Source organism: Hypanus sabinus, chromosome 5, assembly GCF_030144855.1.
Source record: "Hypanus sabinus isolate sHypSab1 chromosome 5, sHypSab1.hap1, whole genome shotgun sequence".
Taxonomy (NCBI): Eukaryota; Metazoa; Chordata; class Chondrichthyes; order Myliobatiformes; family Dasyatidae; genus Hypanus; species Hypanus sabinus.
The window spans coordinates 128,888,462-128,960,550 of record NC_082710.1 but is presented as its reverse complement, the minus strand read 5'-3'; the positions used below and the strand labels follow the sequence as shown (position 1 = coordinate 128,960,550).

Below are 72,089 nucleotides of genomic sequence, written 5' to 3'. Positions count from 1 at the left end.
AGGTCATTGCGTGTATTTAAGGCGGAGATTGAAAAGTTCTGGATGAGTCAGGGCATGAAAGGTTACAGGAAGAAGGAGGAAGAATGGAGTTGAGAGGAAAAGCAATGAGCCATAATGAAATGGCAGAGCAGATCCAATGGACGGAATGGCCTAATTCTGATCCTATGGGGTCTTAAGTCTTATTATTATTTTTATTATTATTTGCAGTTTGTTGTCTTTTGTATAAGGGTAGCTTGTCCATCTTGTGTGTGTTTTTTTATTGGTTATATAGTGTTTCTTTGATCTACTGTGAATAACTGCAAGAAAATAGCATGCATGTACTTTGATAATAACTTTTCGTTGAACTTTGAAATTTGAACCACTCAATAAGCCAATCATCTGAAATTCTGCCAAGAATAGTGGAGTCATTGACAAATTTGTTGATGACATTTAATCTGTGCCTAGCCATACAGCCATTGGTATAAAGCGTTCAGAGCAGTCAGATAAGCATCCTTGAGGTGCACAGTGTTGATTGTCAGCAAGGAGGAGATGTTATTTCTGATCCATACAGACTGTGATCACCCGCTGAGGGAGTCAAGGATCTAGTTGCAGAAGGAGGTACAGAGGCTGAGTTGTTGGAGCTTTTGCATTTGTACTAAATTGTTGATCACTGTGTAATAATCAATAAGCAGCAGCTTGACATACTGTAGGTATTACTATTGCCCAGGTGATCGAAGGCCAAAGGAGAGCCAGTAAGATTGCATCCACTGTAGACCTATTGTGGTGATAGGCAAACTATAGCGGTTCCAGGTTCTTGCTAAGGCAGGATTTAATTCTGGCCATGACCAACCACTCAAAGCACTCCACCACAGTAGATGTCAATGCATCTGGGCAATAGTTATTGAGGCAGCTCACCCTGCTCTTCTTGAGCACTGGTATGATTGTTGACATTTTGAAGCAGGTGGGAACCTTGGACTTCAGCAATGAGAGACTGAGGATGTCCTTGAACTTTCCCACCAGTTAGTTGGCACAGGGTTTCAGAGTCACATGAGGTACACCAGCAGGGTGTACCTTGCAAGTGTTCACTCTCTCAAAAGATGTTCTGATGTCTTCCTCTGAGACAAAGATCACAGGGTCACCAGATGCTGCAGGGATTCGCACAAGTGTAGATTTATTCTCCCTTTCAAACCATACATAAAAGGCATTGAGCAAATTTGGGAGTGAGGCATCATAGCCATTCATGACGTTAGGTTTTGTCTTGTAGGAAGTAATGACCTGCAAACCCTAAAAGAGCTGATGTGCATCTGACTCTATCTCTAACTTCAACCGGAATTGTTTTCCTGCTCTTAAAGTAGCCTTCTGTAGGTCACATCAGGATTACTTCTACATTTCAGGATCACTGGTTTTGAATGTCACACATCTAGCCCTCAGCAGACAGTGAATCTCCTGAACATCCATAGCTTTTGGTTTGGCTATGTCCAGTATGTTCTCAAAGGCAACACGGGTCTTGATGAAGTCATGAACAGTTGTGATAGATTAGAAGGTGAATCCCTAAGTTCTGTCCAGTCCACCAATTCAAAGCAATCCCAAAAGAGCTCTTCCACCTCCCTTGACCATACATTCTTGGTCCTCTCTACTGGTGCTGTGGCTTTTAGTCTCTGCCTGTACGTTGGGAGTAGAAGTGCACCCAGATAATCAGACATTTCCAAAGTATGGGTGTTGGATGGCACAGTAAGCATTCTTGATGGTGGTATAATGGTGGTCAAGTGTGTTGGTTCCTCTGCTTCCACAAGGTGATATGTTGGTCTTAGTTGTTGAGAGACTTCTTCAAGCTGGCCTGGTTGAAATCCCCTGCAATGATAGGGAAGACATCAGGGTGTACTGCTTCATACTGCTGATCACGGTGCTCAGCTGCTCCAGTGCCTGCTTGATGCTGGCCAGGGGTGGAATGTATACTACCACCAGGATGATGGTGGAGAATTTCCTTGACAGATAAAATGAATGACACTTGATCGCTAGATGATCCAAGTCAGGATTGAGACAGAGCCATCACATTTGTGCACCGTGATGAGTTAATCATAAACATACTTCACCTCCTTTACCTTCAAAAGACTCAGATGTCCTTTCTTTCCAGTGGATGGTGAAGCCCTCAGTATGCAGCGCTGCATCCAAAATGGTGGGGGTTAGCTATGTTTCTGTGAAGCAAAGTACACAACAGTCCCTGATGTCTCTCTGATAATGCAGTCTTGATCTGTGGTCTTCAATTATACTGTACTATACAGAGATTGTACATTTGCCAGCAGGATAGTCAGGAATGAGGGTCTAAATCCTCTTGCATTTCAGTTATACCTGAGGCCTAGCACACCTGCCCTGCTTCCATTTTCTTAAAGGGGAACTGTACTCACAACCTGAGTAGCAAGTTACTGTCAATTTCCTGTCAGCTTGAACCAGTCTGGCCTTTCCCCTCTGACCTCTCTCATTAACTAATTGTTTTTGCCCATAAAACTGCTGCTCACTGGCTGTTTCTCATTTCATGCACCATTCCTTGTAAACTATAGACTGCTGTGCATGAAAATTCCAGGGGATCAACAGTTTCTCAGGTACTCAAAACCCCCATCTGGTACCAACAGTCATTTCACAGTCAAATTCACCTTTCTTCCCCATTCTGATGTTTGGTGTGAACAACAACTGAACCTCTTGACCATGTTAACATACCTCTATGCAGAGTTGCTTCCACATGACTGACTGATTAGATATTTGCATTAATATGCAGGTGTACAGGGGTACCTAATAAAATGGCCACAGAGTGTAGATCCCATCTTTAGGGGTAACTAATATAATGCTGGAGATGGAGGATTGGTCAAGGGTCAGAAAATGGAGAGTGGAAATGAACAAGCTATTTTTGAATTGAGAACTGTCACCAGTGGAACATTGCAGGGATCCAGATTTAGTGAAGGCATAGAACTACATGGCTTTGTAAGTTGAGAGGAAAACATAAAGAAGTCAAAACCTGAGCTGGAGCAGGGTATTAGGTAGGATCTAGCTGGGGTCAACCAGGTGACTCTATTTAAAGTCAGAGAAACACTTGGCAAGTGGGAAGTTTTTGAAAGGGACGTATCAAGAGTCCAGGGGCTGCATGGTCCTATTAAGGTGGAAGGTAGACCTATAAAGTTCAGGGAAACTTGGTTGGTGAACATGACTTCAGTTGTAGGGAAATTACTGGAGGGAATTCAGTAACTTTCTTAGATTCACAAGATCTACCATCATTTGGATCATTAAGGCAAGGTCAAGAATAGTCAGCATAGGATTATTTGTGTCATCCATAGAGTTTGTGCACTGAGATAGTTCAAGGGAAAACAATAAGAATACTTACAATCACAGAGAAAGTGAAGTACAGGCAGACAGTAAATTGCAAGGCCATAACGGGGTATATTGTTAGGTCAAGAGCCCATTGTATTATAGTAGAGGATCTTTCAATAATCTTAGTGGGATAGAAGCTGTCCTTGAGCCTGGCACAACATGCTTTCAGGTTTTTATATCTTCTGCCCAAGGGATGAAGGAAGAGCAGAAAAATGTCCAGGGTGGGTAGGGTCTTTGATGATGTTGGCTGCTTCATTGAGACAGTGAGAAGAATGGAGAGAGACCATGGAGGGGAATTGTTTTTTTGTGATGTGCTGAGCCATATCACAGTGGAAAGAGATGGCGGGGGGGGGGAAGGGAGGCTATCTAAAATTGTTAAATTCAGTAACATGTCCTGAGGGTTGCAGGTGACAGACGACTTGGTGTTCTTTGAGCTTATATTGAACATCACTGGAGGCTAAAGACAGAGTCGTCAGAGTGGGCGTAGGACCAAGAATTAAAAGTGACAGGAGACTGGAAGTTAATAGAAACCTTTGTGCACTGAACCAAAATGCTTTGCTAAGTGCTCAGACATTTGTCCTTTTGTTCCTTCAAAATAAAGAAAATGTAAATTTTATTCTCATTTACCGGTATCCTGTAGCAAAGTGCAGGGAAGAGCAGGGGGAGCTGCCTCAGTGACTATCACCCATTTGCACTCACTTCTACTGTGATGAAGTGCTTTGAGGCGTTGGTCACGGCCAGTTTTCATGTCGAGACCCAGTGAGCACAGAGGACTCTCTAATCTGCGGGTTGTTCCCGGGGACGCACACCGAGACCAACATCCGGTGCTGCCGGCAGATCATCAACTTGGTGAAAGACGCTCTTTGGTCGGCCCGAAACTTGATGGTCTACCAGCACATGGAGATGTCCATGAGGGAATGCTACCGACTGGCACATTCTCGGCTGCAGGAGTACGTGCTGAGGGACGCACTCAAACTCGGTGCAGCCACCGCAAAAGCCCAGTGGGGAAGGACCACAGTCTAGGGTCCTTCTCCCGTGGGAGTTGAGGGGTGGGTGGCGGGGTGTATACCCCTAAACCACTGTATGTAAATATGGAATAACAGAGTGCCACCTGGGTGGCAAAAGTGTGGGAATGTAAAGACTGTAATGGAAACATTTGTAAAGGTCTGAGAGTCATGGAATGGTTTATTGTACCTAATTTTATTTTTGAATAAAGTATATTTTGATTTTTTAAAAAATGATGGTGTTGAGTGCTGAACTGAAGTCTATAAACCGCAGTCTGGCATTGGAGACCTCATTTTCCAGGTGGGACAGGACAGAGTGGAAGGCAGAGGCTACTGCATTGTCAGTGGATCAGTTTGAGCGATAACTGAACTAGAAAGGGTCCAACGTAGACAAGAGAAATGCTTTAATGTGCTCTATGAACAGCCACTCAAAGCTTTTCATAATGGTTGATGTTAATGCCACCCGACGGTCGTCATTTGGGCAGGTTACTGTTGCCATCTTCGATACAGCAATGAAGGTTACTACCTTGAAAACCGAGGGGACATTGGATTGCTCCAGAAGACGTTGAATATATCTGTCGGCACCTCCATCAGCTGGGCTGCACAGTCTTTCAGAACTCGACCTGGTATATTATCGGGACCTGCAGCACTGGGCATTAAACCTGATTTTGATTACCTTCCACTTCTACATCCAATGGGCCTGTAAAACAAATCACGCGAGCATTGCACAGTGACCTGGCTGCAGTTATGTTGGCAGCAGTCTCCTGTGCTTGCTGTATTTCAACAGCATTAACAAGGTGATCTGGGTTATATGATAACAACATCTCTCTAGGCAGCAAAGAAAAACCTGTGCACTTGGGGTCAGTATGCAGCTTACAGAAAACCAGGCTGCCATGTGAGATCTGACAGAAGAGAATTGTCTAGTAATAGAGGACATTTATTCAAAGGAGATGTGTGGGGCAAGTATTTTTACACAAAAAATGGTGGGTGCCTATGTAGATTGCACTACTATGGTGGTATTGAAGATGCTCACAGGTAGATAGATGAACGTCCAGAGAATACAAGGATATCAACATTGCGTAGGTAGAAAGGATTAATTAGGTGTTTAACTACTAGTTTAATTAGTTCAGCACAACTCTCTGGACCAAAGAACCCATTTATATTCATAAATGTTCTATGAAATGAATCTCAGGGTAGAATATGGTGAAATAAGACCATAAGACCATAAAATATAGGGGCAGAAGTAGGCCACTCGGCCCATCAAGTCTGCTCCACCATTCAATCATGGGCTCATCCAATTCTTCCAGTCACCCCCATTCCCTTGCCTTCTCCCTATATGCTTTGATGTCTTAGCTAACCGAAAATCTTTCTATCTTGGTCTTAAAAACACCCAGTAACTTGTCCTCCACTGACACGCATGGCAACAAATTCCACAGGTATACCACCCTCTAACTAAAGTAATTTCAACGCCTCTCTTTTCTAAATGGATGTCCTTCAATCCTGAAGTCGTGCCCTCTTGTCCTAGACTTCCGTACCATGGGAAATAACTTTGCCATATCTAATATGTTCATGCCTTTTAACATTTGTGTCAGTACCCCTAGTTGAACTTTGTCTTTTTGTGTGTTTTCCCCCTAGCCATCAGTCTGTGGTTTTATATTGCATGTGCTCTTGTTTGGTTTCATGCCCCATGCGCTCCTATCCCTGTCCTGCTCTACTCCGACCCCTGTATTACTGAATACTCCGCCCTCACCTGTTTCTCATTATTACCTGTTTTGCTTCCACTTCTGTCTCATTGTACTCCACCTATCATCTGCCTCTCTGTTTATTGCTCAGTGTATTTCAGTCCTGTGTTTTCACCTGTTTGTTGCCAGATTGTGCCAATGAATTTTCCTGAGCCTTTCCAGCATGTCTGTCGACACTGCCTGTTTCCCGATTATGGTTTTTGCATTTCCCTGGATGTTTTGATCTCTGCCTGAACTTTGACGCCGACTTTATTTGCACCTTGGTATCCTTAATATCACTGTGTGCACAGTACTGGGTCTGTGATTGCATCCCTGCTCCAGCACCCTGACAATTTGGAATGTTTCTATGAGATTCTGCCTCATTTTCCTGAGCTCCAGGGAATACAGCCCAAGAGCTACCAGATGTTCCTCATGTGGTAACCCTTTCATTCCTGGAATCATTCTCATAAATCTTCTCTGAACCCTCTCCAATGTCAGTATGTCCTTTCTAAAATAAGGAGCCCAAAACTGCACGCAATACTCCAAGTGTGGACTCATGAGTGCCTTATAGATCCTCAACATTGCATCCCTGCTCTTATATTCAATACTTCTAGAAATGAATGCCAACATTGCATTTGCCTTCTTCACCACTGACTCAGTTTTAGGGTATCCTGCACAAGGATTCCCAAGTCCCATTGCATCTCTGCATTTTGAATTCTCTCCGCATCTTAATAATAGTCTCCCCACTCTTTTCTCCCAACAAAGTGCATGACTATACACTTTATAACAATGTATTTCATTTGCCACTTCTTTGCCTAGTCCCCTAAACTATCTAAGTCTCTCTGCAAGCTCTCTGTTTCCTCAACACTACCCGCTCCTCCACCTATCTTTGTATCATCAGCAAATGCTACACTGAGATTCATTTTCTGCAGTCATCAGTATAAACTAAGTAGAGCAGGGGGCTGAGCACGCAGCCTTGTGTGCACCTGTACTGATTCTGATTGTGGAGAAAATGTTCCTGCCAATCTGAACTGACTAGGATCTACAAGTGAGGATCAAGCAGTTCTCTATGATTCCAAAAGCTCAAAAATACTGTCTTCAGAGAAAGGGGTTCCAGTAGGATTCTAACCACTTAACTAGTCTTCTTGGAGAACTGAGTCATCCACCCTGGAAAAGGATCCTGAAATTCATTCAAACTGCTTTTTTCTGGAACAGGGTGATTGATCTTTCTGCTCCACATGCAGACTTCATCTTTAGCGAACAGAGGCATGACAGGTAAGGCATACATTTCATCATGCAACCTGCCATGTTTTCTGTCAGAAGTCCTATTAAGTTATTTTAAGGGACAAAAATAGATGTGATGGTATCCAGTAGTAGTCAGTACATTTTCTGTAGCACTGCTATCTGTTTAGGATAAAAAGTCATCAAGAGAAGTTAATTTCAAGGAATTTGAATCTTGCTTTACTCTGCAAATTTGCCAGCAAATTGGTTCCATTTGATTTTATTCAAGAATGTCACATATGTTATTTCCACTTATATTTGTAAATGTATTTCAAATATTTAATTATTTTCCGGCAATCTTGAAAGATCCTTGGGGCAGCCATTCCTTTCAAATCCAACTGCATAAGTTAGTTAAAAGCAATCTATGTTAAATTAGTTTGATAACTTTTTTGGCAGTTAGAGAGAGGGTCATTGAGAAAAACACTTGTTACAGTGTGAATGACAATTCCTGAAAGTTTCACTTGATGGGGTTGTTATGAAGAATGAAGACCATGAAGTGAGAAAGATTGCAGAGGATTGACCATGCCAAACAGTTGTTTCTCAAACTGAAGAGTACATTAGAATTCCACGGTGGTTGGTACTGGATTGGTTGCTTCAAGTCATAACATGGATTTGGGTGTACCTGGCCAAATTTCCAAATCTGCAGGTGACAATACACTTGGGGATGTACTGCCCTGTAAGTGCTATAGTAATAGACTTCAAATAGATTCAGACAGGCTACTCAAATGGCCTGATGGGTGACTCATGTAATTTACTGCTGAGAAATATAAAATGATACTTCCTGATCCAAATAAAGACAAGAAGCAGTATAATCTGAAAGCATGGCTGTAAAAAATTGCACAGCAAAGACATCTATGGAACTATGTACTTACTTCATTGAAAGTTGAAGTCATAGACAAAGTAATTTTTTTTTTATCAATGTTCATATATTTCACCATATACAACCCTGAGATTCATTTTCTTGTGGGTATACTCTGCCACTCTATATAATAGTAACTATAATACGATCTATGAAAGATCAACCAAAGTACAAAAGATAACAAATTGTTCAAATGCAAATACAAATAAACAGCAATAAATAACGAGAACATGAGATAGTGAGATAACCAGTCCGTAAAATTGGCTGTGGGAACATTTCAAAGATGGGACAAGTGAGTGTAGTTATCTCCTTTTATTCAAGATCCTGATGGCTGAGAGGTAGTAACTGTTCTTTAACCTGGTGGGGTGAGTCCTGAGATCCTTGTACCTTCTACCTGATGGCAGCAGGGAGAAGAATGTATGACCTGGGTGTTGGGATCGCTGATGATGGATGCTGCTTTCCTATAACAGTATTTCATATAGATGTGCTCAGTGTTTGGGAGGGTTCTACCCATGATGTTACGGGCCAATTCCATTATCTTTTTAAGGATTTTCCGTACAAATGCATTGGTGTTCCTATACCAAAGAGTCAATATATTCTCCACTACACATCTATAGAAGTATATCAAAGTTTTATATGTCATGTTGAATCTCCATCGACTCCTAAGGAAGTAATGGCACTGCTGTGTTTTCTCCTCAATTACATTTAAGTGCTGGGTCCAGGACAGGTACTTTGAAATACTAACACCCAGGAATTTAAATCTGCTAATGCTCTCCTCTTCCAATGAGGACTGGTTCATAAACCTCTGGTTTCCCTCCCCTGAAGTCAATAATCAGGTCTTGCTGACATTGAGTGGGAGGTTGCTGTTCTGATACTTTGCTTCCGTATTCACTACGGAAAATAATCTTGGTGATTGTAGGGATGACTTACAACAGGCTGAAAATCTCAAGCATGTAGATATTAAGGAAGAGGATGTGCTGGAGCTTTTGGAAAGCATCAAGTGGGATAAGTCACTGGGACCGGATGAGATGTACCCTAGGCTACAGTGGGAGGTGAGGAAGAAGATTGCTGAGCCTTTGGTGATGATCTTGGCATCATCAATGGGGATAGGAGAGGTTCCAAAGGATTGGAGGGTTGTGGATGTTGTTCCCTTATTCAAGAAAGGGAGTAGAGATGGCCCAGGAAATTATAGACAAGTGAGTCTTACTTAAGTGCTTGGTAAGTTGATGAAGAAGATCCTGAGAGGCAGGATTTATGAACATTTGGAGAGGCATAATATGATTAGGAATAGTCAGCATGGCTTTGTCAAAGGCAGGTCATGCCTTACAAGCCTGATTGAATTTTTTGAGGATGTGACTAAACACATTGATGAAGGTATAGCAGTAGATGTAGTGTATATGGATTTCAGCAAGTCATTTGATAAGGTACCCTACTGAGAAAGTAAGGAGGCATATGATCCATGGGGACATTGTTTTGAGTATCCAGAATTGGCTTGCCCACAGAAGGCAAAGAATAGTTGTAGACTGGTTATGTTCTGCATGGAGGTCAGTGACCAGAGGAGTGCCTCAGGGTTCTCTTCTGGGACCCTTACTCTTTGTGAATTTTATAAATAAACTGGATGAGGAAGTGGAAGGATAGGTTAGTAAATTTGCTGTTAACACAAAGGTTGGGGGCATTGTGGTTAGCGTGGAGGGCTGTCGGAGGTTACAGCGGGACATTGATAGGATGCAGAACTGGGCTGAGAAGTGGCAGATGGAGTTCAATCCAGATAAGTGTGAAGTGGTTCGTTTAAGTAGGTCAAATATGATGGCCGAATAGAGTATTAATGATAAGACTGTCAGCAGTGTGGAGGATCAGAGGGATCTTGGGGTCCGAGTCCATAGGACACTCAAAGCTGCTGTGCAGGTTGACTGTGTGGTTAAGAAGGCATACGGTGCATTGGCCTTCATCAATCATCATATTGTTTAGGAGCCGAGAGGTAATGTTGCAGCTATATAGGGCCCTGGTCAGACCCCACTTGGAGTACTGTGCTCAATTCTGGTCACCTCACTAGAGGAAGGATGTGGAAGCCATAGAAAGGGTGCAAAGGAGATTTACAAGGATATCGCCTGGATTGGAGGGCATGCCATATGAGAATAGGTTGAATGAACTCAGCCTTTTCTCCTTGGAGCAACGGAGGATAAGAGGAGACCTGATAGAGGTATATAAGATGATGAGAGGCAGTGATCGTGTGTATGGTCAGAGGGTTTTTCCCAGGGCTGAAATGACTAACACAAGAAGGAACAATTTTAAGATGCTTGGAAGTAGGTACAGAGGAGATGTCAGAGTGGTGAGTGCGTGGAATGGGTTGCTGGTGACAGTGGTGGAGGCAGATATGATGGTGTCTTTTAAGAGAATCCTGGATAGGTACATGGAGCTTGGGAAAATAGAGGGCTATGGGTAACCCTGGGTAATTCCTAAGATTGTTTGGCACAACTTTGTGGGCAGAAGGGCCTCTATTGTGCTGTAGGTTTTCTATGTTTCTAATTATCTCTAAAGCAGTGGAGGCTGAGAGGACCCCTGATAGATGTTTGTAAAATTATAAGAAGCATAATTTCTTTTTTCTTAAACATTTTTTTTCATCATTTCAGCACATTTTTCCTAACTTTGAGATGTCTAATACTGGAGGGCTTGCTATTAAACTGGGGTGGGCTGGGGTTGGGGGGGGGGAAATGAATATTCAAACGAGATGTGCAGGGCTTGTATTTTTACACAGGCAGTGGTAGGAATCTGGAATATGTGGTCAGGAGTGGTGGAGGCAGATATGATCAGATATGCTCTTAAATGCCTCTGATCATATATGGATATGCAGAAAATGGAGAGGCCTGGACTTTGTGAAGATAGAAGCAATTAGAGGTCATTAGCTTAGTTGGTTCAGTATTATAATGGGCAAAAGTATGTACTTGTACTTTACTATTCTGTGTTTTTCTCTGCAGTATATATTCAGAGGCACGATACAAGTGGTCTGTGGATCCATACAGCAGTGTGGGTTCAGGGCCTTCTCCTCACAGTCAGATAATCTGACGCCTTGTCAATTCTGTGTCATTATCAGGTCCCCAGTCCCCCAGAGTGTCATCAGTCTTCCTATACCAGGACAACTGCAATCCTTTATTCTTTGAAAACAACGAAGGAAATAGGGTGAAGAAGACAATATTCTTGCCTTCATCAGTCAGAGGGTTGAGTACTGAAATTGGTAGTGATATTAGTTCATTGTTGTTAAATGTCCCAAGATACAGTGAAAAGCTTGTCTTGCTTACTTGTTCATACAGATCAAATCGTTACACGGTGCATTGAGGTAGAACATGGTAAAACAGTAACAATGCAGAATGAAGTGTAAAAGCTGCTGAGAAAGTGCAGTACAGGTAAATAATAAGTGCAAGATCATAATGTGGTAGATTGTGAGGTCAGTCGTCATCTCATTGTACAAGGGGTTAATTTAAGAATCTGATAATGGTGGGATGGAAGCTGTCCTTGAGCCTGGTGGTTTGTGTTTTCAGGGTTTTGTATCTTCCACCTGACGGGAGAGGGGAGAAGAGAGAATGTCCGGGGTGGGTGGGGGTCTTTGGTTAGGTTGGCTGTTTTACTGAGGCAGTGAGAGGTATAGACAGTCTATTGAGGGGAGGTTAGCGTCCAAGATATGCTGAGCTGTGTCTACAACTGTCTGTGGTCTTGTGCAATGCAGTTCCACACCAAGCTGTTATGCTTCCAGATATAATGCTTTTTATGATGCATTGATAAAAGTTGGTAATCCTCGATAGGGACATGCCAAATTTCTTTTGCTTCCTGAGGGGACAGAGGTTTTGGTGAGCTTTCTTGGCTGTGACCATCAACACCAGGACTGGGACCAGGACAGGCTATAGCTGATATTCACTATTGGGACAACAGTTTGCAATTTTACAAAACATCCACCATTGTCCCAGTGCCTAAAAAGACCAAGGTGACATGTCTGAATGACTGGCGTCCCTTCCTCAATAGTAAGCAAATGATTTGAGAGGTTGGTCAAGGACTACATCGGCAGCATGCTACCACCCACACTAGACTCCTTACAATTTGCCTACTGACACAACTGATCTACAAATGACATAATAGCCACAGCACTAAACACCGTCCTTGCACATCTGGAGAAGAAGGATGCTTATGTGAGAATGCTGTTCCTGGACTACAATTCAGCATTCAACACCATAATTCCCTCCAGGCTCGACAAGAAGCTCAGAGACCTTGGCCTTCACCCTGTCTTGTGTAGCTGGGTCCTGGACTTCCTGTCAGATCGCCAGCAGGTGGTAAGTGTGGGCTCCCTCACCTCTGCCCCTCTGATCCTCAAAACAGGTGTGTACTAAGCCCCTTCCTTTACTCTCTGTATACCCATGACCGTGTCGTCACCCACAGCTCCAATCCGCTAATTAAATTTGCTGACGACACTACACTGATTGGCCTAATCTCAAATAATAATGAGGCAGCCTACAGAGAAGTCATCACCCTAACACAGTGGTGTCAGGAAAACAACCTCTCCCTCAATGTCGCAAAAACAAAGGAGCTGGTTGTGAACTATAGGAGGAATGGAGACAGGCTAGTCCCTATTGACATCAAAGGACTGGGGTTGAGAGGGTGAACAGCTTTAAGTTCCTTTGCATAAACATCACCGAAGATCTCACGTGCTCTGTACACACCAGCTGTGCAGTGAAAAAGGCACAACAGCGTCTCTTTCACCTCAAACGGTTGAACAAGTTTAGTGTGGGCCCCCAAATCCTGAGAACTTTCTACAGGGGCACAATTGGGAGCATCCTGACATGCTGCATCACTGCCTGGTATGGGAACTGTACTTCACTCAATTGCAGTACTCTGCAGAGAGTGGTGTGGACAGCTGTAGATATGAATATTTTCCTCTATTCAGGACATTTACAAAGACAGATGTTCAAAAAGGGCCCAAAGGCTCATTGGGTATCCAAGTCATCTCAACCACAAAACTATTCCAGCTGCTACCATCCAGGAAATGGTACCGTAGCATAAAAGCCAGGACCAACAGGCTCTGGGACAGCTTCTTCCACCAGGCCATCAGACTGATTAATTCATGCTGACACATGTGTATTTCTATGTTATATTGACCATCCTGTTGTACATACTATTTTATAAACTACTTTCAATTGCACATTGCACATTTAGACAGCAATGTACCATAGAGATTTTTACTCCTCATGTAGATGAAGGATGTAAGTAATAATGTCAATTCAAATTCAATTCACTGATGAGTTTGTGCACCATTGTTTCATCCATCTAAAGAAAGGATGTCATTAATCTGAAAGGGGTGCAGAAGACAGTCTCAAGGACTTTACCATGACAGTGCGGCTTGAGTAATAAGGAGAAGCTGGAGAATCTGAGACTATGAGTGACCTTATAAAAGCACATAAAGTCATGAGGGCCATAGATAACGTGGGTGGATATTGTCTTTTTTCCCTCAGGCTGTCTTAAACTAGAGGACATAGACTTAAGGTGAGAAGGAAAAGACTTAAGTGGAGCTGAGGGGCAACTTTTTCCACACCAGGTTCAGTGTGATCTGGGCCAAATGCATGCAAATGGAGCTACCTAGGATAGACATCTTGGTTGGTGTGCTTGACCGGGGCTGAAGGCCTGCTTCAGTGCCATATGACTGCGCCACCCTCACCAGATTCCAACTGGAGATGCACCACAACCTATCTTGAGGCCAGTATATAACATTTTAAACAGGGCATTCATCAATAGGGGGCTCTTGTTTCAGCTGAGTGCCAGGAGAGTCCACCCACCATCTTTCTGCTGACACATTCCTTACCCCTAACTCCCAACTCGAATCTCATTCGTCCTTTGAAAAAATGGCAAGCAACTGCTTCCCTGCAAAGCAGTCTGTCTATGCTGAATACTGGGTGAAAGAAAGCCCCCATTGTTTTTAATGCGGATTCAACCAATCTATCATCAGAGTTGGGCGGTGGGCTCAAGTGAACTATGAGCCCAACCCTCTGTGGCCAGGGGCTTCTCTCTGGACAGGAAGATTAATCTCTTGTACACTGCTAAAAGCAAAATAGGGAAATAAGTTATCAAGTAATCATGAATGACATAATTTTTTTTCTCATTGTCTAGTGCAGACGAGATGAAAAGGGCGAGCTGTCTGGGTGGGGATTTTGGGGATCATGTGATAAAACCTCTAGGAATACGTCCAATTAGAGTTGGCAAATATGATTTGCATAGAATTACAAGGTTAATCTGTGCATGAACTTGGACTCTTGGCAAAGGACATGTGCTCCCATACATTAAGACAAAGCAGTTTGGGTGCTGGAGGCCAAAATCAAATATTTGACAACCGTGTTCAAGAGCAATGGGTGCATCAAACTAGTGAAGCACTAAATCACAGCAGCTGGAGTTGCTTAGATACCAGACAGTGTGGAGACAGCACTAATTTCTGTTTCTTTTCAATGTCATATATTGGCCATTCCCATTAAATCTACTAGTCCTCATAACTTTGGCCTTTATTGAGACCGTGACCAGAAGTTAGGATTTATCTGAGGTCTGCCAAACAGAGATAATAATGCCTCAGCACTGATTTTACAACTGCATGGTACATTGGTGAATAGGTCATTAATATCAGGAACAAGTTTTCTTCATGATTACTGTACGGACTTACTTGTTTTCGTCCAAGTAATCAATTCAAGTTTATTTATCACATTTATTTTTCTCTTTCACCAATGGATTCCCAGCTGTCTACTTCACCCCACCCCCCCACCACCAACCCAGTTTCACCTATCACCTACTAGCTTGTACTACTTCCTCCCCTCCCCCAACCCTCTTACTCTGACTCCTCACCTTTTTTCTCCAGTCCTGATGAAGGCTCTCGGCCTGGAATGTCGACTGTTTACTTTTTTCCGTGGATGCTGCCTGGCCTGCTGAGTTCGTCCACTGGCATTCTGTGTCTGTTGCTTATTTATCAATGTACTATACATCAAAACGTACCATGAAATGTTATCACACATTCTGCCATCTGCACAGTGCGCTCATGATGCTCGGCAAAACAACACAACAAAATGACAACAGAAAAACAAGCCCCATTCCTTCCTTCTACTCATGTACATATGCCATCCACTAACCCCAAGGCAGCAATACTGCACAAGACATAATAATTACTGTAAATTACAGTAAGAAATAAAATAAATAAAAAGTCAAAACAGAGAGAAATATATTGAGGTGGTTTTCATGAGCTGTTCAGAAATCTGATGGTGGAGATTTGAAAGCGGTTCTTCAAATGTTGAGTGTAGGCCTTCAGGCTGCTCTACATCCTCCCTGATGGTAGTAATGAGAAGAGGGAATGTCCTGGGTGGTGACGGTGTTTAATGATGGATGCTGAAATAGGAAACATTTTTGGAAAGGTTAGCAATGGGCCAACAGCAGGTGTTCCTGGATGCATGAAACTACTTCTATCATCTATTAAACAAATACTGTTTCTCCTAAGTCCCTTGGGATAGGGACACACTATTTCTGCAAGGTTCACCCAAATCATGACTCTAACTTGTATTCCTACGATTCTCTCACTGCCTTCAGGGCTCATGGATTTGCCAAATGAAAGAAACACTAAACAATTATAAAATTTAAATTTTATGTTGAAATCACTGAGGCTATTATTCCCAATACCCAGTCCAATCATACACTCCAATTTACAGCCACTAATTCCATTCCTTTCAGGCTAAGTCAGACTATTTGCAATTGCATTGCCAAAAGCTTCTGGACGTGTCCCCTCCTTCACAAATCCCATTGATTTGCAACATGATGCACTTTCATCTTTATGTGAACTTATCAGTTGATGAAACCCTGAGTTATGGCATTGTCTTCTCCATAATTGAGTACTTCAAGATCCAGATTTGTATCTCCCCTGCTCACACTTATCTTGCCCAGTACAGCTTCTGTTAATCCATTAACCTGATGTTCACCAGACTACATTGGCACCTGGACCTCCAAAGTCTTAAAATATCATCTTAATGAAACCTTTCCCTATCTCACATAAACCTTTCAACAAACAGTCTTCTAGGCATCTTCATTACCTTTCTCCCTTGGCTGACAGTCATACATTCAACACATAGTGCACAATGCTTTATAGTACAAGTGACCCAGGTTCAATTCCTGCTACTGCCTGAAAGGAGTCTGTGCGTTCTCCTCATGACGGCATGGGTTTCCTCTGGGTGTTCCGGTTTCCTCCCACTGTCCAAAGATGTACCAGTGGGTAAGTTAATTGGTCATTGTAAATTATCCCATGAGTTGGCTAGGATTAAATCGGGTGATTAAATCTTGCATGTCTAGACAGCTGGGATGCAATATCTATGGTTAACTCTGACCAATGGAGCCCCTTACATAAAATTGGGGGAATGCTGGACAGCATAAAATGAAGGGCTGGAAGGACCTATTGCATGTTGTATCTCAATAAATAAATAAATACACAAACTATTGAACCCCTTTACATAACTCGCCTTTAAAATTTCTCTTGACCAAAGCAACTTTTAATAGTTTTCATCTGTTGTCCAATTTTCTGATCATATCTCCTTGGCGACCCTTTTTTATATGTTAGTAGTGATCTATACAAGCATGCTTCTATTACTGTCCGTCCAAAAGTCTGTTGGTATTTTATCTTCAAAAGGACCAGCTGGTGAATTAAAAGATCCAGACTTTTAGATCATAAATAGAGAAGATATTGCAAGCCAAAATTTACAATTGGAATTCAATTCAGAGAAATATGAGGTAATGACCTAGATTTTTAAAGGAACTATTGGCAGATCCCTGCACTTTTACTGAAATTTCTTCCTGTAATTGTCGGCAAATTTAGGATTTCTATGGAAGTCTAGAGGTCGGCATCTTCATTCATTTCAGTGGAAATAAGTCAGTGAGAGGGATGTGGATAAAATTCATTTAGATTTACCTTCAATAATTTTATTTAAAAACAAAGTTCAAAAAATGCTTTGTGCCCGTAATACTTTTCTTATATAGTTTTCTTATATATACTTTCCTTATATAAGGGTTGCATTTTATCTAGATTTTTTAAAAGATTGACTATTTCTGAATACTTGATACATCCAACACAAATTGGCTGGCCAGTTAAACAACGGGAATGAGCTTATTTATCAACCACCATGTATGGAAACCCCGGCACTGTGAAACCTGACTGCAATGGACAGAGCTGGTTACTCTGTATAGTTTCACCAGATAGAGCTATACAAGGGTAAGTGCAATTCTTATTCAGAGGGTATTAGCAAGTGTGGATGACTTGGTATTAAGCTTAAATTCTGACCCAGTGACACGTGGGACTGCAAAGCAAGCAGAGGAAGTAAGGATCCTTTGAGTGCACAGACAAGCCAGAAGGAAAGGGTGGCTGGGAAGGCAGATGGGATACTTCCTTTATGGCTGAATCACAGTGTTTAATGGTACAAAGGCCATGCTGGAATTGTATAAAATACTAGATAGATCACAGCTACAGTGCTGTCTTCTGCTTATGACAGAAAGGCTGTAGGAGTGTACACAGGAGATGTGTGAGAAAGGTTCCCAGGTAATAGATGTATATTTTGTGGAAAACCTGATCAGGCTGGTAATGTAGCACACACAAAATGCTGGTGGAATGTGTTTTACTTTCCCATTGTTTAACGTTTGCGACATGGTTCCTCCCCTAGTCAATAACTTCTGATGTCACAAACAATCTGCTGAGGGAACTAATTGGATTAAAGATGTTGGAGGGTGGGGTTATTAGGGGGAAAGATTATCTATCCAAATCCAGTTTTTTGTCAAAATCCTGCATCAGGACAGACAGTAGCTTTTGAATGCCACAATCCCAACCTCTGGACTGTGACCCTTCCAGCGAGCACCAGGCTAAAGACTCCTATGCCATCACAGAATTCATCACATCAGGAGATCTCGCCCCACAGCCCCCAACCTGACAGTGCCCCAAACCCATACTGCCCAGTCCCAGCTGTTAACCAAGATCCACAAACAGGAATGACCCAGTAGACCCACCATTTCTACCTGCTCTTATCCCACTGAACTTAACTCCTCACTTCTTAACTTGACCCTGTCCTGTTCCTTACCATGTATGTAGGCCCTGCACTGTTTTGACAATTTCTAATACCCCAGCCTCCACTATCTCTTTTTCACTATGGATATCCATTTTCTATCTACCTCCATCACCAATCAGGAATGCATTAAAAGCCCTTTACTTTTTACTGCTACAAAGATTCAAACAATTCCCTTCCACCGACTGTCTAATCTGCCTGGGTAAACTTGTTCTTTCCTGAACAACTTCACTTTGATTCCCCTCATTTCTCACAAAGCAAAAGTGTATCATTAGCAACACGCACAAAATGCTGCAGGAATTCAGCAGGATGGGCAGCACCTATGGAAAGGAATAGATAGCCGATGTTTCAGGCTGAGACCTTTCTTCAAGACTGAGAAGGAGGGGGGGAAGATGGCAGAATAAAAAGGTGGGTAGAGGGAAAGGAGGATAGTTGGAAGGTAATTGGTGAAGCCAGGTGGGCGTGAAAGGTCAAGGGCCTGAGATGAAGGATTCCATGTAGCATTAGCCTAGGCCTAAGCTACACCTGTCTTCTTTTTGGCTACCTGAAGCAGTCCCTTTGCAAACTTTCTTTGGTAACACTTCCCAACTCTTTCTCCATTACATCCGTCTTGATGCTCAGTTTTGACCTGAAACATAGACAATTACTCAGCCCCCCACAGATCCCATTCTACTCACTCAGTTCCTCCAGAAGAGTGTTTGTTGATCCAGATACCAGCATCAGCAGTCTCTTGTGTGTCCAAAGCTTTTGCTGTTTTTTTTTCTGTTTATTTGTTGAATTTTCTATAATTTAATTTAATAATTGATAATTAATTAAAAAATACATACTAATTTATTTGTTGTTTATAAAATGGTCACATGTCAACTACGGAGCCTAATGTTTGGCTACACAACAACAATACCTACTGTCCATGTTGAATGCAGTTCATTCTTTGAAAAATGCTTTGTTCCATTATGAGGATTTGAGAAGTTGCTATGTAAGTACAACTCCTTCCTGATATGGGAATAGTCCACACTAAAAACACTGGTTAATGCATTAAAAATATAGGCTGCGTTCTTTTAATTTTTCAAGGGTAAGGGCAAGAAAGCAATATTATTTTTCCCCAAATACCAACACAGTCCAGATTTTTTATATCATCTATGATACATTTTAACAGATACTTATAATTTTTCAAAAAACCCTATAAATCATGAATAAAGTTACTTCATCAGAACGAGTTGGCAAATGCTTTTACTTTGATACGTGATAGTCATGTGTGAAAGAATGGAACTACAATCATTGCCAACTTCTTCAATGAATTATACAAACCCAATTACTGAGAAGAAACAGGATAACTTAACTATTTATGAAGTGAAAGATACTTTTTCAACCAGGAATTTAAAAATTAGGTGGAATTCATCCAATGAATCAAGCAGCAACAGCTCACATCATTCGGTGAATTTTAATAGTTTTCACAACACAGCCAAACCTCGGAGAGAAACGAGAGACTGCAGATGCTGCAATCTGGAGCAACAAACAAGTCTGCTGGAGGAACTCAGCAGGTCAAGCAGCATATGTTGGGAGAAAGGAATTGTTGAAACTCTGCATACCAAACGGACAAACATCCATAGTGTGCAAGAGTATCATTTACTTCAACTAGAACTCAAATTCTCCCAAGGTAAGATTGAAAGTCATGCTGATATTTTGATAATATATCCCTACAATATCCTTTATTTGATATAGAACCCATAAACAGTACAACAAAAACTAAATAACACAGGAAATGCAGGATAGATTTGTTAAGTACTACCAGCATTTTATTTTTTTTTATTGAGATACAATGTCGAATAGACCCTTCAAGCCACAGCACCCAGTGATCTCCGATTTAACCCTAGACTAATCACTGAACAATTTACAATGACCAATTAACCCACCGAACAGTACGACTTTGGACTGTGGATGGAAACCTGAGCGTTCAGAAGAAACCCACGCGGTCACTGGGAGAATATACAAAATCCTTACAGACAGCGGTGAGAATTCAACCCACACCGCTGGTACTGTAAGTCATTGTGTGAGCCACTACACTACCTTGCCACCCCTTGGAGACGTTAGCAATTTTATTTCAAGTAGCTAGCACCTCCAGTAGTATAAATCTGATATTGATCTGAATTTTTAATTCTGTGTCCCTCTCCACATTCATTTCTTAACTTGCAGATTTTTTTTTCCTTTTTATTTCATCTAGAATGCTCTTTGAACGTCCTTAAAAATGTAATGATTTCAAACTGAAGGTTATTATTTGAGGTACCAACTATGGTTCTGTTTGTGCGATAGTTTTACACTTTTAATATTCCTTTTATTAATCAGTATTTTCTCGCCTGTTTTAGAGCACCCTACCATTTCCTTTTCCTCAACTACCTCACCAATTGAAAAATGTCTAACTGGTTGATCAATTCCTTTCAACCTTCCATCAAATCAACACTTAAAAAGTTCAAAGTTCAAAATAAGTTTATTAACAAAGTACATATGTATCACCACATAAAAACCTAAGATTCATTTTCTTGCGGGATACTCAATAAATCCATGAGTGAATAGTAATCATAATAGAATCAATGAAAGGCCACACCAACTTGGGCGTGCAACCAGTGTGCAAAATACAACAAACTACAAATAGAAAAACAAAACAATAAAAATTGAGAACGTGAGATAGAGTCCTTGAAAGAGGGTCCATAGGTTGTGGGAACATTACAATGATGGGGCAAGAGAAGTTATCCACTTTGGTTCAAGAGCCTGATGCTTGAGGGATAATAAGTGCTCCTGAACCTGATGGTGGGACTCCTGAGGCTCCTGTAATTTATTTCTGATAGCAGCAGCGAGTTGAGAGTATGACCTGGGTGGTGGGGGGTTCCTGATGATGGGTTGCTGCTTCCTTGTGACAACACTTTGTGTGATGTGCTCAGTCGTGAGGACTCTTTAGGTCCATGTAACATTTTTGGGGAATGGCTGAGTCCTGGGCTGGAGGTCAATTCCCTTAAGGAAGGTGAAGCATCTCCCAGAGCCTCTCCTATCCAGGTGTAGTGATCGGCGCAGGACCACTGTTTGGTTTGCCACACAGGAGTCACTTACATATACACGACTGTGCCCGTGGCGATGCCGTCACATAGCATCCCTGTTCTTACTGAGCTTGCTATGTCAAGGCACAACCGAGTGTCCAGTGGTATAACTGAGTGGGCAGCCAGCCTAGGAGAAGGACAACTCCGATCCCAAACCCGGGTGGATGGGACTTGTTAGCCTTACCAGGCAGTCTGTCTCGGAGAAGGGAAACTCTGATACTCAACCTACAGCCTTGTGGTCATCGCAGTTCACTGTGCCATTGTGGAACGTCCCCTGGCCTAAGGGGAGGAATTGGTCCATGCGCACCAATGCTCACTATAAACCTGCCCAGTGCAGGCAAGACAAAAAGTCCTACATCAATGGAGTTCCCTCCTGATCTTCACAAGTGAAGAATCACCCATCATCATCATATTCTTTTAGATTTTATGTACGTTCTGTGAACATGGCACTCAAATTCTCTTGGGTCTCCACTGTTGTATTCATTTTCGCCACTTAAATATCTTAGAACTAAGCTTTACTCATCCATAATTGATTACCTTGTCTGCCTCTTCTGGTGTGTATTTGCACATTGTCCACTCAGTTTATTAAGGTCTCATTGTAATATTATGACCCAGACCTCACTAAGCTTTGTGTCATTCATAATTTGGATATATGACTTTTAAATGCATAATCAATACATTACTCTCGAGACACCAACACAGATCAAAATCAGAATCAGATTTAGTACCTCTGACATATATAGGGAAATTGGTTGTTTCGTGGCAGCAGTACAGGGCAATACATAAAATAAACTATAAATTACAACAAAAATACATAAATAAATAAATATGTAGTGTACAGATTTAGTCATCTTCTCCTTTGGATTCCCATGCTCTGCACTCTCTGGCACTAGCAATTCCATTGTGTACAACATGAATATGGTTTTAAATAAGATTCCGAGACTTTTCTTTTATTTCTGTAATTATTTGAAAACAATAAAAAAAGTTAAAATAAAAGAATCCGAGGCTGCCGGATGTATTTGTATGATGTCAATTGATATGCAATTTAACATTGACGTTACTTCATGATTTTTAACATGGTATTTGAATGCCTGCATAAGTAACTTTTATAACTAACTGTAGTCTTCTACTGCAGGAACTGCAGATGGTGAGTGCTTGCTCATGTATACTTTGAGTGCTAAAACCTGTAGTACCTGAGCTGCTCCTAGGAAGTCCAGCAGTAAAAGCAGTCAGCAGCATGTTTTATTCTTCCCAAGGCATATTGCCATTCCTTCCTACCTGACCATACCACTCCACCCCTTCCCCTCTTCAGCTGGGTCCCTTGTGTGCCTCGACCACAAGCTTCCCTGATCTGGGGCCCACGGATAATGACATTTGGGAATCAGAATCAGGTTTGTTATCACCAGCATGTGACATGAAATTTGTTAACTTAGCAGCAGCAGTTCAATGCAATACATAATATAGAAGAAGAAAATAATAATAATAAATAAATAAATTACAGTATATGTATAATGAATAGATTAAAAATTGTGCAGAAACAGAAATTATATAGATTTTTTTTGAAAAGTGTGGTAGTGTTCACGGGATCAACATCCATTTAGGAATCGGATGTTGGGGGAAGAAGCTGTTGCTGAATCGCTGAGTGTGTGCCTTCAGGCTTCGGTACCTCCTACCTGCTGGTAACAGTGAGAAAAGTGCATGCCCTGAGTGCTGGAGGTCCTTAATGACGGATGCTGCCTTTATGAGGCACCGCTCCTAGAAGATGTTCCGGGTACTTTGTAGCCTAGTACTCAAGATGGAGCTGACTAAGTTTACAACCCTCTGCAGCTTCTTTTGGTCCTGTGCAGTAGCCCCCCATCCCCCATACCAGACAGTGATTCAGCAAGTCAGAATGCTCTCCATGGTACGTCTTTAGAAGTTTCTGAGTGTTTTTGTTGACATGCCAAATCTCTTCAAAATCTTAATAAAGTATAGCCACTGTCTTGCCTTCTTTGTAGCTGTATCGACATGTTGGGACCAGGTTAGGTCCTCAGAGATGTTGACACCCGGGAACTTGAAACTGCTCACTCTCTCCACTTCTGATCCCTCTATGAGGATTGGTATGTGTTCCTTCATCTTAACCTTCCTGAAGTCCACAATCAGCTCTTTCATCTTACTGATGTTGAGCGGCAGGTTGTTGCTGCAGCACCATTCCACTAGTTGGCATATCTGTACGCCCTCTCATTACCATCTGAGATTCTACCAACAATGCAACAATGGTTGTATCATCAGCAAATTTATAGATGGTATCTGAGCTATGGCTAGCCACACAGTTATGTGTATAGAGAGAGTAGAGCAGTGGGCTAAGCACACACCCCTGAGATGCATCAGCGTTGATCGTCAGCGAGGAGGATATGTTATCACCAATCGACACAGATTGTGGTCTTCCGGTAGGAAGTTGAGGATCCAATTGCAAAGGGCGGTACAGAGACCCAGGTTCTGTAACTTCTCAATCAGGATTGTGGGAAGATGATGTTAAATGCTGAGCTATAGTCGATGAACAGCATCCTGACGTAGGTGTTTCTATTGTCCAGGTGATCTAAGGCCGAGCAAAGAGCCATGGAGATTGTGTCTGCTGTTGACCTGTTGGGGAGATAGTCAAATTGCAATGGGTCCAGGTTGTTGCTGAGGCAGGAGTTCAGTCTAGTCATGACCAACCTCCCAAAGTATTTTATCACTGTCGATGTGAGTGTTATTAGGTGACAGTCATTAAGGCAGCTCACATTATTCTTCTTAAGCACTAGTATAATTGTTGGTGCGTGGAATGGGCTGCTGGCGACGATGGTGGAGGTGGATATGATAGGGTCTTTTAAAAGACTCCTGGACAGGTACATGGAGCTCAGAAAAATAGAGGGTTAAGGGTAACCCTAGGTAATTTCTCAGGTAAGGATATGTTCAGCACAGCTTTGTGGGCTGAAGGGCCTGTATTGTGCTGTAGGTTTTCTATTTTTCTATGTTTTCAGTGGGCTCAACCACGAACTGCTCTTAAAAAACACCTCCTATGCATTCTACAAATTCCCTCTGTTGGGATCCAGCACCAAACTGTTTTTCCTAATCTACCCGCATACTTCAGGGTCCTTTTACCTTTGCAGTTTCTTAACTCTACCCACAAGGATTCTACATGTTCTGATCTGATATCACCTCTTTCTACGGATTTGATAAAATTTTTACTACTAGAGCCACCCCACCCCCATCTGCATACTTGCCTGTCCTTTTGACACAAGATGTGTCTTTGGATGTTAAGTTCCCAACTATGACCTTAATTCAGACATGTCTTGATGATGCCCACATTATCATAGTTGCCAATCTCTAACTATCCTACAAGATCACCTAATTTATTTCATGTACTGCATGTGTTCAGATATAACACCTTCATCACCCTTTTCGCTTTTACCCCCATTTTACACTTCACATCACCAAATAACTGCAACTTTGCCCTATCATCTGTCTGTCCATTCTCACAGTCTTACTACCCATTGCCTCAACTAGTATACCAACTGCCCCATCTTCAGCCCTATCACTCTGGTTCCCATCCACTGAAACCTTAATTTAAACCCTCTCCAACAGCTAGATTTTAAAGGTTTTGGGACCAAGAAGTGATTTGAAAACAAGGAAGAATTTTAAAAGCAAGTTATTCTTAACTAAGGGCCAATGTAATAAAGACATACAGCACAGATACAGGCCATTTGGCCCATCAAATCCTTGAGCCATCATCTGTCCATTTATACCAATCCTACATTAATCCTTTTATTTTATTCTCCATACATTCTCATCAACTCTGCTACTCACCTAAACATTAGTGGTAATTTACAGAGCCAATTCCATACGAACCCCTGATTCTTCAGGAACAGAGAGGAAATCCACGTGCTCACAGGGAGTACATTCAAGCTCTACACAGACAAGACCCAAGGTTTGATTGAACTTGGGAGTCTTTTGCTGTGAGGCTGTGTCACTGTGCCAACAGGTACAGGATTGGTGAATAGAATTTGACAAGTATTAGGACAAAGGCAGCCATATGGAATTATGTTTAGGGAGAGCAGAATGAAGAAGGTCAGCCCGGATTATTTTGGCGAGACTACTTTAGTACCAAAATTGAGGTAGACTATTATAATTGTGGAGCAGATGTGAGCTGAACGTCATCTTGCGAGAAGACACAACATCAAGGTTGCATACACTCCTGTTCTGATTCCTCAGGGAGAAAGCTGACAGAAAATACTTTAGATATCACTGGCCTTCTCAACATTGAGGAATTTTGCTAACCCAATACTCAATAAGCAGCAAGTAATTTCACATTTGAAAGGTAGTGGTGGGTGACAGGAACAGCATTAATGAAGTAGGTCTGGGTGATGTCACCATATATTTGAAACGAGGCTTTGTTGATTTTGTGAATAATGTTGACACGTAGTTAGGAAGCAGAAATGTTCCAAGGATACAGCATAAGAAAAGGTTTGTGACCCTTTGCAGTTTTCTGCTTTAATTACTTATAAAATGCGGTCTGATCTTCATCTAAGGCACAATAATAGTCAAACGCAGTTATTGTGACTTAGATGAAGATCAGATCACATTTTGTGAGTACTGTAATTAATGCAGAAAGCTAGGTAAATGCAAAGGCTTTTCAAACTTTTTCTTGCAATTGTATATCCCTGAGGGACACCATAGGTAATAATGAGGCTACTGGCAGAGGAGCCATTAATGGTCATTCTCTCTATATGATAGATACAATTGGAACCATATAGGGTATTTCCCACTCAGCTGGGTGAGAGTGGAGAAAGGCTGAATGAGCATTGTGTCAAAGAAAATGGAGAGGTTGCATTCATTTCAATGTGTTCTGGTTTTTGATTTACTGTTGGTTTCCACTGAATGTAAGTGTACTGTTGAGTTCCTCTACCATAAAGAATGGCACAAAGTAAATATTGAGCAAGCTATATTGAACATATCCTTATTTTCATTTACAAAATTATTCACATCTGTTTCTGGAAGAAGCCATATTTTCACCAATTACCATTTTGCTACTAAATTATTTTAAAAATGTTAACCTTGAAATGCATCAGGTTACTTTTTCATCCTGCCTTTTCCATCCTTTCTCACATTTTGCTGATCTTTACATTTGCTTCCTTTCCTAGAACCTAGCTGTTCTTTGCACACTCCTGTCTTTAGTTTCCTCTCGTCAGCAATGAATGTTTGGTTTGGTGAAGTAGAGCTCTCTGCCCTGGGGGATATGCTGGTTTGCATTAAGTTGCATTACTTTTTAAAACCCTGCCGTCATCCGCAGTTTCACCCGATAACAGTTTAAACAGGTTTCTCCCAATGCGGCTTGTACTTTTTCGAAGTATAAAATTAACTGAAGAAGTTTTACATGAAGAGCATGACAAATATTTTGCACTGACCATTCCTATTTTTTCCTTGTACTCGCTTACTGGTGGTTAGAATCAAACCCTAGTCAAGTAGGAGCCCGTCCCTCCATCACCCGCACTGTCTCTGCCTTACCGCAGAATCAGACACAGGAAGTTCATTATTGCTCCGGTACACAAAAAGGTTGATCTACTATGGCAAGGTTGGGCATGTCTTAAAATAGAAACTCAGATTAGTCTAGAATAGACTAGAGGGTTATCACAGAAAGCATCTTCAGTGAGCTCGTCTAGCTGGAAGTATCATTTTCAAAAAAATATATATCTTGGCTTGGCAAACAGTCCAGAAACAGGACACTTGGGCGCATCCCTCCTATTCTATCAGTCACTGCTCTCGTCAATGGTCGTGATTATATATATATATATATATAGATATATATATCTATATATATATATAATAGAGCAGTTTAAAAGAGATCGGGATTAAGTTTACTTTTTTTTCCAGAATAAAGAGCATTCAGACAATAAAACTGCAGACAAGGAGTCTTTCCAGTTGGGGCACACCCAAGTACTACATAACAAGCCAAGTCTTAGTAATACCGAGACGACCTTTATTTTCCTCAACAATGACACTTGATTTGCGATGAATGAAAACAAATAACTAAAATTATATGAAGGCTGACCACAAAGTAGACCTTAGGCCTGGTACCTGTAAACAAACGGTATAGAGCGGAGCTGAAGGATGTAGAGGCACGTTGAAAGGTGATATGGAGGGGAATTAGCAACCCGTCCCATCCAACCCCCCACTGACAAGAGACAGGACAGCACCCTTTGCAACCCCAGTCTGCAGAGTTGTTTGATTGCTTAAGCCTGGTGGTCAGACAATAGATACAGAAAGAATGGTTGCTTCCTTCCTTCCTTCCTGTTCTGTGTTCTGCCTCGCTGAGTAAATTCAATGCCATTTCTGCTCCACGGCAACACCGAACACCAAAGAGTCATTCTGAGGCAGCTCCAGCTGCCCGGCGGCAAACCAATGAGCTGTGCAAGGACGGCAGCCACACGAAATCCAAGCACCTCTGGGAAGTTAACGAGAGGCGGGTGGAGAGCGGGCGCAATAAATGAAATAGACGTTGAACAGGTGCGGGGGGCGGGCGTATGGAAGAAATCTGGGGGTGAAATTGAAAGGAAGGAGAGCAAATTAAACCAGCCACACTTGCGAAGAAAACCCTGACATTTCACCCAAATAGGAGCAGGCAATCAGAACCACACTCCTCCAATTACTTATAGTGGAAGTGAAACTTAAACGGACAGCACAGGGGTAATCAAAATGCCCCGAAGCCACAGAGACCCCGTGTAAGACATTAACTTGAGCGGTAAATAATTTTCGGCAGTCCTGCACTTATCCCTGCGGGATTTCTTTAAGCAGAACTGTAAATGGGCTCCAGAATCCTAAACCTGTTGATTTACCTGTGTCTGGGTCTAAGCTGTGCAATTTATTATCTCGACCAAACAGTACCCGGTGCGATCTTTACAAATCCGAACTCGGAGGATTTCAAGGTAGACAACCAACGTTTTACAACGGGGTGGAACAAAGAGAGAGGCAACAATAAAAAGAAGTCAGCAAGCCTGCTGCTTTACATCCTCCGTGTTCACATGCTGCCACGTTTTCCAGTTATTGCCTGGAACCTGCAACATCTGCTCGGACTCCAGCAGTTCCAGAGGCTTGCCCAGTTTGCTCGCTCGCAAGGTGTGTATAAATAGCCAGCCATTCATGAAGGTGGCGTTTTCCCATTTAATCACTGGTTGTGGAAATGTGCGCGATGCATTCATTACTGGAATTCAGCGCGACTCCCTACCCATTCAGAGCTTCCTGTTTTCCTCGGCAACAAACTCATCTCTTATTACCAGAGAAAAAGGAAACATACGAGCAGACAGCTCCTCGTGAATATTAATTAGAGGAACCCGCAAACAGACAGGTATAAACGATGGGTATCGTAAAGAATGAAGATATTTAATTTACAGAAAGTCCAAAAATTGCTGTGATGTCCAAGTTCCCAGCTGCATTGACGTGCTCAGTAGATCCCACCTTGCAGCTAGTGCAGAAAATTATGGTTACTTTCTGATCCGAATTTACATATTTTTCTCTTAAAGTGCAGCGGCTTTTGGGTTCGTATGGCTCAATTTCCTTAGCGTTACCATTATTAGATCTGCGAATGCCCCACTGCTGCAACCAAACTCGGATCAATTCCTTTTCCAATAGTCAATTAGCGGTAAAGAAATCGTGTTTCACTCCCATGAGAACTCAGTGATAGGCTAATATTGGGTACTTACATCCTCCTCCCTCGCTGTTTCAAACTGCCGCAAAATTTCAAGGAATACAAAGATTGCTAACGCCAGTTTTGCAGAGTCCTTCCAGTTATCATAAGCTCAAGATTAAACTACCTTCCCCACCGCTGCACCCCATTTGTTCGACTATATGCGGAACAGGTAGAGGTATGTGACATCACCTACCTACGGAGACAGTAACTCACTTAGTTGTTTTAAGCACACAGGCACTATCAAGTGCCTTGTGTATAAGGATTTTGACGATTTTGTCCAACAGTCCAAGGGACCGAAACCTTGAAAGTTTGGAGTTTGATTAATATAGTGCAATCCATGTCCCAAAGCGCGGGGCGGGTCCTCAAGACAGTGATAGATCGTTTGTGCTGTATAAACCTCATTTAAGTAAATGGTGGTGTAGAGAAATAACTATTTCCAAATGACAGAAATCGTATTATGCAAATAAACACGACCTGAAAGGTTACCAAGCTTGGATGAAAGTCCAAGTAAATCTTTCAACTCAATTACCGATTATCGCGTGGCTGCACGCTATTTCTAATAATTATAACTTTCCCAAATAATTTGAAATAAACGTTTTGAACATAAGTCAAGCCAGTTGCTGGCAAGCATGATAAATTCTTCACAAAAGAACCCAGAATTTCTTTCTTATTTGAGTTTTTACAAAGTTGGTTCAGCATTTGGGGTTCAGACAGATTTTACAGTCTAACTTCATATAGAAAAGACAGACTGAAATGATTTTACACGAGAATTTCCACCTGGTTTGGTTAATGTATTGTATCCAACATCACAGAAGTAGTCTTTATCATTCAGAAAATCCAAATACAGGAAACTCAATGGAAGAAAGAATATTTCTTAAGTATTTAAAACATTTCAAACATTGCTTAGATTCAACAGAACTGTGCCCCACTTTGATAGAAGTTCAAAGATACTAATGTACCATCACAGGGAACCTAAGTATTGCTGCAAACAAACTGGGTACTCATCCCATTATAAGAAAATTTGCAGACTTCGAATTTGGAATTGCAGTGGGCCAAGTTAATGCAGGCTAGTAGAAACTTCTCAACAAAAGGGAGCTCCTGTAACATTTTGGCCAAACTATTTTTGCAGGTAAGACAGGGTAGGAAGACTCCAGAAACTCCTCTGCAGTTAGCTAAATAGCGCAGTTTGAAATTCCACTGCAGTAACTGACACAACCAACAATTATAGGAAATACTGACAGATAAATTTGCAAAGGCGTTGATAGAACAGCATGACCAAAAACTGTGACAATGTCAGGATTGTGGAAGAGGAAATGAATGCACCATATGAAGCTTTATATGTAAATTCATTGCAGTCGTAATTATTTAAACAGCAGTTACAAAAACATCCATAGGTTTCCAGGGCTGCCCTTAAATTTGTTCCTTAGTAGGTAGCCACATGGAATTATTAATCAAATTATGTTTTGAAAATTGTAGCTAATCAGAAAGAACTCAAGGATAACTGAAGATATATTACAAATAACTATGACTACAATGATGATCACTCCAAAGCTGAGCTGACAGACTGCCAGAATTAGATGGGAGAGCAAACAGCCTAGCTTTAATTGATTTTCAGTGTACACCTCCATTTTACCCTTCATTGTTGGGATAGGCATAATAATTGGCATACCAATGCTTAATCTTCAAATTACTTTTTGCTTTCAAAATTTTAAAATTACTTGAAAATATGCTCTTACGTGCAAAGATTCTCAGACAGTGAAGATTTGTGGTAGTGCAGCATTCCAGAAAGAACTAGCTGGGTTTGCCTATGTGCACAGTGAACATCTGCTATACAGTACTGCAAGTTCAGCCATGGCACACAACTCGAGTGAAACATATGGTGCTCCTGTGTTCAAATCTATTCCATGCAAGTCTGCAAAATCATTCAGCATTGCACAGCTTCCAGATGTGAAATGGAATTTCAGCCCCCCCCCCCAACACCCCTATCATGCGCGCGCGCACACACAGGATTTCTGTAATGCCTGATGTGTAGAATGGAGATACTGACTATTGCTGCAAATGTGCAATACAATCAAAGGTTTTATAATACTCGCTATGAAAAATGGCAGATCATGAAAAAAAACAAATCTTAAGATTGACACCCTGTTGGAAGTAGTGGTGAAATAACCACATTCTTTTGTAATACTTTATGATCAAACTTACTGGATCCCTGGAGTACGTTGTCAAAATAGTTGGCAGTGCAGCAAATAAAATAAATACTCTTGTGGTATAAATGCAGGACATTCTTTTTGAAAGTTACAAGCACAGCTGTGCTTGACCAGTTTGAGTCTGAACCCTCCTGCAGAAATGCAGAATAAGGTTAAGTAATCTCAGCAACCGGCTACGTGCTAAATAAAAATTTAAAGTCATGACACTTTATATTTCTGTTTAAGATGGTAAGAAGCATCAGGTGGTACTCAATTGCCAAACATGGGGGTCTAAAATTATAGAAAAATAAGCTCTAATTCTGATTTTGTAACTGTATTTTCATTGGCATTAATTAATTTCCCTGAACCTTTAGATCTCCTCAAAGGCTACACATCATTATGCATAGAAAATGGAAAAAAAGCACTGCCAATGCAAACTGAGAAATGAAAATGGCAGAAACTAACAAACACCACCATGGAGTGAGGGAGTGAGGAAGGGTTATTGTTTTGCATCCTGCAGTTATTTGAAGCACTAGTACTCTAACCATTAAACCTGACTTCTCTTCCCAGACAGATTGCCCAGCTGTGTACTCTGGCAATTTTAAGTCTCAATTCCTCTTGTTACTCCCAAGTTAACAATTATTCTTAAATATATCATGCCAAGAGCCACACTTTACTGAACAGAAAACTGGAGCAATTTTGAATTGCAAGCATCCAAAATGTGACGGTTGCAATCAAATCTGGTCTAAAGCTGCTAAAACTGGCTTTAAGACATATTTTAATTTATGTATTTGCAGTGGATTCACATTGTGTCCAACAGAAGTAAAGGAAGTATTAATATGAAGCTAACAAAAGTTGCGCATACATACTGACACATATTTCACTCTATGAGCTTTCCATTTGAAACGATGAAGTACTTTGTGTGGAAATGTTTGATGAATAGGATGGATATATTCACTTTACCTGCGGTGTTAATTTACATAGCAGCTTGGCTATAGCTTGATCCAAGGATCACTTTGGATCACATTCTGCACATCGTCAACTTCCTTTATCACCAAAATACAGACTATATGCCCTGGAGCTCAGCAATCATAACACATTTTAATAGTGATTCCAAGATCAGGGTCTGGCTCTCCTATTACCTGTACTGAGCCATAATAGCAGTGTCTGGAACTGCCAAGTTGCAAACATTTCAAAAATGCTTTCTCTGCAGTGTACACTGAGAAACACCCAGACTTCAGTTCCGGAGAGTATAAAATTGTGAGAGGCAAAGAGACAGCCAGTATCTTTTTCGCCAGGTCAAAATTCTGATACTTGAAGGCATGCATTTAAGATGAGAGGGAGTAAACTCAAAGCAGTAGTGTGTGTGCTTTGTAAGTCAGAGTGGCAGGTGGTTGGAAAGCACTGCCAGGGGTGGTGATGCTGGTAGACACAGAGGTGTTTTAAGAGGCTTTTTGGATGGGCACGTACATAAATATGCAGAGACTGCAGGTCTGTGGGCCACATGCAGGTGGAAGAGATTAGATTAATTGGGCACTATTTGCTTATTTGGTTCAGCACAACTTATTTGACTGTTCAATGTCCTATCAAAAATCGAAATCATTCAAGTTTAGAAGGGAGTTTGATCTTAGCTTAACTTAACCAGGACTTTATATATTTGTGATGGTATGGTAGAAATGAAGTCTGACCACAGCAGAACTTGGACTTAGTTTAACCAGAAAATATAAACAGGAAAACAAAAGACACCAGGAAAGATAATATCTCCAAGTTACATCTCATTAGCTACACGTAACAATTAGCAGGAGTTTAAAAGTTTATCTCAGAAAAATATACATTTTGTCACCTCTTTGTCGGCGCTGATTTACTGAATGTATGATTAAAGTATCAAATGTAATTGTGTATAAATATGCAGCATTTAATAATAGATCATATAACTATGGCATTAATAAATTTAGCAACAATTAACTAAACTGGTATTAAGTCAAAGTAAATGAAATAACTGCATAATAAATTTCTCTTTATTATAGCATCTATTCCCTCACTGTATTTCCAAGTTAAACAGACCACAGCATTATTCTATTAAAGCAACATTAAGATCCAAAAATCTTTTATCTACAGATAGCAAGTGTCAGTGATACCATGTTAAATATTTTTAAATGAATCCATCTATATCTTGCATTCAGTCAGTGGGTACTTCTAATATACATCTATATTCAGGAAAGGCCACTGACATCCACTGGTCCCTGGTTTACTACAAATTTTAAGGGCTACTGGTGCCTTTGGAACTATGTGCATTTATGAATTAGTTAAAAAGATGCAAATATTAAAAGGAGCCGTTTGGGAGAAGAGGAGTGGGGGGTCTGAGGAATGTGACAAGGCCAAGACAAAATATGATATTGGGAGTTCGCAATGCCAGTACAAGTTTCCTACTTCATTGCTGTTATTGTGTATTATACAAGTTTGCCTAGTTGCCAGTATTGCCTGCAGCATTCTCCAAGCATACCACAGTAGAGAATCAAGGAGAAAGTGTTTTATAATATCGTAGGTTGTCCTTATGACTTTAAGAGAGCTCTATCACAAGAGAGGCTCATACTTAATATAGCAACATACAAGGAAGCACTCAAGAAGTTCCCCCAACATATGTGTAATGTCAAAGTACATTTGAAAACCAAAAGGTTATACCACTTATCTGACCAATGATTGCCAAGTGTATTCAATGTGTTTCGCAAAAGTTTTGTCTTCTACCACAGGATTAAAAAGAGCAGAAAACACAAAGTAGTACACAGTTTGATTTCAAAACGTTAATATATTTTCTATTTTATAGTGAACATATGCATCTGATTCGCATCACCCTCATTCTGAGTAACTATGATGCTCCCATTGTTTTTTTAAAGGGTGAATTTGTAAGATGCCTTTTAAAATAAATATTTTATAAAATAATAAAACTTCAAATAAATATTCTTTACACTAAACAATATGTTGAAAAATTAGAAAATAAAGACCAAATTTATGGTAACTGTACAATATACATGATGTCAATGATATCAAGAGTGACATAATGGTGAATTTTGTAAGGTAAAATATAGCCTAAACATAATGATCGACCAATTCACATTTGGCTGAATGTACAACATATTAGTATAATATTCTGTAAATCTGCCATTTATATGGCACAATTTTCACAGTCTTAATATTATTGTATATACAAAAATATAACAAATTAACTCTGGCAGCAAAAAAAAAAGAGCAATTTGCCAATTTACAAATTCTGCAAGAAGTATTCACATACAATACAGAAAAGACCAGGGAGTCTCATTGCATTACCCTTAGCTTATGTCACCTCAAATACAACGGATACTGCGTATCATCCTGTTTGATCTAACTGATTGGATTTTTTTTAATCCTCGTCTGCACTGGTTAAGCGAGATGGAGTAAATGGGGTCAACAATGTTGTCACTGCAAACCATAGAGGTCCCCCTAAGTTCCAGAGTTACTACACAGAAAAAAATAAGGTATGCTGAGTGGTCAACTAGAAGGTGAGCCCAAGAACAATGGGAGATACCTTTTTTTCTTTTAACAAAGAAGGATCATCTTTAATGGCTGCAGATTGTGTGGCTTACTCCTTTTAAGGCATACAGATAAACGATCCAACATTGTGCTCAATGCTGGCACTATAAATACATTTCTTCCACTCAAACTACCAAAGGTACAGAAGTGTGGAGGGCTAGCTCTGAAACAGTACCCTCTCCCTTGCAACTAGGAGGGCTTCTCAAGGTTCCGAGGAGGTAAGCTGGGAACCTTGCAACAAACAGTGTTTGAATTTTTGCAACGGCACCCAGGACGGTTAACCCTATCGTAGCACCCCTGGCACAACTTAAGGCAGCCCTTGGCAGGCAGGTAACACCACAGGCAGGGCATAAAGAGGGACATAAGGCCCATGGCTGACCACCGGACGCAGCAATGCGACTGGCTGCAGGAGCACGGATTATCTGCACAGTTGTCCTCTTCATCATAGTTTGAGCAGTGGTAAAAGACACACTTCACAAAGCAGACGCAGGTCCCATACTCCACCGTGTTCTGTGCCGAGCAGAGGCACCGCTTGTCGCAGAACCAACAGGAAGGTAGAGTCCTCGGACAAGTGCACTCCTCACACTTACATTTCCCACAATCTTCACACCGATAGATGTGCTTGCCAAATTCTTCTCTCCCCAGAGGTTTTAGTTCATCAGATTTAAATTCCGGTTTGGGTTGCACCCTGATTATCCGATCAGAGGCGTGGCCAGGTGGCAACGAGGAAGGAGGTCCCAGAAGCCTCTGGTCAGAAGATGTACTACTTGTACTTGTCCTTGTGCTGCTCCGGGAACCTGTACTCACAGTGCTAGTTGAACGAATTAAAGGCGCCCTCAATGAAGAATGCGCATGATGGTGTTGACTGCGGGTGTTAAGCCGTTGATGGTCTTGGTCGCTTGTTAATCCAGACATCCTATCATTTTTATGTTGCGAAGATGGTCGGTATACAGACTTGCTCCCAGGCCTTGGGGCAACAGTTGGTCCCTCCGTATACTCATTAGTGGCTCTTATGATTCGGATCTGATCGAGCGACAACACCTGAACCTGCTGCGGCTGAACACCCCTGGGATCAGGTTCCATGTGTTGCCTTCCACTGTCACGCAGCAACTGTAGCAGGGCTGGGGAACCACTGCCATTTTGAGTTCGCGTATCCATCTGTACAATGAGGAGTGATCACTTCAGCAGGCTTAGAACACATCTGAAGTCCTGTTAGAAAGAAGAGGAGAACCTCAGTATTTTATTGGAAAAAAAATAGGCAGTACTTTGTGTTAAAGCAACACAAAAAGAGATTTTAAAAAATTTTTGGGAACACCAAGGTTAACACAAGTGCTCGGTCTTTTCACCTTTGCATGCAACAAAACCCAACAATAAGTGAGGCATGTTCTAACATTGTTCATTTTCCCTTCAGCAATTTCATGATCCCATTTCCCTACCATCAACTACCACCCTCCCCCCATACACCCTTTCAAATAACAGCACATCGACTTACCAAGTCTATGTTTCTGAAAATTATTGACAGTCAGTACAGACAATGTATAAAAAATAGCCCAGATAAAGAGAACCAACACAAAAGCATTGTCTTCCAGCTCTAAAGGTTATTCCATTCTTTTTCAAAGTCTATAGATACTGTTGGAAGTTTCAATGACATTTAAATAATGGTATGCATTTGGGAATCAAGCATATTCATAGTAAGAACACAAGACAAACTTCAACTCAGATGAGGTGGCAATATGAAATTATAAGATACAAACAACAAAAACAAATTTTAAATGTTAATTGGTTCTTGTGCCTTGAAGACTTACAGATTTTCATTTTGATAGTTGGATGGGGAACCAGTAACAGATATGTCAATGGATGATCCTCAGTTTGCCAAAAACTTAGCTCTTCACTCGAAAAAAAAATGTCTAAAATGTTCTTCAGACTTAATGCAATTCCAGTGTGCAGAGTCTGGAACTCTACCAGAGCTAATTAAAAACACAACTCTTGAACAGGACCTTGAGAGTACCACAGCAAGCACAAAATACAGCACAATACTTCTGTCAGGAAGGGTGCAGTCTGGATGGGGAAGCACAATTGCCCAAAGAGAGTTGTAAAGACTTGCATCTTACCAATTACCAAATACAAGCAAACTACAGTGAGTTAATATTCATAAAAAAACGTAAATGTTCTCCTTACCTCCCTGGAATTTCTAAGGCGTTTGGTCTGTAGGGTTTCTTCCTGACAAAAATTTTGTTACTCCTTCACCTCTCTGCTAATGTAAGATACTATTCCACCCCCCCCCCCCCCAGGTGTATGCAATGGTTTGAAGTAAATGTTAACAGGAGGGGAGGGAGGGTAAAAAGGGGAGGAATGGCATGCAGGAAAACAGACTAGTATCTGACGAGGAAACTAGTGAAAAAAAGTATTTTTAAAGATCTACTAAATGAAACAATATGGAAAATTTGAAGGTAACTTGGGTACTAAATACAATACCAGAAAAACACAATTTCTGTTTAGTTTTGTTTCATGTTAATTTGTTAACGTGAATACTAATTAATTTGTTGCTGGTTATCATATCTATTTCATGTCACAGTAACCAATCAATGAACCATTATCTTTAACTTCAACTGAAAAGCAGAATCCTAAATTTTCAATGAAAGCAATTTCAATCATATCCATAATAAAAATGTGAGACACGCCTCAACACAAGACAAACTTCAACTCAGATCAAGTGGCAATATAAAACTATAAGAGGCAAACAACAAAAACATTTAAAACGTTAATTGGCTCTGTCAGAAGTACAGAGGAGTCGTCCAGGGCCACTGAAAATTATGTTCTCTAGTACTATAAAGCCACAATGCACACGTTGGGAAGGGACACAAGCCATATAGCCCAGAATCCTGCCTGCAGAGGAATACCTTCTGAAAGTTGTGGGTTCTCTGTTACAACTTTTGTATCATTATATTCAGCCAGGACTGGGAAAGAGTTGACAATTTAATAGTTACAGGACATATAACTTGGGTATAATCAATCTACCAACACATATTTAATCACAATTTGGCAAAATGCTCACTCTTAACATAACGCGTATTCTGGGCGAGGCTCTGTGCACGAGTGGAATACCACGAAAACAGGGTTTCCATGCAGCTGGAGAGCAGAGCTGACGGTAAATGGGATTACTATCTGCCTCTTGCGCCAACACAGTTCCAGAGACTCCAGACAAAAATTATGCAAGAAATCGAAATGACCTTCTTTTGGTTCAGTCTGACTTCCTTCCCTTGTCCTCTTCATAACAAATAACATCAAACACGTGGAAACTTTTGAGCAGCACCCGCTCCTTTTGCAAACATGCAACCGGATAAAGGGTTGGTGAATGGACGGGGAGGGGGGGGGGGGGGGTTTAGACGGAGCTACTACCAGCTCCAATCGCAGGTGAGACTTGGAACACGGTGTGGTGCACTCCCACTTACTCAGGTTAGAGAGCGAAGAGGATGGGGAGTGGGGTTTAAGCGCGGGGAGGAGGTGGAAAGGGGGGCAAAAGCTACTCTAAGGAGGGCCAAGAGGTGCAAAACGGTCCAGCAAGGGGAGGAACAGGGCGGAGGGAGCAAGGACGGGGCAAGGGCCGATGAAGTGGGGGGACAGAGAGAGCATGGTGGGCGTGAGGGAAGAGGGGACACCGAGGGGTCCGGGTGGACAAATAGAAGCGAATGATCTGTCCATGCTAAATTCGCGCTCTCAGTCCCAACACAGAACGGGGAATCGCAGGTCAAAACCGCTTCCTAAACCAGAGTTGTGTTTATTAACATTAAAGGAAAATACATCCGTGGTCTTTCCATGCATCATAATCGGCCCCTGTTTAAAATGCTGTGGGATCAACTGTTTGTGGCAATTGCGAACGCCTTAACTTCCCACTCCTCGCTGTTCACGCCGTCCCAACAAAATGTTATTTATTTTTTAAAGAAACCATAACCCATGGTGTAAACTCAGTTCCAATTGCCCATCCTGTCGAGATTTCCAGTGTGTTATACACACCCCCCCCCGTCTGTATCTCACACCAAGCAATCGCATAACTAAACTAAAATACAGGAAAATGCAACAATGTTTTCCAAATGAAGAGAGAGAGAAAAAAAATCTCTTCCTAACTTGTCCCGACTGTACGCCCCCTAAACCATCCAATACAATGGCGCGGAGCTGGATATTATACATTATATTACGTTTAGGAGTTTTAAATGTCGCCGAATGCTAACAGCATCAGCCTTCCAAGGTGCAACATGTTGCTGTGGGAGTATTCACGTTAGAGTTTCATCTTACTTTCGAAAACATCAATTTTTAAATCAAGTTTCCTGATCCAACAATTCCATTTCTCCAAGTGTCTCCGTTTCTTAATGAAATTCGCCCACTGACTTTTGAAGCTAACAAGAGCCCCCTCCAATCCTTCTTGGTCGCTTTATAAAAGTTTATCAGCTTCCTTAACAGTATTCCTTCCAGCCGAAGGCAATTTTCAAGTCTCTTTTTAAACTCACCGTGACCGCAGCGTAGCTCTCTCTCCCCTCACTCGATTGATGTGTGCAGTTCAGAGCCGATAGCTCCACCAAAAAACAGTTGCGCATCCAAATTCTGGCGGAGATCAGCCGGGGCTATCTGTTAAAGCATCCAGTGGAGAGGAGGGGGTTGTTGAGGGTCGTATGTATGGACGAGCTGGGTGGGGGAGAGGTTGGTAGTTGGGGAGGGAGGGGGTAGAGAATGCAAGGTATGGGACCTTGTGCGATCGACGATTACAGCAGCCGATCGATAGACAGTAGTCCGGGGGTTAAATTTCTTTTTCTCGGGAGGGGGGGGGAGAGACAGGTAGAAGTGAAGTTCGAAAAATCCTTCCTCTTTTTTTTCTGAATGAAGCCAGCAAGAAGCAGACACGAGGGCGGGCGCGCGCACATACGCAGCTATGGAAAAAAATTGTCAATGTAGGAACTTTGCAGAAGGAAATCGGGCGCTTGGTCTCATTCACAAGTGGACCTTCCCTTGCAAACGCTTGCAGTGCCGCTGCCCCTCCGCCTCCACAGACCTTCCGACAGATGTGAAGTTTGCAAAGTGCTTTAAAGAAGCAGATCTGCTCGAGTTGCTATTAAGTTTTCCAGTGGTAGCTGATGGGTAAATGGCGTCATCTGCATGGGATCGAATAGAGCATTTGTTGTCCCAGAGGATATATTGCATCCGGTCTCTGCTGATTGGCTCTCGGCTCAAATTCATTAGAGTGAGAGAAACGGGGGGGGGGAAGAGAAGAGGACGAGAGGGGAGAATATTCACTACGTGCGAGGAAAGAGAGTCCCGCACCGCTTCAGCATGCTGTACAGAGCGAATCTTTTTACACTGCAATGCACAGATTTGCCTGCTGGTTTTAAAAACTGCCACAATAGTTAAGTTGATGTTTTCTATACTTGAAAATATCAAAGCGAATATTATCTGAATATAAAGAAAATTCTTTAGAATACAAGCCAAATACAAATTTTAATATAAACACAGAAGACATTTCCAGTGGCCAGCCATGAATTGTTAACCCTTTGTTGTGTGTGCAACTTCGAGTTATTGCCTGTTCACACCAAAGCTCAACACGGCCATAAAATGGGCAACATTTGTGAAAGTTGATTAAAACTAAATTATTCAAGTGGATGGACTAAAAGTAAGACGGCAGTGTATACAAGTTTTGTACTTTAAGGTGCATGATTACTTGTAAAAGTAGCCAACAGCTGCCTGTGTTTTCTAACTTTCCTAAAACAAAATGAACTGCGAGAGGAGACAGGGAGAGAGGAAGAGTGTTCATGAGATGGGCAACGACAAAGAGAGGTAGAAGAAAATGGGTTTTAGAAAGGATGGAAGTCAGCAAAAAAAGTAGTTATGGGGAAACTTTCCAATGGGCTCTGATATTAATTGGAACTATTGAACTATTGCAGAGTGACTAATACAATGCCCCTTAACAATGGTGTTGAGTGGAAATAATTAGTAATAAAGAGTCACACTTTGGATTCAGGTAGGGATATAGACTAGAGTCATTCTGGAAAGGGTCCCCCACATAAAGGGAAGTTAGACCACAGTGGTATAGTTCAAGGAAGAAGATTGGATGGAGTTGTTTGGACTGAAGGAAGCAGGGTGGTGGGTAGTGATGAGGGAACCAATGAGGAGCCGGTGCGGTTGAAACCAGAGACAGGTGCAGTTAGGAACAAATAAACATGGCATTGATCTTTGCTTATCCATAGCTAACAGAACTCAGCATATGAAGGACCTGATGTCAGCCAAGTATAACATTTTGATCAAAGAATGGCAATAGTGGGCCGTTTGGCACACAGAGTTTATGCCAGCAATGGTCTTGACCACAATTGCCTGCACCCACCTCACCCATCCAACACACTTTCATCTTGCATGCTTGGGCCATAAACCCCAACCCATTACCCAATGGGTAGAGTACTCCAGACCCACACCCCACACCTCCCCCCCAACATCAGATACCAAGATGTCATCTCATTCCCTCCTCACAGGACAGGGAGGAATAAGGGAGATGAGGTCAATACCGGATCAGTAGTGATAGTACTGAGTGGTAGTGCAGGCTCAAGTGGGCAAAGGACCGACTCCTGCTCCTTGTTTTCAGAGACATAGAGCATGGAAACAAAGCCTTTCAAGCCAATGAGACTGTGCCATCCGTTTACACCCATGTGACTGAATAATCTACTACCCCCTACATTCTTGGCACATTGGAGGAAACCAGAGCACCTACCTATGCAGTCAAGGGGAGAATGTACTAACTTCTTACAGACAGTGATGGGAATTGAACCCAGGTGCAGGCACTGTAAATACGTTACACCGACAGCCACACTAATGTGCCACCTTTAAATTCTTATTGTCTATATTTTCCATTCCATTTCCCTCTTTCTTCAGAATACTTTTCATCTAACCTCCAACACATTTCGTCCAGGTGCTCATGCAATACTACTTACATCCTCTTTCATTTTTCCTTTAGACTGATCTACTTCTAATATATTTCACAATTACCACATGTCCTCCTCTTCAGCCACTGACTTACACTAACTAGCATGATGGCATAACAGTTAGCACGGCACTTTATGGTACGGCAACTCGGGTTCATTTCCCACCGCTTTCTGTAAGGAGAAAGATGTTCTCCCTCCGACTGTGCGGGTTTCCTCCGTGTGCTCCGGTTTCCTCCCACAGTCCAAAATTATCCCATGATTCAGCTAGGATTAAATCAGGGGTTTCTAGGCAGCACGGCTCAAACTGCCGGAAGGGTTTAGTCCACGGTGTAGCGCAATAAATAATGGTAAGTAAAATGCTGATCCCGTTTTATTTGTCCTGTATCCTCATCAAATTCCCTCAGATTCAACCACATTTGAACATGCCAAGGGAAATTTACAGTGGCCAGATAACTGAGCGAGTCATATGTTTTGGGATGTGAAAAGGAAAGTGAACAGCCCACTGGAAACGCACACAGTTACATAAAGTGCACACAAACTCCACACTGAGGACAGTACCAGGAGTCAGGACTGAATATTGATCACTGGAATGGGAAGGCAGCACCCCTACTACTTGTTACTTACCTGGTTCCTCCTCCGACTCCCTATATCCTTCAATGTGAGCCACTGTTTAACCTTACTTCATGTAAAGGTCAGATTGACACCGGTTACCATTGGCAGCGTTCTGTGGGCTGCAGACTCTGGTTGAATACCTCAGTTGAGTGGTGTTTCATTGATTCTGCTATAGTTATTAATCTATAGATTTGATAAGTATGGCCACAAAAAATGAATCTGAGGGTTGTATATCATGACATATATGTACTTTGATAATAAATTTACTTTGAACATTAAAAAAAATCTTGACTTTACAGGCTACAGTGCTATTAGGAATTGAGTGATGTATTTAGTCGACAGCTGTTACTGCCATGTTACTTGCTATGCTCAGTATAGAAAAATAGATACAAATGTAATTTCTATAGTCTTTACATTAAAAGTAATAGCAAAAAATATTGAAGTAATCCTTCCCTTGTAGGGTTTAACGGGCAATTGCACTGCACGGCAGCACAGAACCATGTAGAACAGATACATAAGGTTGAGGTCAGCTGTGGTTTAGTTAGAAGCATTTTTATAGGTGTTGCATTAAGGTTCTCCCCAGAGACTTGAACTTAAAAATCAAAACTGACACTTCACTGCACTATTGGAGAGCGCAGCTATGTTGGAGATGTGAGTTAAGAGCTGGTGTGAATTTGAAACCGCCTCTCCTTTCTCAGGTGGATATGAAAGATCCCATTGTGTGATTTCAATTCAGGACAGTGTGATTTTCCCTAGCCCATATTTATCTCTCAGATAACATTCTCTAATAAAGTACCTGGACATTATTATATTATTGTTGTACAAACTGACTGACTTGTTTCTTACGTACCTTCACAGACTCTACTTTATAAACACTTCCTTAGCTCCTAAGAACCTTACAATGTTCTGAAAGGAATGTGAAAGATATAAAGTAAATCCTCCTTTTCTCTGTTCAATTTCTGCTCTTTTATTAACTAAAAATACAGCTGGCTTCAATGCGCCTGGGTTGCTCTGAGTTATAGGGCACATTCCCACTTGTGATTACATTCAAAGGCTTCTTACTGTAGAGTGTGCAAGTTTGTTGGGGACATGTTCAAACTCAACTGTGTTGTTCTTTGTACTGAAATATCTTGTGAGCACTACTATTGAGGTTCGCACATTCAAGAAGTCCCCTCAGGCAACATACTGGAGGCTTGTTAGTACCAACAAACTGCACTCCAGCATGATTCAACATCTTCCCAGAGAAAGGTGATGAGAACTAAATAAAAGCTGGCTGGAACCCTAACTAACTGGTGATGAAGAAACAATCATAATTTAAATTATGTTCTGTGGATTCTGACAGAAGTCACGTTTCCTTTTTATGGATTAAGTAATCAGAGCCATAATTAAATTATTAATAAGCATGTCAAGCTATTTTTCATATAATTGAGCATTAATTGCACTTACTAAATGAATAGAGTTACTTTCTACAAACTGGAACTGTTATTTTAATTAGGGGTTTGTGAGAAATATTTATCAGTTGTTAGCTCCACTTTTTTCCCCAGGATTTCAGTCTTTACTGTTAACAATTTGACAAATCCAATTTCCATCAGTCAGGATTTGTACACTGTTAAACAACACTGATTAATATTGTTTCTGAAAAGTGGCATTACTATTATATCATATACTGCACCTTTAAGGAAACAAATTTAGTGATATTGCTTGTTGTAGTAAGAACAAAGTCACTGGAGAGATGCAGCTGGTAGATATGAAATAGTCTTCTATTTGACAAAAATGAAACACTCTCTGATGGAAGAGGCCTGCTTAACCCAAAATTGCAGGACATTTTATATGCTAAAGATCAAAGGACAATTATATATTTACAATGCATCTAACATGCTTCCTTTGAATTACATATAACTTTCCCACATACTTCTTCACAACTATACTCCAGGCACCCAAAATAAACATTAATCAACACTGTCTGCTATTTTCAATTAACTGCAGCGCTAGGAAACTATTGTCCAGAGCTGCATTTTAACTTTAACCTACAGCCCACATTCAGGTTCATAGATTGGTTGATGAAGTTAATATTTTGCTATACACCTTAAGACCAAAATATACCTTAACAGTTCTCTCAGAGTTTATCTTAATTGGGGAAATATTGTTCTCAAGAAGCCTAATATTATAAATAACAAGGATATTAAGGGCAGCATATCTAGTTCAAAATGTAACAATGGTAGAGGAATTATTAACATAAATTCTAGTATATGTAAGAAAGCTTTATAGTAAAAGAAATCCATATATTAAGTTAGATTGTTAAAAGACATTAATACGTTAAGCAACGTGGGAAAGAGGAGAGGAGATAAATAACTTCACTCGGTGCTAATCATAGCCATGTGTTTTCATCTGTCATAAGTGAGACTCTCTTGTAGAGACATTTGTAATTGTACTATCAAATATCATCTTATTTAATGGAAGGAATGATTAACTGCAATCATCTGAACTATAGCTTGTTTTGGAATTGCTTTGTTATTGAAAACAAATAATTGTTGATATGACTATAGACAATGCTGTAAATATCGTTCAATAAAGTGTAAGAATAAAATTTAAAGAATTTAACTTTTGGAATTTTTCATTGAGATCCACTTCTGGCGCTGGCTGGCTGGCTGATCGCTTCCAACGTTTTCTATTTCGATTTCATGTTTCTAACATCTGCTGTATGTGCTTTCTGATTGCTGTCACCTGTCACCAAGTCAAGCCTATTCTATGCGGATTCAAGTGACTAACAATCCTCTGACTGGACAATTATCACACTTCGCTCCCTGAGTTAGCAGGCTGTCAGTAAGATATATTCGCAGCATTAATGTAGGAATACTGTGCTCTCTTTATTTACATTACTTGCATGACATACATCATGGCATAGCAGTTAGCACGATGCTGTTACGCTTCAGGGTGTTCCAGAGTTCAATTCCAGTGCCATTCTGTACTCCGTCCCTGTGGAATGTGTGAGTCTACACAGGGTGCTTGAGCTTCTTCCCACTGTCCAAAGACGGATCGGGTAGGTTAAGTGGTCATTGTAAATGTTCGCTGATTAAGGTAGGGTTAATCGGGGTTGTGGGTTTGCTGGAGCATCGTGGCTCAAAGGGTTCGATGGGCCTATCTGCACTGAGTTGCTAAGAAAAAAATAATAAATATCCAAATCAATTGTTGTTTTAAACTTAAAACATTTTTTTCTTGAATTATGCCCATCAGATTTTGCATTTGGGCGTTTTCCTTATCACAATGAAATAATTTCCTTTTACTTTGCCTAGTTCATCAAAAGATGCATTTGCATTCAAAGGCATCTTTAGATCAGGATTCAGTATTTTGAATAATTCCACATTTAGGCCCAATAGAAGACTGGTTATTTATTCCAGTCAGAAACTCTGCTAAATATATTTATATCTTTTAAAAACTTGGGCTGGAATATAACACATGTGCATTCACTGGATATCACAAAAATCTGCAGACTTTAAAATAGCTCCTGTTTTTGGGCAACAAAGAGCGAATGTAAAAAAATAGTTGATTTTAAATCATTAATATCAAAAAGAGTTATTGCATTTGGGTAACCGTGTATTTCCTCTGCTTGCTTCTGTTGCACTATTAGTGTGTCCACAAGTGGATTCAAATGTTCTGTTTTGTGATTAATTACATGAGGTGAGATTTGAATGACTTTTCCAACATTTACTGTGTTAATTGTGAGAGGAAGGAAATGCAGAAACAACAACTTCCATTTTCAAAGCAAAGCATTTCACTGGAACATTATCAAATAAAAAATTATCATAAATACTGATATTTGAGCAGATTGTTCATTATTTGGACAACAGCAGGAAAATTGTGGTAAAGAACTGGAAAGATTTAAGGAAGGACTTCCAGACTCTGGACCAGTGATGGAGGAACTGAATGCAGAAATCTTCCAAGTATCAGGATTTCTCTAGTACAAGTACTTCGAAGAGTTAAAGAACTAGAGGAGATTGCAGAGATAGGGTGAAGTGGGACTATGAAAATATTTGAAGACAATGATGAGAATTTTAAAATCACTAATGCCTAACTGAGGGAGATGTATACAATGAAGTGCAGGAGTAATGGGTGAACTGAGTGTTATGAGTTAGGGTGAGGGCAGTTGAGAAGTTTACAGAACGTGCAACAAGGGAGGCCAGCATTGAGTGCATTGGAACTGTTATTTCCAGAGATAGAACAATGTGGATGAGGGCTTCAGCGGTGAATAAGCTGTGGTAGGTTTTGAGCTAGATAATAAGGGAGAGTGCAGAGCACACACCCACAAGCAGGATATTCAACTGAACTTTATTGATAATGCTGCTTGTACAGTATGTGAACTCCTCCCATGTGGGAGCTGCTAACCAAGTGGAATAGGATTAAGTCATTAATCACCACAACAGTCGGGATGACATTTGGAGGTCTGAGCCAGTACAGAAAAGTGGTCTGAAAATCACCTTCGCACTAAGTGTGAATCAAGGCCGAAGAAAGTCTGGTTCATTTTCAGATGGTTGTTAGGAGAAGAGATGGGGTTAGCTACTAAGGGCTGATGGGTCCAAAGAGAATGGTTTCAATCTTCCTAAAATTTTCTGCACATCAGTAACGGAAATCTGGTAAGCAGTATTTGACCAAATATATCATCAAAGAGACTCAATAATACCAAAATCAATGGGAATCAAAGGGAAAGCATGGCACTGGCTGAACCATACTTTGCACAAAAGAGAATGATCATGGTTAATGAATGGTAATCATCTCAGTCATAGAGCATCACTACAGTGGTGCTCCCAGCCCCATGATCTACATGACCTTCCTTTCATCACATTATCAGAATTGGAGATATTTGTTAATAATTGCACAGTGATCGATTCATTTTTCTGTTAGTCAGCAAAGGAAACAGCCAATTTTTGTAGTCAGTAAGATCTGGATAACATTCTGATGGGGTTGATAGGTGGCAAATAGCACATGTACCGCACCAGGTGACACTCATTGAAGAAGTCTATCAAGAGATAGTCCATGCATCTCCCTGTATCATTCAAAGGTGTTACATTTTCTGAGCCCTCCTGCGTGCATGTAGAGTCACCATTGGCCAGAACCCAGTCTGGATCATCCATATATATAGTGTGAATGCAAGAGTATGTTAGAGAGTGGGGATTCTTTGCTGAGCAAAGTGCTTAGTGGATTCCTAGTGACTTTTCACAATCTGTAAGACATGTGAGGAGTTTAGTGGAGTATTCTGTGTTTGCATGGAAGACAGCAACCTCAACAGGACTCAAGAAACTTATCTCTATTCTGGAGAATGTGAATAATTTAATTAACACCTGATTTCTAAATCTCATGAATCACCCCCTTCAACATTCATGTGCACAAATGCTAACACTGACTTCTTCCCTTTAGACCAGGAGTTTGCAACCTTTTTTATGTGGTGGACCAATGTCATTAAGCAAGGGTGTCCAGTATTCCCAAGTTGGGAACCACTGCTTTAGACAGTGCCTCAAGGCTGTGAATGGTTTACCCTCAGTCAGGTTTTGAATGTTATGGGATATCTAATGAATCCAAAGTAGAAACCACAGGTATTCATACATTGGTGAGGGGGTTGTGGGAAAGCAGGTGGTAGGCAGGTGGTTGGTTTGTGAGATAATTCCTTCCTTCTGAGCAGAACTTATGTGTCTAGATTTATATCCTCGGGGTTCTCAATACTATCCCAAATCCATTTTCAACCTTAAGCAGGTAAGAGCCAGAAGTCAGTGAGAAATTGCATTTCTTCAAGGAAATTTTGAGCATATTCTTTAATCTTTCCTGCTGTCTGCTTGTGGATCTCTTCCCAAGGTTAAACTGGGAAAATACCTTGCACAAAATACATTGCAGTTGTTTACATGGCCTATTTTGTGTTATCCCCAAAAGGCAGTTAGCAAAAGACCCACCACCCCCAAGGCAAGCATCCTCCTAAACTGGAAGTATTTAGTCATATCTTCATTGTTGGTGGATGTAATCTGGGATCTCCCTACCCAACAGCGTTGTGATAGCAGCTTCACCAGAGGGATTGCAGAGGTTAGTAAGGTGACTCACAAACAGTTTCACAAGGACTTTGACAGAGACCCATTTTTTTTCCATGTGCTGCACTTATTGTGGGAATTCCATAAAACTCTTGCTGCCCATTACAGATTTGGGACATCCTTTGGAATGCTAGGAGTGAACCATTTGCCATACAAAACTCAGTCTATGGTATTTAGATGGCTGGTCTATCCATTTTGTGATTCATCAATAGGAAGAGATGCTTTTTACAATATGGATTATGTGACAACCTAGATCAGCCTACATGTGATATATTGAATAAAAGAGTGCATGAGTAGTAAAGGCTATGTGTGTGGATTAAGAGTAGAAAAAATCCAGTATTTGAAACACTTTGCGGCCAAAGGACCCTCATATTTTTCATATTCCTTTCATTGATCATTGCAGTCTAGTTGGACAAATAATAAACAGAAGATGAGACTATTAAATTGCAGATGTTTTCATTGGGATCTGATTCTAGTCGGTACCTTGGCAGGCTCCACAGTGAACTGGTAAATACTATTTGTCATGATTGTCTTTTGGGTGGCAGTTTCCTAGAAGGCCCTTAAGAAGCTTCATTGTGAGATGGCAATAAAGCATGGACTACCATCAGTTGCAAACTGATCTCACAAAGATGCTTTATACAGGGATAGGGTCCCTCAATCTCACTGTAAAAATATACATTTCTTAAAATTAAGAATGTAAAATATGTTAGATTAGTATGTTGTCACCTACAGTCCAATGCAGATTGTTCTGTTTATATACATAATATCAACATGACACCACATCATTTGTTAAATTTTACATGCATTCTGTCCAAACATTTTCCGTCCAGTCAGTGTGCATTGTTGACAAATGCTTACATTGTGTGGCCTTTCACATCGATCATTGTGGAGGCTGAACCAATCTTCAGTGCATCAGCGTGAGGTCCTGGATATAAGAACATCCAGTCACAGACAGCATTTCACAGATAGCTTTGAGCAGTATACAACCCTGAGATTCATCTTCCCCACAGACAGCTGCAAAACAAAGTAAAAACATGGAACCTGTTAAAAAAAAACCATCAAACATACCCCCTCATGTATAAAAATATTGAAGGGAGAGAGCGAGACCATTTTAACACAGGGAACTTCCTTCAGGACCAGCAAGTGCAAGGCAGAGAGTGACCGCCATACGCAGACATAGTAACATTGAACTGGACATAAATAGTTAACACTTTTGTCATGAATGTTGGAACTTCTTTGTATAAATCAGTTTTTAAAAAAATCTAAAACACTGAAGAAGGAGAACCCTGAGGATATTTTCATCCATCGATAACTATAAGCCAACTATAAATCAACAGTTAAAGGACTAGCTAATGGATTCACTGTTTAATCCAATATAATGTCAGTATAACTACCATGGATTTCTGCATCACTTCCACCTAACTTAATACTGGCACGTAGGAGTATCTTCCCTTGCTTTGTATTTAACATAGAAACATAGAAAATAGGTGCAGGAGTAGGCCATTTGGCCCTTCGAGCCTGCACCGCCATTCAGTATGATCATGGCTGATCATCCAACCCAGAACCCTGTACCTATTTTCTCTCCATACCCCCTGATCCCTTTAGTCACAAGGGCCATATCTAACTTCCTCTTAAATATAGCCAATGAACCAGCCTCAACTGTTTCCTGTGGCAGAGAATTCCACAGATTCACCACTCTCTGTGTGAAGAAGTTTTTCTTCATCTCGGTCCTAAAAGGCTTCCCCTTTATCCTTAAACTGTGACCCCTCGTTCTGGACTTCCCCAACATCGGAAACAATCTTCCTGCATCTAGCCTGTCCAATCCCTGTAGAATTTTATACGTTTCAATAAGATCCCCCCTCAATCTTCTAAAGTAGAATTATACACTTATACATTATACATTTATACATTAGGATAAACTTAGAAATATATGAGTTTGATTAAGTCAGCTATTGTGTAGCTTTTATTGTTCAAAATTTGATAATCTTTTTAAAAAAGTTATCAAATTGATAAAAAGAATCAATGGATTGTCAGATTATCTTATAAGGTATCTTTAGAAAACTTTAGACATACTATATGTAATCACAGAAAGCAATAGGGTTGGAAGATTGACAGGTTGATCAGATACAATGGAAAGCATTTTACACTGGCTATTAGTTTAAAACTGGGGAAATTGGATTGACCACCGATTGTGCTCATCTCTTGCACTGTGTGTATAGAGTGGAATTAAAGGTACAGAGGTTCAAAGATTTTTTATATCCGAGGATGTATACCATATACAACTTGAAATTCTTACTCTTCATAGATATCCACAAAATGGTAACCCCATGGAATGAGTGATAGGAACATCGAAGTCCCCCCTCCCTTCCCCTCACACAAGCAGCAGCAAAAGCACCCACCCTCCGTCCCTCTCCACTAGCGCCAGTGGAAGCACCACCAACCCCCCAACCTATTAGATCTATTAGGATGTACTTTGCGTTATTTCTCAAAGAAAAACTTATCCCTAAAGAATTGTGAAAGATGAGCATTTTTGTATCATAAAATATTCACACCTATATTGCCCTAGAAGTTTATTTCAAATTCATTTCATTTCTCAGAACTCATCATATTTTGGACTGTGGGCTGAAAATTCTATTGCAACCCTTGCAGATGAAATTAAAGTTGGAATTACAGCAAACTAGTAGGAAAAATGTAAATTAAAAGTTTTCTACGTCTTATTACTTCAGCATTTCTAAGGAGCTTTCAATTAAACTGAAATGTAGACATCCTCACCTCCAGTCTTATGATGGAAGGGAAGTGACTGATGATGTGGCCTTGCACTTTGCCCTGCAGAATTCAGAAATTATACCTTGACTAACTTCCAATGATCACTGTTATCTTTGTTTTGTAAGATGTGACTCAGCTTGTTTTCTCCTTTATACCCATTGATTACAGTTCCAACCAGAGCAACTTACCTCCTCACTTGGCCACGTGCTATCCCTAGAATTCAGCACTTTAGTTCCTCTTTGGACCAAATTGTGATGAGACCTGGAATTGAGGCAGCCTTGAGAAACCCAGACTAACTAACAGTGAGCAGGTTACTGGTGAAGTAGTACTGCTTAATAGCACCTTTGAGATGTTTTTCCATCACTTTGCAGATATGATTGAAAGTCATCTCTTTGGATCGAAATTGACCTGCAATACCACAGCAATTTTCTGCTCTGTCAGCTTGATGTCATTTGTGTGGAATTAGAAAATATTGGCTAGTGTTGTGGCTAGTCCTAGAGCACTAAGCATCAGTATTACAGTTGGGGCTGTAATACTGAAGATCCCAGCGACTGTGTTGTATCCTGTGATCTTTACTAACTTGTGATATTACATGCAATTAATCGAATTCAAAGGTCAAAGCTCAAAGTAAATTATCGAAGTATGTATATGTCACCAATTACAATTCTGAGACTCATTTTCTTGCAGGCAATCACAGGAACAAAGAAGTACAATAGAATCAATGAAAAACTACACACAAAGACTGAGAAATAGCCAAACAGTGCAACAAATAACACTGAGAACATGAGTGGTAGCGTTTTTGCAAGTGAGCTCATAGGTTGTGGAATCAGTTCAGTGTTGAGGTGAGTGAAATTATCCACACTGGTTTAGGAGCCTGATAATTGAAAGGTATATTCCTGGTAGGTTTCTCAGCAGGAAGAAAAGGAGTATTAATACTTGGCTTTTCTGGCTGACCGTGTTTGTGACTGTTTTTGCCTTGCTTTTGACACTTACGTGCTGCATTCCACCATTGTTCAAGTTGCAAATATTGTTGAGTTTCTCCTCCTGTTAATTGTCCAACTGTCCACCATCTTTTTGAACTTCAATCTTACCCGCTGATTGTAAGATTGCTTCCTACTGTCTAGTGTACAATGGGTTTGTTTTTTAGCATATGTGGAAGATTCTTTGAAGAGCTGCAACATCCTTCACACCTGTGGCCCATGTGCCACATCCTCTGATGGGTTTTTCCTGCTAACGGCCAGGCTATATAGAGTTTCTGTGATGGATATTATAGTGGAGACACTGTTGGCAGTATGACACGATTCTATGAGTACAGCTATGTTAGGCCACTGATTGACTGTTTCATAGAACAGTACAGCACAGGAACAGGCCCTTGGCCCAAAACGTCTATGCCAAGTATGACACCAGCTGAAACTAATCTTATTTGCCTGCACATGAACCATATCCTTACTTCATGTTCATGTGTCTGTCTAAATGCTTCAAATGCCACGATCATGTCTACTTCCATCTGTACCCCTGATAGCAGTACCTACCCCTCTCTGTGTAAAAACTTGCCCCACTCATCTCCCTTAAAGTTCCTCTTCTCGCCTTAGACCTGTGCTCTCTAGTATTTGACATTTCTATTTTGGGAAGGCGATTCCGACTAGCTGTTATATCTGTGCCAGTCTACAAATTTCTGTCAGCTCTCCCTTCAGCCTTTGATGCACCAGAGTAAACAAATTAAGTCAACCCAACCTCTCCCTATAACTAATACTCTTTAATCCAGGCAGCATCCTTGTGATGGTCCTCCCATAACAGCATGTGGGGAGAACTTCTCAAGATGAACCTGACTGAAAACAGTTTAATGAATCTGAATCCAGTGATGAAGTCCATCAGTGGACAACATGGGAGCTTTTGAAATATGAATGGCCTGTGAAGACATTTCAGAGAAGTGTTATGTGTAATCACAATGAATGGTCTACACTCTAGAATCACAAATAGGCCAGGGGGAATAAGGGCCATAGATATCCTTTTCTGAAGACTGTTACTGAATCAAAGCAGATTTTACAGCAGTCTGATAGTTCCTAATCCAGTGTTACTCAGATGAGATTTTTTTTCAGTTCTGGCCACTGGCGTTTAGGGCAGCAATAAAGGTCCTCCATCTCTGGTGGTGTTCAGTGCTTCCTTCATCATGTTGGTAGCTTCCTCTTGGTTGTCACTAATGTCTGTCATGCATGTGCTGAGTAGAGACCCAGGAATACTGTTGCACAAAGATGTTGACGGATTCTTCATTGCTGTTTCCATAACAGTTTTGTTTTACCAGTCAGTGTTATTAGCCCTGAGCTGAACCCCAGAACCTGGAAGACTGGTGGACCACTCTTAGTCTGGCCTCTCCCCTTTGACCTGTTTGGCATGGGGTGACTCTCTCAAGAGCCAAAGCATAAATCCCTGACTCCAGCCAGCATAGCTCTCCAGGTCATTGATGCATACAAGCCTCCAAACCCAATGTCAAGGTTGTGGTCCTCTTGGAGGATTGGTAACTATGATAATCATAATATCTTAAGGAACAGAAAGAACATGCAACATTTGTTTTGCCGGCTAGTTGAATGACTTATTCACTAATAGGCATAAAGATGCATAAATTATAATAAAAAAAATTTTCACGGAAGTATTTACTTCTAGGAATTTTTCAGTGCTGGAAAGTGACATTAAACTGGTAGTGCATGAAAGACCTGCAATTTTTATCGTTTCAAACAAATTGTAATGCATCACCCGCAATAAAATTTACTTTATATTGTCCTGATGAAGGGCCTCCACCCAAAACATTTACTGTTTACTCTTTTTCTGCTGCCTGGCATGCTGAGTTCCTTCTTGTGTGTGTGACCTTATATTGAGGTGTTTTTATATCCCAAAGGTACAAAATAGAAATCCCGTGGCTTTGTGACAAATGTTTGAAGAATTTCATGGGTTAACTTGCTCAAAGCCCTTCACTTGTTCCACCAAAGCACATGGGTCACAGGTCTGGCTATATGAACTTGGACTGAGAGGAATTAAACGATAAAGCATGGGGGAGAGATGCTTGTGGGTGAGGGGAGGTGGTAGGCCAGCTTCAGGCATGAAGATGTCTGTGGCTTGTGCAGCAGAGGAGTTGTCAAAGTGAGAGACACAGCAATAAGTGAGTTTGTTTTTAAGTTAAAGGAAACCTAGCTGAATGTGGTTCCCAGTTTCGGATTCACAGGCTGGGGCCTGCATAGGCAAGCCCTCTTTTAAAATGGAGCAGGCCTAACTTGTCTTGCAAAAGCTTGCTTCTGCATCAGTAGCACACAGCACTACAGGCCACAAATGCATCAGTGAGGATATCAGAACTTGTGTTGTACCCTGCTGGATCTTGCTGCTGTTCTGTGGACCTTCTGTTGTTCTGCCACAACAGCCTGGAGGATCTGAAAGGAAAGTCATGGATGCTGTGACATAATGTGCTGATTCCCAAATCACACTTTGTAAAAAGGATTTCCCAAAAAGTCGCCTAACTTTATGCAAAATGTTAGAATTACTCTGCTTTAGTCTCGCTCATCATCCCAGCAGCAAAACAGTCTCTTTAACCAAAGTAGTCCCTAGACTTGCTCAACTGGATTCTATGCAGTCAAAGGTGTCTGATCAAGTTATTTAAAAAAAAGGAAACACATGCATCAAGGACAAAAGGTTCAAACGAAATTTAACGCTGTAATATTCCTTCCAATGTGGCCCTAAAGCTGAAATTCACTCTGCATCCTGTACACATAAATCTTTCAAGTTTCAAGCAGCATTTAAAATACTTCTTTTAATAAGTAATTTTTTTTCATGCCCCAGGTCAAAAATACAGTATGTGAAGGTCACATGCTTAGGAATTTCTTCTTGCTGTCATCAAGGTTTCATATTCTATGAATTATGTAGAACATCAGATAGAAGGTGGATCTTGAATTCGAGAGATAATGCAGCATTAAAAGACCAATTGAATCTGTATTAAAATAACAAATGAAACTGCAGAGCAGGTGAAAAAGAATAATTTAAAAGGAAATGCACATTATTCATTGTGAAATTTGCTTTTTACTTGACAAGGAGCCCACTTGACCATTCAGGCTGATAGACTAATTTCTAAGTTTCCATGTGCCATTTTGTCCCAAGAAGTACAAATTATAGCAGATAATATATCTGAAAATAGTTTTCTAAATTAGTGTCCATCTTTTCTGGTTTATTACTTCCACATTAGCTTTCAATATTTTCAGATCAGACGCAATGCAAAACACCAAACTGGAAGCAATTTATTAGCATAGTAACTTACAGGTCAGATTTAAGTCTTTGATGGTTTGATGGTGCAGTGTATTTAGTAGCAATTCCCAAATTCCTTCTATGGTCAACTTTCCGATTTGAATGATACAACTGCTATTATGCAGCTGTCCAGGGGAGGGAGCACTCTTGCACACTCAGTTAGCTAGAATGATGGAATCATTGAAATTTACTTCATTAGCCCCCGTATCATCCTACTCAAAAATAGACATCAGATATACAGTTATTATCATTCAGGGTCAAAATATTAATTAATTTAAATTTGTATACAGGGAATTTCCAACATAGATGCAAAAATTTATGAGATAACTCCTGGCGATAGGTGAAACTTGGAGGGGGAGGGATGAAGCAAAGAGCTAGAAAGTTGAATGGTGAAAGACGCAGAAGGCCATGGAAGAACGAGAAAAAGGGGAATTAAGATGGGTGCCCACTAAGAGATACCGCTTGTTCTGGCGGACAGAGCGTAGATGCTTAGCGAAGCAGACTTGCGATCTACAGTCAATCCCAATCTACAAGGGGACATACTGGGAGCACCAACACAGTATACGACCCCAATGGACTCACAGATGAAGTGTCGCTTCACCTGGAAGGACTATTTGGGACCCTGAATGGTAGTGAGGGAGGAGGTGTAGGGGCAGGTTGGGGTCATAAACTGTGGTGGAGGTGAGGGACAAGGGCTGGTGTCCTGGTGAGGTTGAGATGGCAGGCTAATTGGCTGCCGCTCACTAGCATACACCTGGCTAATGTTCAGTCCCTGGGCAATAAGCTGGTCGAACTGAGAGCAAGAATCTCCCACCAGCAGGAACAAAGGAATGTAATGTCTTATACTTCGTGGAGACCTGGCTGACGGAGGAGATACCGGTCCACGCCATCGAGCCCTCTGGGTTCTCCCTGTTCCGGGTGGACATTTCTGAAAACCTCTCTGGGAAGAGTAAAAGAGGTGGGGCATGCTTCGTGGTCAATAATGCTAAGCGCGAGCCCCGGAATGTGCATGCCCTCAAATCCTTTTGTTCCCCTGATCTGGAGTAGATTGTGCTGCTGTGTAGTCCTTTCGGGCTGTCTAGGGGGTTCACGGCTGTTATCATCACAGCGGTGTACATTCCGCTGCAGGCTGATACTGACCTGGCTCTCAAGGAACTGTACAAGACCGTCTGCACTCTGGGGACTGTACACCCAGAGGTTTCCTTCATCGTCGCTGGAGACTTTAATAGAGCATTGCTGTCTAAGGTCTCTCCGAAGTTTTATCAACACAACCACATAAGCACATGGGGAGATAGTATATTTGATCACTGCTACTCTCCCTTCTGCAATGCTTAAAAAGTGCTCCTCTGTCTGCCGTTTGGAAAGTCAGATTGCTCCTCCATCTTGCTTCTGTCAATGTACAGGCAGAAGGTGAAACAAGAGGTGGCCATAGTGAAAACTATCCACTGTTGGTCCGACCAATCAGTCTCCAAGCTGCAGGACTGCTTTGATGATGTCAACTGCAATGTCTTTCGTGATGAGGATATCTCCGACTTCACAGATATTGTCATGAGCTTCATCCAGAAGTGCATCGTTGTCCCCCAGAAATCAGTCAGGGTCTATCCAACCCCGAAACCCTGGATCAACAGTTCTGTGTTAAAAGCACTTATCATGCAATACAGAGCTTACATTGCCAGTGTTCAGCAGGAGCTCAAGAAATACAGCTATAATGTCATCAAGGCAGTGGAACGACAGACAATACAGAGACAAAATTCAGACACAACTCTCCACCAACAACACACACAGTTTCTGGCATGGTCCGCACACCATCGCAGACATCAAAGCTAATTGTAATGGTGCTGCCAATATTCCTGCCTCTCTCCCAGATGAGCTAAATCTTTTTTACGCTTGGTTCGATGTTGCCCACACTGAGCTCCTGAGGAGAGCCGCGGAAGTGACCTGCAACTTAGTCAGCTCTGGGGCTGGAGTACGCAGGTGTTTCCAATGGGTGGACAGTCGCAAGGCTGCGGGACCCGATGGCATCCCGGGGGGGTACTCAGGATGTGTGCGGCACCAGCTGGTGGGTGTGTTTACAGACATTTTTAACCTCTCTCTCTCCCAGTGTAGAGTGCCCTCCTGCTTCAAATTATCCACCGTTTTTCCAGTACCCAAAAAGGCCAAGGTGACAGGTCTGAATGATTGGCATCCTGTCGCACTCACCTCAGTAATAAGCATTGCTTTGAAAGGCTGGTCAAGGATTACATCTGCAGCTTGCTACCGCCAAAACTTGACCCCCAACAATTTGCCTACCAACACAACAGATTGACAGATGGTGCTATAGCCACAACTCTACACATTGTCTTTACACATCTGGAGAAGAAGGATGCCTACGTGAGAATACTGTTCTTGGACTACATTTCAGCATTCAACACCATAATTCCTTCCAGGCTTGACAAGAAGCTCAGAGACCTTTGCCTTCCCCCTGCTTTGTGCAGCTGGATCCTGGACTTTCTCTCAGATCACCAGCAGGTGGTAAGTGTGGGCTCCCTCACCTCTGACCCTCAACACAGATGCTTGTCAAGCCCCCTCCTTTACTCTCTGTATACCCATGACTGTGTCACCACCCACAGCTCCAGTCTGTTAATTAAATTTGCTGATGACACTACATTGATTGGCCTAATCTCAAATAATAATGAGGCAGCCTATCAAGAAAAAGTCATTACCCTGACCCAGTAGTGTCAAGAAAACAACCTCTCCCTCAATGACACAAAACAAAGGAGCTGGTTATTGACCACAATAGAGACAGACTAACCCCTATTGACATCAATGGATCTGGGGCCGAGAGGGTGAACAGCTTTAAATTCCTCAGTATACATATCTCTGCGGATCTCATGTGGTCTGTACAAACTAGCTGTGTGATGAAAAAGGCACAACAGTGCCTCTTTCACCTTAGGTGGTTGAAATTGTTTGGCACAAGTACGCAAATCCTGAAGACTTCCTACAGGTGTGCAATTGTGAGCATCTTGACTGGCTGGATCACTGCCTGGTATGGGAACTGTACTTCCCTCAGTCACAGGACTCTGCAGAGAGTGGTGCAGACAGCTCAACACATCTGTAGATATGAACCTCCCACTATTCAGCACATTTACAAAGACAGGTGTGTAAAAAGGGCCCAAAGGACATTGAGTCACCCCAACCACAAACTGTTCCAGCTGCTACCATCCAGGAAAAGGTTCCACAGCATAAAAGCCAGGACCAACAGGTTCTGGGACTGCTTCTTCCACCAGGCCATCAGTCTGATTAATTCATGCTGATACAATTGTACGTAAAGATTTTTACTCCTCATGCATGTGAAGGACATAAGAAATAAAGTCAATTCAGTTCAATTCAAATGAGGTTTGTTATTATGGATATGTACACAATGCTGGAAGAACTCAGTAGGTCAGGCAGCATTGTGTATGTATTCTTTGATCCACAGCATCTGCAGTTGTATTTTCTTGTTATTATTATGGATATATGTAAGTTATGAATTTGATGATTCACTGCCGTAGTACAGTGCAAGACATAAACTTACTCTCAGTTTAAAAAAGAAGGAAATAGTACAAAGGAGGAATTAATGGTCATGGACTATTCAGGAATTTGATGGCAGAGGGGAAGAAACTATTCCTAGAACTTTGAATGTGGCTCATCAGACTCCCGTACTTCTCCCTGATTGTAATAACAAGAAAAAGGTATGTGCTATATAGTGAGGATCTTTTGATATGGATACAGCCTTCTTGAGACACGCACGCCTGAAGATGTCCTTAATGGTGAGGAGTTTTGAGCCTGTGATAAATCTGGCTCTGCAGCCTCTTGTGATCCTACAATTGGATCCTCTATATCAGGCTGTGATGCCGCAGGTCAGAGTGCTCTCCACCGTACATCTGTCGAAATTTGTGAGAATCTACGGCGGCATTCCACATCTCCTCAAGCTCCTAATGAAGTAAAGCTGCTGGCAATCCCTTCTTCAGCATCAACAATGTGTTGGATCCCAAGATAGATCCCGCAAGATGTTGACATCATGAACTTGAAGCTGCTCTCCCTTTCCGTAACTGTCAAAACCCACAGTCAATTCCAGGGCCTTGCTGACATTCAAGTCTTTGACTTGGTCTCCTGACAAGCAGGTATTCATCACAGTTTGTTCAAAAAATATCTTGTTATCAGCTTTGAAATCACTCTCTTGAATCTTGAATCCAAATCTCTTTCTTCTGTTCTCACATTTTTAAATAAGCAATGCAGAGTTACATTTTCATGCTATTTATTTTTCATATACCTCTATAAGATTAGATCTCTAATGTCTTCCTTTCCAGCTATGAGCCTGCACCTCAGAAACTTTTCCTCATATCCTACGCCTAGACTAAGAGAACTTTGAATGTGTTAATACTTAGCAGAAGATCCCAAATAATTCTTATCAGTGCTCTGTTTTCCTTCCTCTATATTCATCCAAAATTCTGAGATTCATCAGTCCCCAATGAATAGTTTTGAGGAACTTTAGCTTGTCTACTTCCTGTGGCTCATTCAAACTGAAGCCCTTAATTCTACTTCGGTAAACACTACTGGAGAAGGGAGGAAGTAATCCTACAGAATATTGATTATCTTGTGTGTACCCTCTGCTTTGGCTCTAATTGCTTTTATTCTCATTCTTATCTCTTTGCTGTCCTTTCACTGATTTTGTATTGGATTAGCATTGGCCATATTCATTCTGGGTGTTTTTTCTTATGTCTTGCTATTAGCACATTTTTTTGTTTTTGCTTACATTCCTCTCAGCAAACCCCTTGACTGTCTTCCCAATAAAATTTATGCAGATTGCTTTTCCCCTTCCTTATCAGTTTTTACTCCTGACTGTTGAGCATCTTGATAATTGGGTTGCGTTTGACTTACTAATTTCAAATTTACATTAGCTGGGCTGAGTGGGTTCCACATTATTCACCACAGCCAAGCTGTTCAGACTTTCTCTGGTGACTTCACAGTTCTTCTCGTTGAGAGGAGGTCTCCAATAGTGGGGGAGTCTCGGACCAGGCGACTCGCCTTAGAACGCAAAGAATCCCACTAGAACAGAAGATGAGGAGGAAATTCTTTAGCCCGAATGTGTGAATCTGTGGAATTCCTTGCCACAGAAGGATGTGGAGACCAAGTCATTGGGTCTATTTGAAATGGCGGTTGATTGGATGTTGATGAGAGGCATGACAATGGGATTGAGCGGGAAAATAAATCAGCCATGCAGACTAAGTGGGCTGAATAGCCTAATTCTGCTCCTGTGTCTAATGGTCATCTACCTGATTTACGATGGACAACTAGTGCTCCAAATTTCCTCTACTGCAGTCTTAGTGAGCAAACTTAGCCAATTTATTTGGTTTACGTAGGCTCTCATTTCACTGCACTTCAACCATTTTAGAAAATTAGGTTTACATATAACAGTACATAACAGTACAGTCCATTTGGCCCATGATTTGAGCTGACCTATCACCTAGTCCAAGTGCAATCTAATGCTTCCCTCCTAGATAGCCTTCCATTTTTCTTTCATGCTCCTATCTATGGGTCTCCTAAATGTCCCTAATGTATCTTACTTGGCCACCATTCTGCAGTTCGTTCCATGCACCTACTTAACTCCATGCAAAGATCCTACCTCTGACATCCCCCCTCATTTTCATATTAGCCATTTCCACCCTGGGATAATGGTGCAGGCTGGCCACATTATCCATGCTTCTTCTTGTCTTATATACCCCTTTCAAATCAGCTTTCATCCTCCTTTGCTCCAAAGAGAAAAGCCCTAGCTCACTCAGCCTTTCCTCATAATTCATGTTCTCTAATCTAGGCAGCATTTTGGCAAATCTCCTCTGCACCCTCTCTAAAGCTTCCATATCCTACCTATAATGAAGTGACTGGAACTGAACACAATACTCCAAGATTGTTCTAACTAGGATTTTATAGGGTTGCAACATTTCCTCACAGCTTTTGAACTCAATCCCCTGAATAATGAAGCCCAATCATTAGATTTGCCAAGTCAAAAGACCTGCTCTCCAAACCATGTAGCATCCTGGGAAATCTCCTTTCTAAAGCTTACACGTACTTCCTATAATAAGGCAAGCAGATCTGAGCACAACTCTCCAAGTGTGTTCTAACCAGAGTTTTATAGAGCTGCAATATTACCTCAAGGCCAGCACACTGCACACGTTCTTAACCACCCTATCAACTTGCCTGGCAACTTTGAGGGATCTATGGACATGGTCCCAAAGATATTTCTGTTCCTGCACACTGCTAAGAGTCATGTCATTAATGCTGTACTCTGTAGTTTGATTAGAAATGGTGGAACTAACTTGTTGCATCAACAAAACCTTTCACTTGAATGGAGGTGATCAAGGTGTAGATTCCTCAGACTCCATTTCGGGGTCCAGTGGACAACCAGTGAACTTGATGTGCAGGAATCAATGTATGAGACAATACAATCGGACTGTAGGGGAATGATCTTGAGAAAGCTTGAAAAGGTGGGTTGGTAAAGTGGATATGCTGAAGAGGAAATGAACTTGACATAAACAGCATTGAACACAGCACTATTGATGGGAGCAGGTAGTGAGAAGCACTGTTGTGTTTAAAGAGAGAAAATGGCAGGACTTAGTGTATGGGGGGAAGAATTTATGAGGTGAGAGTGGGGAATCATCATGGAATGATTTGAAAGCAAAGCTCTCCAACTTCACTTCTTGGGGCACATGGAGAAAATGCTGCTTGGGGGGAAAAAAGTCATGCAAAGAATTTAGTTCTCTTTTTCATGGAGATGATAAATATTTCAGTATATGAATAAAGCGGTCCAAAGCAAGTCGTTGACTTTCATTGTGGACAAAAAGCAATCCTACAATTTTCCATCTGCAGGAAGTCACATGCTATGGAGTTTGCTTAGCTGATTAGTTTTATATATAAAACCATTTCTTGCTTCATGTTGGTGACAGATATTAAAAATGGGCATTTATGTACTGAAATTTGTGTCCAATATAAAGAAAATGAATGCCCAAATTTCAGTTAATTGTAGGCACCTCAAGTCAGAATAACATTGGCAGTTTGATGAGAAATTCCAATGCTTGGATACCTGGTCAATGCTTGTCAGTCTGACTGACTAAAATGGAGTGGGTTCCTGTGGCCAAACCTGTACCAGAGAAAAAAAAAGCTGAGATACTGGAGGAAACTCAGCAGGTGAGGCTGCAGCTATGGAGGGAAATGAATAGTTGATGCTTTCAGGATTCAAAATGTCAATTGCCCATTTCCTTCCATAGAGGCTCCCTGATCTGCTGTGTTCCTCCAGCATTTCATGTGTTGCTTTAAATTCCAGCATCTGCAGCCCTCTTTGTCAACAAGAAAGCCTTGTTTTGCCATTCTCAGTTCTGTGAGTGCAGCTGCGTTAACCTGTTCACGATATTGAAAATCCACGGGGTTGAATATCCTAACTTAAGAGTGCTCATTTCACCAAAACCTGTCAGGTCATAGGGTAGATCCCTAATTGTCCTATCAGTGAATGCCATCTGCAACACTGGAGCATATTCTGCATAAAAAAAACTGCAGTAAACGTTAAACCATCTGGCAGGGAACAACATTTTTAAATGTTGTATGATGTTGCATTAATGATTTTCTTAAACTAATCCAAAAGAAAGGCTTTCACTCCTTTATTGCTAATACTGGTCAGTTAAGATTAAACATCGGTAAATAATTAGAACCACTTCCTCTCAATATTGCATTCCTTCTAATTACTTTTGAATTAATCTATTGAAAAATAAAAAAGATAAGCTTTCATTTTAATGCATTATGTTTTATAGGGCAGTTTGCATTGTAACATGATTTCTTTAAGCTGAGAGATCTAAGACTAGTCACCTTTTTTCCCTCTAAGGGATATACTATTAAGCAGGCACCTCGTGTTCAGTAGTGTTTGTCAACAGGAATTTGTTCCTTCAAGCCATGACCTCCCATTGCCATAATCCCTTTGAAGGGGTGTTAGGCAGGAAGCAGTGAGGTGTGAATGATACTGGATGACGTGAGCAGGAACTGCTTGAAACACATTCAGGTGGGAGCCAACATATTTGCAAGTCAGCTGGCTCCTTCCTGACTGCAACTCCAAGGCAAACTCTTAAAGGTGACCTTTTGGAAGTACAGACACTCCCCATATGTAACTTGCCTTTATGCACTGAGTAGTTTTATTCATTTTGATGAACCTTAATTTAGTCTGATGTACTCTGATATACTCTGAGCAGCATCTATCGAATCATACAGCCCGCAGAATCTATACAGAATATGCACACATCTACATTAACCCCATTGCTTTTCCACATTAACAAAAACCCTTCCCCCAACTGCCCTTCCCCTACTCCAATCCAAAGTTCAAAGTTCAACTTAAATTTATTATCAAAGTATGTATAAGTTACCATAAACTACCTTGAGATTTATTTTCTTGTGGGCATTTACAGGGGAATCAGATTCTGGTTAAATATCATCAGCATATGTTGTGAAATTTGTTGCATACGGCAGCAGTACATTTCACTACAAAATAAAAAAATAAGTTACAGTAAATTCATATCAAAAAATAAAAATAAGTAGTACAAAAAGAGAGGGAAAATGATGAGATAGTTTTTGTGGGTTCATTGTTCATTTAGAAATCTGATGTCAGAGGTTGTTCTTGAAACATTGAGTGTGCATCTTCAGGCTCCTGTACTTCTTCCCTAATGCCAGCGATGAGAAGGAGGTATGTCCCGAGAGATGGGGGTCCTTCATGATGGCTGCTGCTTTATAAAACATCACCTTTTGAAGGTGTCCTGGATGCTGGGGAAGTTCATGCCTATGATAGAGCTGACAGAGTTTACAGCTTTCTGCAGCTTTATCTGATCCTGTGTAGTGACTCCTCCATACCAGATAGTGATGCAACCAGTTAGAATGCTCTCCATGGTACAGCTTCAGAAATTTGGCGAGGGTTTTAGGTGACATACCAATTCTCCTCAAACTTCTAATGAAATATCGTTGTGGTAATGCTTTTTTTGTAATTGCATCAATATGTTAGGCCCAGGATAGATCCTCAGAGATGTTGACACCCAGGAACTTGAAAACGCTCACCCTTTCCACTGCGGATTGGTGAGGACAGGTCTGTGTTCCTTGACTATTTCTTCCTGAAGTCCACAATCAATTCCCTGGTCTTACTGACATTGAGGACACAGCTATTGCTGTGACGCCGCACAACCAGCTCATCTATCTCGCTCTTGAATGCCTCCTCATCACCAGCTGAAATTCTGCCAAAAAAAATTAACAGAAATAGAATAGAACTCATGAAAAAACTATGCATATGCAAAGACCAGCAAAAAAAAAGTGCAAAAAGTAATAAATAATGAAATAATACTAAAAACAGGGGTTGTAAAGTCCTTGAAAGTGAGTCCAGAGGCCAATCTTCCTGCTATCCTTTATATTAAGGGGTAATATCAGCATGTGAAAGTGAGTTTAGTAATAGGAGTTTACCCTTTGTGTTGGTTCATCAACAGCAGCTCAGTTCAAAGATTTGCTCTCTAACCATATCTAATATTGGATATCTGAACCATTAACAAGAGGAGGAGATCACTTAGAGCATCCCCATCCTTGAAAATGGTAGGGCTCAGTATGTTAGTCTGAAAGTCTGGCAAATATGTTATTCCAGACTCATCCTGCTCGTTTGATTGGTTGGGTTACCAACTGAAGACCAAAGTCGCCCATTCACGGTACATTTTATGCCCTTGCTACTCTACGTTGTTCAACTCAATTCATCAGATGAGGAGGTTCGGTACAGGACAATTTGCAGAGATTCCTCATTCAAGTTTCAGTGATACGTTGAGGCTTCATCCAGTTTGAAATCAGTGTTGAGTTCTCGAAGGGTAGCCCCAGTCTGCTTGTGAGCCAGAAGTGCCGCCATCGTTGGTGGGCTTTGCTTGCCAATGGTAAGGACATACCTGGAGACTGAGACAATGGATTGTCTGTAACATATAATCCCTGAGCAGGAGAATGGCGGGCTGTTATTTGTTTGTGAAACAGCTCTCCTAATTAAGAGACCCATTTCTAAGTGACTGTGAGTAGAACCATGCACTGTGGATTATTATAGATGGCCCTGTGCCTCACCATGCAGGGTCTGAAGTAAATGATCAACAAATCATTTGGTTTCCCACCACGTAGTGACTACTTAATGTACTTTGCAGACAACAAACAAAACCTAAATCTTTGTAGTTTGCAAATTAGCTTTGTTGGTTGATTTTAGTATTATTTTTTCATTGTCAAAACAAAAACACTTCAGGTAAGTGACACACATTAGTGTTAAATGACCCTTGAACCATTCTCACTCAACACTTTAATTTAGAAAAAGTTAAGAAGAAAAATATTTCCATAGGTCAAAGCTGCAGCTATGATCTCACTTTCCTCCTAAGACATTGAAAATTATGGTAACCAAGTATTCAGATTTTAAGGTCTCAATCAAATGAGAATCAAAACATCAGTATTTTGCTAATATCTGAATCACTGAATATTATTGGTGCAATAAATTCAACACAGTGCCCAGCGGCATGTTGAAGAATTGTTTTGCCAGTTTTATTTCACGGCTGGAAATGAAATTTTGTGTGCCAAACCCAATGAACTTTCCACTTGCATCTGTTTCCAGCACACGTCTATTTACAGTGCATTAGAACTTTATTCAGGGCTTTCCAATGAATTGCAATTAAGGATCCATTTTTTTCCAGTGTTGGAAGGAAATGGAACACCAAAGTTTAATAAAAAAAACTAAAATAAACGCAATAACATCACATGAAATTAGGATTGGGTTTCAGCTGGCTTCTATTGGAAGAAGACACAACCCATGCTTAGAAATGAATCTCAAGATGACTATAAGTAAACAAGTTTCCAACTGATGAGACCTTTAAATGGTTAAAAACATACCCACATAATTTGGATGGAGGTATTTTAAGTTGTTTTCATGGGATTGTATGTTGTTGTATGGCTTTGACTGCAAATTTGGAAGAGGACTTAATTAGATCATACAGAGAGTTATCTGGTAACTCAAGAGTGACTGGCAGGGATGTAAGTGTCAGGCTTGTCTGCCATGCCATTTAGCTATTGAATGGTTGTTGTCCTTCTAGTAAATGAGGCATCCAAGTTCGAAAGTGCTCCATCTGGCTCCATAGCCATATACAGCTTGCTGTTTTTAGCTCAGTCTGTCTTGCCAGCTGGGTTTCCCTGCTCTGCCTTTCTTATCTCCCTCATTCATTGACTAAATACAGGAGAGATGCTGCCAAAGTCAAAGCAGGAGCTAGAGGTGGTCAGGGCTTCCTCCACTGACCCACGTACCTCCTCACCTGGTCTTACCTATCACCTACCAGCTTATACTCTTGTGCCTTCTTATTCTGCCTTCTTTCCAATTCTGGTGAATGGTCTTGACAGAAATTTCAACTGTTTATTCCCCTCCTTAGATGCTGCCTGATTTGTTAATTTCCTCCAGCATTTTGTTTGTCTTGCATTCATGATTTGCATTCTTTTGTATACATTCTCGCTCTCTAACTCTTACATTCACTCATAGATTATCTCCACGGTCACTCCAGCTATACCCTATCTGAGACATCCCTTTCCTCCTCTTTCTGTGCAGCTTAACAAGCTTCTTTTGCCTCCTCTCCAGTTCTGACAAAGCGTCTTTGACCTGAAGCATTAACTTTGTTACTTTTCCCACAGATGCAGCCCGATCTACTGAGTATTTCTTCTATTTTCTGTTCTTATTCTAGTGTGTCAGCATCTGTGCTTGTTATTTCCTAGTTTTCATTGTCTGTTGCTGCATGGCACAAAATTTTGAACGTAGTTACAGCATACCTTCAGGCTTATCATGAATTCATGTGTTTGAGTATCGTGTATGAAATAAAGAATTAACTCATGTTAGAGTTCTTGTTTTGTGCAGCTGATGTAATGCTATTTAGTATTCAACACCAATCAAGGATGTTGAATGACTCAAAGGAAAGTGTGATGCCACAATAATAAATATATATTGCAGAGCAGATGGTGAACGTGGATCTTATCTATGCCTCTAAAATATTCCTAGCATGCAGAAATTCCAATTTACCTAATGTAAGGAAAATTCAAGCAAATCCACATCTTGTTTTGCATTGTATTGTACATAACTATCCTCAACTTGCTCCCAAATTTGTCACCCTTCACAATTTCATCTTCTCCAAGAGGACCACAACCATGTCATTGGGTTTCAAGGCTTGTGTGCCTCAGTGACCTGGAGAGCTATGTAGGCTGGAGTCAGGGCTTTATGCTTTGGGTCTTGGTAGGGTCATCCTTGCCAAACAGGTCAAAGGATAGAGGACAGACTAAGAGTGGTCCACCGGTCTTCTATGTCTGGGGGTTCAGCTCAGGGCTAACAACCCTGACTAGTAAAACAAAGCTGTTACAGAAACAGCAATGAAGAATCCTTCTACATTTGATTGTGATTGAGTCTCCACCTGGGACTTGCATGACAGCAGCGCCAGAGATGGAGGTCCTTCATTGTCTCCCAAGCACCAGAGGTGTAACAGGGATTAAGGACGTAAGTTAATAATCTCAGCTAGCCTTCTCTACCGAATACAGACAGACAGACATACTTTATTGATCCTGAGGGAAATTGGGTTTCGTTACAGCCACACCAACCAAGAATAGTGTAGAAATATAGCAATATAAAACCATAAATAATTAAATAATAATAAGTTAATCATGCCAAGTGGAAATAAGTCCAGGACCAGCCTATTGGCTCAAGGTGGCTGGCACTCCAAGGGAGGAGTTGTAAAGTTTGATGGCCACAGGTAGGAATGACTTCCTATGACGCTCAGTGTTGCATTTCAGTGGAATGAGTCCCTGGCTGAACGTACTCCTGTGCCTAACTAGTACATTATGGAGTGAATGGGAGTAATTGTCCAAGATGGCATGCAACTTGGACAGCATCCTCTTTTCAGACACCACCGTCAGAGAGTCCAGTTCCACCCCCACAACATCTCTGGCCTTACAAATGAGTTTGTTGATTCTGCTGGTGTCTGCTACCCTCAGCCTGCTGCCCCAGCACACAACAGCAAACATGATAGAACTGGCCACCACAGCCTAGTAGAACATCCTCAGCATTGTCCAGCAGATGCTAAAGGACCTCAGTCTCCTCAGGAAATAAACCCATTAAAGGTTTGATGTTGTAATGGTGTTCAAATGTGCAAATGGTTTTGGTCCTTGGAGATCTACATTTATGAATTTCATTAATATTTCATCATATTGCCTTATCGTATTACGACTGAAGATGTTGGGACCTTCACCAATGCTTTGTACATGTTTTGTTAGTTTTCTGAACTATTTGGACATAATTCCTGCAAATTAGCCTCAATATTTTTGTGTACTAATGTCACTATGTTTTATCATTCCACCCCAACCATTGAGCACATCTACATGAAATATTGCCATAGAAAAGCAGCATTCATCATCAAGGGTCCTCACCACCCAAGGCCATGCTCTTTTGTCGCTGCTGCCATCAGGCAGAAGGTACAGGTGCCTCAGGACCTACAACTCCAGGTTCAAGAACAGTCTCAGCCATCAGACTCATTGAACAAAAGGGGTTAGCTACACTCATTTGACTGTTATATTGTTATTTCATGCTTGTTATTTATTGCTATTTATTTATATCTGCATTTGCAGAGTTTGTTTACAGTTAACAGTTCCTGATATTTACAGTTTACAGTTAATGTACTATAGATTTCCCAAGTATGCCTGCAGAAAAATAATCTCAGGGTTGTATGTGGTGACATGTATGTACTCTGATAATAACTTTTACTTTGAGCTATCAATTACTTAAATATTATCTAAAAACAACATAAAATCTTTCCTGGCGGAAAGGTCATGGTCACAGGGAGAATCTCCAAACTCCTCACGGGCGAGAATTGAACCCCAATTTTACAATTGGTGCTGTACAGTTACACTAGCAACTATTTATTTATTTATTGAGCTACAACATGGAGTAGGCCCTTTGGTCCCTTTGAGTCGTACTACCCAGCAACCCCTGATTTAACCCTAGTCTAATAATGGGCCAATTTACAATGACCAATTGACCTATCAAACAATACATCTTTGGAATGTGGGAGGAAACCAGAGCACCCAGAGGAAGCCTGGTCCCATGCCTCCCTTCTCTCCTCCCTCACTTCAATTGCCTACCCCCTCCTACCTCCTTTGCGTACCTACCCACAGCACTCAGCTCCTCTGATTATCCATCCTCCCCTCAATTCTCAGTTAGCAATTTTACTATATATTTGTGCTTGTATTGGCATAAAACACAAATGATTTATTAACTTAAGCTGGTGTGATTTAAGATGCAGTTACTCTAAACAATTTAACATTTAGTTAAATTGTATATGAGCTAAATATATATCCATTTTTTTATATAAAAGAAATTTTGAATCCAAAACACCACATACATTAATTGCTTTCCAGTTTTTTGTGAATGTAAATATCCCAGAAACAAAAGAGTTTTAAAAATTGTAGCACTTTCTGCAAGTTTTGAACGTAGACCATAGAAATTTGGATTGAGGAGTAGCTTTTTGATGAGACTGATTTAATTAAATCTGAATAGCTGGCAGGTATGATATCCGGATTGCACTAATGAATACCAGAGACACTCCAGTACATTCTTTCCGTACAACTTGCACGGCCTTTTCTCCTTTGCAAAAAGAGCCTGAGTGCATAACTTCTGCTTTGAAAATAGAAGAAATGTATTGAACGAATGTGAGAATGACATTATGAAATAAGTTTGACTATTTTCATTGTGCAGAAAATGTAAGTTTTGAATTGGGACACAAAGAGGTAATCAGTGCAAAATGATACCATTGGGACTTTGTTAACACTCATCCACATGAACATCAAGTAAATCCTCAATTTTGCCTGCAGATACTAGTGACAGATTAGCTGGGACCAGTGAGCTAGTTATAGTGCTCTCATGAGATTCCCCTTGTAATTCTAAACTGTGAGGCTAGAGCATGTGAAGGAAAATTAGTGGTTTAACATGATCTGTATTCATGACATCTCCAGTGGTCGTAAGGCAGCCTTCTGTGTCTGGTTAACTGTGGGCTTTACAACAGTGCTTTGTTGTCAGGGACAGTGATCCTAGCAGTGTCTTTCACACTGCACCACTTGCATCCCAGAGTCATGGGATCTGAGTCTGCGCCTGCACTTCCCAACATGGCAAGCTTCTGATTTCAAATATGCTGCACGTTGAGAGTTGCCAAATGTCTCTGTGCTGCACAGGAAAATAATACAGAAAGACTAGAGACTGCAGATGCTGGAACCTGGAGCGAAATAAGAGCTGCTTAGAGGAATGCAGTGGGTCAGACAACATGTGTGAAGGGAAATGGACTGTCAATGTTTTGGGTTGAGAAACTTCATTTAGAATGAAAGAGCAGAAGGGACATAGCCAGTATAATGAGATAAAGGTAAGGCTTAGCAAAGTGGTTAGCATAACACTGTTACATACAGCTCCTGAGGCCCAGTTTAATTCCTGCTACTGTCTGTAAGAAGTTTTTATGTTCTCCCCATGGTGGTGTGGGAATCCTCAAAGTGCTTCAGTTTCAACCCACATTCCAAAGATGTACGGAGGCTTGTTGGATCGGAAAAGAGTGTTACCATACTAGATCTCGAAATAAAAACAAAGAACTGGCAAATGATAGGTCGATCCAGGTGAGGTGGGGTTGATTGGCAGATGGAATCAGATAGGTGAGGGAAAGTTGGGCACAGTGACAGAGGGTGGGAGGATATAAAAGGAGATAGCAAAGGGCTGTAGATTGCAGAATCTGATAGTATGGCAAGGGCTGAAATCATATAGTGGAACACAAAATGTTGGAGGAACTTGGCAGGTGAAGCAGCATTTATGGAGAGAAAGAATAGACAATGTGTCGGGCCAAAACCCTTCATTGGCCCTGTCCTGTCAAAGGGTCTTGGCCTGAAATGTCAACTAACTTCCCTCCATCGATGCTGTCTGACCTGTTGAGTTTCTCCAGCATCTTGCATGAGTAGTTCAAGATTTCCAGCATTTGCATTACCTCTTGTATCTCCAAGTAATGGAAGAATGATGGGCAGATGGGAAAAGTAGGTGAGGGGATAGGGAACATGTGGGAGGAGTGTGTACTGATGGGAATTAGGTGAGGGAGGTGAAATGATCTAGGTGATAGAGTTGAGTGGTGGAAAGAGGGTAAGGAGCTGGGTAAATCTGGAGAGAGAGAGAGAGCGCGAGAGAGGTGCAAGATGTTATCTGAAACTGCAGAATGCATTATTCATTCAGACTACCTCGGTAGAATATGAGATGTTGTTCTTCCAGTTTGTCTTTGGCTTCACCCTAGCAGTGGACAAAGCTGTGCACAGTCGTGTCCATGTGGGAATGAGAAGGAAATAAGACAAAAAGCAAAATGATATGGTAAAACAATGGGCCTCTTATTTTTATGAGACTCTCACCATGGCAATAATAAATTGTATTTATATAGCACCCTCAACAGGG

General features: G+C 41.1%; 1 protein-coding gene and 1 long non-coding RNA gene across 5 annotated transcripts; both read right to left on the bottom strand.

Annotated features, from left to right (window-relative positions):
* Positions 1–15,065: 15,065 nt before the first annotated feature.
* LOC132393765 (uncharacterized) lies at positions 15,066–29,376 on the bottom strand. The gene is made up of 3 exons (XR_009512078.1): positions 29,118–29,376; positions 18,988–19,092; positions 15,066–15,605 (listed from the first exon to the last, which is right to left on the bottom strand). It is a non-coding gene; the product is annotated as an uncharacterized LOC132393765 (long non-coding RNA).
* Positions 29,377–33,103: 3,727 nt separating this feature from the next.
* Positions 33,104–40,015, bottom strand: spry2 (sprouty RTK signaling antagonist 2). Of its 4 annotated transcripts, none has more exons than XM_059970385.1 (2): positions 37,913–38,039; positions 33,104–36,066 (listed from the first exon to the last, which is right to left on the bottom strand). In XM_059970385.1, exon 2 carries the CDS (start codon positions 36,013–36,015, stop codon positions 35,047–35,049), a length of 969 nt encoding a protein of 322 aa, XP_059826368.1. In that variant the 5' UTR covers positions 36,016–36,066; positions 37,913–38,039; the 3' UTR covers positions 33,104–35,046. The 4 variants fall into 4 exon arrangements, with proteins under 4 accessions (XP_059826368.1, XP_059826367.1, XP_059826366.1 ...); XM_059970384.1 differs by lacking the exon at positions 37,913–38,039 and adding an exon at positions 38,088–38,182 and having other exon boundaries at positions 33,105–36,066; XM_059970383.1 differs by lacking the exon at positions 37,913–38,039 and adding an exon at positions 37,036–37,150 and having other exon boundaries at positions 33,105–36,066.
* Positions 40,016–72,089: the final 32,074 nt, after the last annotated feature.

Bases quoted from the DNA above. Each gene is read 5' to 3' on its own strand.
- spry2 (XM_059970382.1), bottom strand. From the start codon at position 36,015: ATGGATACGCGAACTCAAAATGGCAGTGGTTCCCCAGCCCTGCTACAG.